The sequence below is a fragment of the Melanerpes formicivorus genome, unplaced genomic scaffold (genome assembly GCF_026170545.1).
Source record: "Melanerpes formicivorus ecotype bairdi unplaced genomic scaffold, bMelFor1.0.p_v2 SCAF_4, whole genome shotgun sequence".
In the NCBI taxonomy this organism is placed as follows: domain Eukaryota; kingdom Metazoa; phylum Chordata; class Aves; order Piciformes; family Picidae; genus Melanerpes; species Melanerpes formicivorus.
Window position 1 is genome coordinate 25,251,331 of NW_027142356.1, and position 72,089 is coordinate 25,323,419.

A 72,089-nucleotide genomic window follows, 5' to 3' on the forward strand; every position below is an offset into this window, starting at 1 on the left:
CCCTCCTCTTTGTTTTCTTTTCTTTTCCCTTCCCATCTGAGATTTCAAACCTGGAGGGAGGTGGGGGGAAGAGCGAGGAGTAGGTGCTTTAAGAAATAAAGCAGGACTAAATGGGAAGCTTTAAGAAATAAAGCAGGACTAAATGGGAAGCTAAAGTCTGCAAATGGAAAAGTGCCAGAATTGTATCAAAACTACTTTTTGAGTGGAGGGAAGAAATAAAAAAAAAAGAAAGAAAAAAAGGCTTTGCTTCTCAAACTTGCATTTTCTTCTGAAAAATTGACTTCAGTTTTCACATCAGATATGGGCTGCAAGCTGCTTCTATCCTTCAAGAAGTTCTGTATTTACACTGTGGCAGGCTTCTATTTATTGAACTTGCTGATAAATGAAGAAAAGGAGGTAGGACTGTGGTTGAGGGCTCCGTGCTGAGTATTAGATATTAAGCTGATAGATTATTATGATCTAAATATCTTAAAGTCCCATTAGTTAACACTAATGACAATGCGAGGGCGGGTTTCCTGAAGAGCCTTTCTGTCTCCAAGCCATCAGCACACAGCAGACTACAGGAGCAGCATTTCAGCACTCACTCAGACTTCTCTGCTAGGCTTCAACAGCACCCTGTGCAACACTACATGCATGAAGCAAGAGTGGCTGGAAATTGCCCAGCAGAGAGAGAACTGGGGATGCTGGCTGACAGCAGCTGAAGATGAGCCAGGGTGTACCCAGGTGACCAAGAAGGCCACCAGCAGCCTGGCCTGGATCAGAATTGGTGTGACAAGCAGGAGTAGGGAAGGGATTGTGCCCCTGTACTTAGCATTGGTGAAGTCACATCTTGAGTCCTGGGCTCAGTTTTTAGTTTGGGCCCTCACTCCAAGAAGAAAGCTGGTGAAGGATCTAGAGAACAGGTCTGAGTGACCTAGGGGTGTCTAGTCTGGAGAAGAGAAGGCTGAGAGGAGTCCTCATAGCTCTCTATCCTGAAAGGAGATTGAAGCCAGGTGGGGGTTGATTTCTTCTCCCTAGGAACATCTGGCAGGAGGAGAGGAGGTGGCCTCAAATTGCACCAAGGGAGGTTTAGGTTGGATCTTCTAAGCAATATCTTGACTGAAAGGGTTCCCAAACACTGGCACAGGCTGCCTAGGGAGATGGTTAAATCCCCATCCCTGGAGGTGTTTCAAAGAGGTAGAGATGGGGTGCTGAGGACCATAGTTTAAGCCAAGCCTTGACAGAGTCAGAGAATGGTTAGACTGGATGAGCTTGAAGGGCTTTCCCAACAGGAACAATTCTATGACTCCACAACACTCTATGCCCAAGAAAGACAAAATGCCATCCAGCTGATCCTACTAGGTCTGAGTGCTCTCCTTAGCAGCTGTGGAGTTGGCTTATTGGTGCTTACAAAGCGACCTCTTTCCATATCTGTTCAATTAGAGATAACAATTGAGGACATTAATCACACAGTTACAAGAAAAGCTTTCTACAGCTAGAGACATCCTGCAGATGGTGCGATCCACCATCCATCTCCCTGCTTGTGTTTTATGGCTGCGCTCTCTTTGGTCTGAAAGAAAGAATCAAAATTGACCAGTTCTCCTCTCATCAGACCATGTCACAGACTGTCCTGGTTTGGATGAGAACAGAGCAGGCTCTGGTCAGTGCTGTCCCTTCCCAGCTCAGGCTCTGCACCTTCTGCAGCTCAGGTCATGTTCACACTGATGGTGGCTGCTGCCAGCAGTAAGAAGGTGATGGGCAGAGTCAGCACTAAGGGTTGGGGTGCAGACCAGGGGTACAGCATGTGTGCTGTGTGAGGGTGCAGAGTGAAAGTTCACACCTGCAAGGAGAAGTGGATGGTTCAGGTGACCCTAAACTAGTCAGCAAGGGATTCCATTGCTGGTTGTCATATTTGGTGTAAAGCTGAAGGATCACCAGGGTCAAGCTCTTTTTCCTCTTCTTCAATGGCCACCATCCAAGGAGAACTCAATCCATTCTGCCTCTGATCCCAATCCAGTTCCAAAATCCAGTCCCTGAATCTAGTTCCCATCTGTCACTGAGTCCAGTCTGGGACTTGTGCCACAGCATCCATGGTGACAGTGACCAATTGCCATGAGGGGCTGGGTTCCATACTGGTTTGTATCTATTTGTATCTATTTCATTTTGTTGTTTTAGTTTCACTAACATAGTTTCAGGTTTTTTTTCCAATCCATAATGGTTCAACTTGGTGTTCTGAGAGTTTTTTTACCCAACCCAAACCACACAATTCTATGATTCTGTTTCAATGATTCTGGCAGCCTCCATGCCCACAATCTGTGGCCCACACCTCCTTTCTGAGGCAGATGCTCTACATTCCTCATCTCTGTATTTAAAGTGTTACTGTGAATCAAAGAAAAAGCATCCAGCTGTCCCCCAAGCCTGTGTTTTCCCAGGACCTCATAGGAAACTGATAGGACAAGGGGCAATGGTTTGAAACTGGAGTAGGGGAGGTTTAGGCTGGACATCACAAGAACGTTTTGCACAATGAGGGTGGTGAAACACTGGGACAGGCTGCCCAGGGATGTGGTTGAGGCCCTGTCCCTGGAGGCATTCAAGATCAGACTGAATGAGGCCCTGGCAGCCTCCTCTAGTTGGAAGTGTCCCTACTGACTGCAGGGGACTTGGACAAGATGACCTTGGAGGGTCCCTTCCAACATGATACAATCTGTGACTTGTGAAACAAAAGTTATTACTGCAGGAGGTGCTCAGACTGCACAGAGCAGAATCAGAAAGAGAACCTGCAGGGATAAAAGTTTTTTTCCCCTTCCATTAGTTCTGCACACACAACACCAAGTTTCACATCATAGAGCAGCTGTACCCTTCCACACCCACACCAAGCTGCCTGGAGCTCTGCCCTGTCAAATCCTCTAAGCAGATAGATGAGAGCCTCATCTGTTGCTGGTAGGTTCCACAGAAAGATTCCCTTTAGCAGCAGGGTCCTCATGACACTCCATTCATTAGCCTGCCAGCTCTGCCTCCTGGAAGGTTCTCTAGATCATGGAGCTATTCGGTTAGGTCTCAGGTAGTACCATGACTTAACAGCTCCATTTGCTACAGAACATAAAGAAAAGGTCTCACATCACATGAGTTGCTTCTTCAGAGGCCAGGGAAAGGCACTGGCATCTCTCCACCATGCTGTCTGCTCAGGACAAGGCTCTTTTGGTTAGCACTGAACAGCAGCAAGGTGAGTTCATGTTAGGTGATGAGCAAAAATCAACCCAAAGAAAAAGCAAGGTGGGAGAGAAGAACATGCAACTTGAGCTGAAAATGCTGGGAGCTTCCTGAAGTTTCTCTGCAAAGAGACAAGATCTGACAGAGCCTCAGGAGAAACTGCCCTTTATTCTGAAAGGATCTGTCACAGGCTGTCACCTGTCACAGATGAAATTATCCACACTGTACCCAAACAGAAACATCAGCAGGGCTTAGGGCAAGAGCAGAGCAAACTGCAGTTGTGTCCTGCAGAATATCCCCATCACCAGGGGAGACATTTGCTCATTACATGAAAGCCTTCCCTATGACAAGTCCCTGCTGAAGTATCATAGAACCACAGAAGGGTTTGGATTGGAAGCTCCAACCCCCCTGCCATGGGCAGGGCACCTTCCACTAGAGCAGGTTGCTCAAGACCTCATCCAACCTGGCCTTCAACACCCCCAGGGAGGGGGCATCCACAACCTCCCTGGGCAACCACCCTCACTGTCAAGATTTTCTTTCTAATTCTCAGTCTCAATCTCCCCTCTTCCATCTCAAAGCCATTGGCTCTCATCCTATCACTACAAGCCCTTGTCAAAAGTCCCTCCCCAGCTCTCCTGTAACCCTCTTCAGGTACTGGAAGGCTGCTCTCAGGTCTCAGTGGAATATGTCCACATGGTAAAAAAATCCCCTTCCTTCAGCATATATTTCCAAAAAACCATCACAAGCTTGACTCAGCTGCTCACAATTCTTCTTAAGGCTGCTCCTGGATTCCTGTGATAACATGAAAAAAAAAATCCAACTGCAGCTATAAGAAAAAACCCAACTAAAACCCAGCCCAAGTTCTTGCTACTTCCTGCTGAATATGTATGGGCAGGGAACAGCTGAGGTGTGAACACTGCCATGTGGCAAGGGAAAAGCACTGAGCACCAGGACAGCATCATCACAGGTGGCTGATGGGAGGAAGAGGAGCAAAAGCTCTGCTCTGAAGCCAGGCTCACAGTTGAATGACACTGAAAGACAAAAGACCTTCCTCCTTTAGATTACAGAGAGGTGGTTGAGTCTCCATCTCTGGAGACTTTCAAAACTCATTTGGACATGTTCCTGTGTGACCTTCTCTAGGTAAACCTGCCTTGGCAGAGTTGTTCATAGAATCACAGAATGGTTTAGGTTGGAAGGATCTTAAGATCATCTAGTTCCAACCCCCTGTCATGGGCAGGGACACCTCCCACCAGCCCAGGTTGCTCAAGGCCTCATCCAACCTGGTCCTGAACACTTCAGAGAGGGGGCATTCACAATCTTCCTGGGCAACCTGTTCCAGTGTCTCACCACCCTCACTTTAAGAATTTCTTCTTAATCTTGCCTCCCTGGAGATCAACACAACACATAGCCAGACACAGCTTGCCAGACTGAGCACTCGATGTGAAGAAACAGAGCTAAGTGATATTAATAAACATTAAGTCCCCTATATCAATGCCATATCAGAGCAGAATCCCATCAGCACACCTACAAGGAGCTCATCCATTTGCTTTTGCCATTTATTTTAAATAAATAACCAGAGCAGTTGTTTAACTCAGGGAAAATCACGCCAGGTTTCTTTCTTTGGATGGGGAGGGAATCCTTACCTGTGACCCACTCAAAGCCATTTTTTATTATTATTGTTATTTTTAGTTTGGCAGCTGAACCTAAAAATCAATTACTTGTACAGTCCTGGCTGACAGCTGGAAAAGCAGCTTCTAATCTTGTGTCAGTAAAGGCTGTTGCCATGAGCAGCAAGATCCTCTGAGTGACACTCAAACCCGTGGCTCTCAGAAGGATTTGACAGCTCTTTTTCTTTAGCATTCTTCTGGTTTGCTGCGTGGTTTGGGGGAGGGGTTTCTTTGTTGGTGTTTTTTTAAACAGGAAAGTCTCTTATTATCATTTACACACAGCAGTTCCTCTCCCCAGTATATAAGCTGGAAAGACATTGGTTTAATTAAGCTTTAGGCTGTGAGCCTTTTGTTCCTTCCCTGTGATGGACTTAGACATGGAAGCAGAGTCTCTGCAGGTGACACAACCATAGAATGGCTCAGGTTGGAAGGGACCTCAGGGGTCATCTACTCCAACCCCCCCGCCATGGGCAGCGACTCCTCTCAGCTAACTCATCTGCTCAAGGCCTCATCTAACCTGGCCTTGAACATCCCCAGGCAGTAAAGGGGCACAATCCCCTCTCTTGCCCTGCTGGCCACACTCCTCTTGCTGCACCCCAGCGCACAGCTGCCTCCTGGGCTGCATGAGGGCACTGCTGGCTCATGGTGAGCTTCTCAGCACCCAACATCCCCAAGTCTCTTTCTTCAGGGCTCCTTTCAACTCACTCTGCGCCCAGCCTGGATTTGTGCCTGGGGTTGGCCCCACCTAGATGCAGGCCCTTGTACTTTGACTTGTGGAACCTCATGCGCTGGCTGACTACTCAAGCCTCTCAAGATCCTTCTGGATAGATCCCTACACTCAAGTGAGTCTGGAGCACCACACAGCTCACCACCACCAAATCATCAGGTTACTGTCTTCTTAAACAGATTACTGGTCCAAGTCATTTTAGCAAGGTCTTGCTGACTTGAATCGAGGGGGAGAAGCTGCAGCCAGTCCGCTTTCAGCCATTGCAGATGACAATGTTATTCTTCTAACAAGACAGAAAAGTCACAGTGCATCTGGGGACAGAAATGCAAACATCAAATAAGTAGCAAGACCCAGTCAGCTTAAGAAGCTGTTGACAAGACAGACAAGTGTAGTGCTAGATGCTCCTACCTAAGGTTATCCAGCAGAGCTGTGAGTGCAGAGCAGAACCGTGATGCCAGTTCTGCCTTTAATTAATAAAGAGAAGTGGTTCCCTGTTCAAGGCTTCCATCTCAGGAGTTTGACTGACATGTGGACTACTTTTCTTCACAAAAAGCAGGAGCTCAGAAGAAACCCCATAAATGTTGTGCAGCTGGTGGGTAAAATACTCAGTCTGGGGAGAAATAAGAGAAAGCTAAAGAAAATTTCCCCCATCCCTTCATAATCCCTGTCCTCTTTTGTGGCACTTTCCTTCCCTCAATTCAAACTCTTTGACAATCTTTTACCAAGGCAGATATAAACCAAAAGCAATTATGATGAGTGCATTTTCATTCACCATGCTGCACACTGTATGTGTTCTCCCATCACCCTCAATAAATCTCATTTTGAGTGAGCAGACACGTTAAAGAAATTTCATCAAACTTTAGGCCATAACAAAACAAAATTATATTCAACAAATCATAACAGACAAGATAGTCAAACACAGATAAGACAGCACACAGCAGACCAGTCAACATTGATTAGCAGGCTTGCTAAATATATTTGCAGTAGGTGGCAAAACAGAGAGCAAAAATAAGTTGTCTTAGTTGAAGCCCTTACTGCTTTTCCCATCATCTCCAAAGCAGGCAGAGGAACAGTGTTAGTATGCCACACATGCCCACAGCTGAGCACGCAGAGCACAAGCTTGGTGTGTGCTTTAGAAGGGCTGTTGGAGACCAGGACTCTGATAGCCCTTAAAAACCCAGTCCAAGACAAGAGATGGCAGAAATGTGAAGTGTCACTTCCTTGACACCAGTGTGCAGGGAACCTCCATTCCCAACTGTAAGGAAAAGTGAACCAAGATCATCCGTGAGACCAGCAGCCAAAGAATAGAATAGAATAAAGCAGGTTGGAAGAGACCTTCAAGATCATTGTGTACAACCCATCAACCAATCCAACCCACCTAAACAACTAACCCATGGCACCAAGCACCCCATCAAGTCTCCTCCTGAACACCTCCAATGATGGTGACTCCACCACCTCCCCAGGCAGCCTATTCCAATGGGCAATCACTCTCTCTGTATAGAACTTCTTCCTAACATCCAACCTAAACCTCGCCTGGCACAGCCTGAGACTATGTCCTCTTGTTCTGGTGCTGGCTGCCTGGGAGAAGAGACCAACATCCACCCGTATACAACCCCCCTTCAGGTAGTTGTAGAGAGTGATAAGGTCACCCCTGAGTCTCCTCCTCTCCAGGCTAAGCAGCCCCAGCTCCCTCAGTCTTTCCTCATAGGGCTTGTGTTCCAAACCCCTCACCAACTTCGTTGCCCTTCTCTGAACTCGTTCCAGCAACTCAACCTCCTTCCTAAACTGAGGGGCCCAGAACTGGACACAGTACTGGAGGTGTGGCCTAACCAGTGCAGTGTCCAGGGGCAGAATGACCTCCCTGCTCCTGCTGGCCACACTGTTCTTGATGCAGGCCAGGATGCCATTGGCCCTCTTGGCTGCCTGGGCACACTGCAGGCTCATGTTCAGCCTACCATCGACCAGTACCCCCAAGTCCCTCTCTACCTGGTTGCTCTAAAAGCCTGATGCAGAGAAATTACCTCTCTCTCTGGATGTAAGGGGAAAGATGAAACCCTTGGAAGCAGCAGGACCACAGAACTTGTAGGGTGCCGTTATTATGTTGGGTTTTTTCTGCTTCTCAGGTAATTCATGGAATCACAGAATGGTAGGGGTGGGAAGGGACCTCTGGCAATCACCAAATCCAACGCCCCCCATCCCCCCCCCAAGGCAGGGTCACCTAAAGAAGGTCACAGAAGAACATGCACAGATTGGTTTGGAATGTCTCCAGAGATGGAGACTCCATCACCTTCTTGGGTACCCTATTGGAATGCCACAAACTGGCATAAGTGGATCCCTGTCTGGCACAGCCGCAGGAAGAATCCATCAGTGTTGGCATTCTCCACACCAGGACTTCCCCACATAACTATCTTTACCCAGAAAAATGTTAGGCTTCAAACTTTGTGCTCCAATGCACCAAACCCCCTTCCCCTGTCTTTCCACACAGAATGGTAGGGTTGGAACGGACCTCTGCAGATCATCAAGCCCAACCCCCTGCCAAATCAGGGTCATCTAGTAAAGGTCACACAGGAACACATTCAGGTGGGTTTTGAAAGTCTCCAGAGATGGAGACTCCACAACCTCTCCTGGCAGCCTGCTCCAGTGCTCCAGCACCCTTAAAGAAGTTCCTCCTCATCCTTGGATGGAACTTCTTATGTTCAAGTTACACCAGATGAAGTTTGTAGATGAATGGGGAGGTTGACACTCCAGAAGGCAGAGCCACACTCAAGGAAGACCTGAAGTGCTGAAATCACCAAGAAGCTGAGTAACCCCTTGTCTCTAAAGCTACCCGGGCAAAGAACTGTCCAGAGCAGGGCATCAAAGCTGGTGAAGGGTCTAGAGAACAGGTCTGGTGAGGAGCAGCTGAGGGAACTGGGGCTGTTTAGTCTGGAGAAGAGAAGGCTGAGGGAAGACCTAATTGATGCCTACAACTCCCTAAAAGGAGGTTGGAGCCTGGTAGGCATTGGTCTCTTCTGCTTAGTATCAGAATAGAATGAGAAGTATCAGGTGGAATGATCAGATAGAATTTCTTCAAATGGCCTGAAATTGTGCCAGGGGAGGTTTAGGTTGGAAATTAGAAGAAACTCCTGGATTGAAAGGGTTCTCAAAGCCTGGAATAGGCTGCCCAGGGAGGTGGTTGAATTCCCCCATCCCTGGAGGTGTTTCAGAGATGTGGTGCTGAGGGCCAGTGCTTAGCATCAGCCTTGCCAGAGTTTGAGAATGCTTGGACTGGATGATCTGAAAGGGATTTGAACTGGATGATCTGAAAGGGATTTTCTGACTAAAATGGTTCTGTGATTCTATGAGGTGGCTCTACAGCTATGCAGAACAGAGCCATGAAGCTCCCCATCACAGTATCACAGTATCACCAAGGTTGGAAGAGACCTCAAAGATCATCAAGTCCAACCTATCACCCAAGACCTCATGACTAGACCATGGCACTGAGTGCCACGTCCAATCACCTTATACTTGCTCCTGAAGATGCAGCCTCATGGGTCATCCTCTGCAGATTCAGAGATTCACAGCTTCACAGAATGCACTGGGTTGGAAGAGACCCTCAAAGAGCATCTCATCCAAACCCCCTGCACTCAGCAGGGGCACTTCCAACTAGAGCAGGCTGCCCAGGGACACATTCAGTCTGATCTTGAATGTTTCCAGGCACACAGCCATAACCACATCCCTGGGCAACTTATTCCAGTATTTCCCTATCCTCGTGGTACAGAACTTCCTCCTGATGTCCAACTTAAATCTCCACTGCTCCAGTATCAAACCATTCACTTGTGCTATCACCACAGTCCATCCCCAGCCTTCCTGTAGGACCCCTTCAGATACTGAAATGCAGCTCTAAGGTCTCCCTGGAGCCTTCTGTTCTCCAGGCTGAACAGCCCCAACCCTTTAAGCCTGTCCCCACAGGGGAGGTTCTCCAGCCCACTGATCATCACGGCCTCCTCTGTTCAGGGCCACACAGATGGACACAGCACTGCAGGTGATGTCTCACCAGAGCAGACTAGAGTGGCAGAATCACCTCTTTTCCTCTCCACTCATTCCCTGCTGTGTTGTTTTTGTACTGTGACCATCACTGTCAGTCCTTCAGAATAGAGGAGCCTCAGTGATACCAAGTCACATTTTGTTTTCTTCTGTTCGTGGGTCATTAATGAAAGCCGAGAAGCACCTCTCCTCACAGCAGCCCCTGACTGTTCTTCCTCCCTTCATTATGTACCATTCTTTGCTTTGTGATATTTGTGGGCTTCCTGACAATCTTCAATACTCCCTGTCTCAGTCCAAATTTATCTGAACTCAGTTTTCTAGCAGCGCTGGGGAGAACACCACAATAAACGCTTCAGTTACATCTAGATGTGTGACAGCACAGCTGGCACTGCTGCTAAGCAGGTGAAACAAAGCAGATCAGGACTGTTTCAGGTGGCTTTTCTTCACCTAATGTCATTTTCCTTGAAAAGAAAACAAGCAAATCACACAGATATGACAGACCATGCTCAGCATACTGCCACAGAATCACAGAATGGTGGGAGCTGCAAGGAACCTTCAGAGATCATCCAGTCCAGTCCCCCTGCCAGAGCAGGATCACCTAGAGCAGCTTGCCCAGGATCACAGTGTCCAGGTAATTTTAGAAAGTCTCCAGAGAAGGAGACTCCACAACTTCTCTGGGCAGCCTGCTTCAGTGCTCCAGCACCCTCAAAGTAAACACATGTCTTGTTAGGTTCAAGTGAAACCTTCTGGGTTCCAGTTTGTGCTCAGTGCTGTAATGGGTTGGGGCAGACCCTTTCCCCACCACGGGCAGAAATAACGACTCAGACAAATGGATTGCAAAAGTGATGGAAAGTTTAAATAGAAGGCAGTGAATGTTTACAAAAAGCCAAAAACACAGTGACAAGAGAAACCCCCAAGCAGACCCAGAAACATCCCATCCCCAACTAAGGGTGCACCCAAGACCCCCAGGCCTCCCTCTTCCCCGCCCTCCCCACTGCTAGGTTAGTCTCAGCTGGCCAGATCTGAGACTGCCCATCCCCCCATGGCCTTGGGCCTAACCAGGCTCAAAGCCAGGAGGCATCTCCCCCAGTTACTGGGTAGCAGAGAGGAAGTAAGAGGAAGTGCCAGACCCCACTGTGGATTTTATAGTGGTGTAGGAATTATGGTAGGAAATACGTAATTTCCTGTGTCCACCCACTGGGCTGGACTCTGGACAGAGGAAACACCCCCGTAGCAGAGGGCACCCAGCCCAAACTGCAACAAGTGCCCATTATCCTGCCACTGGGCACCACTAAAAAGGGCCCAGCCTCATCCTCTTGACCCCCTCAGGTCCTTCAGCTTTTGCTGAGCATTGATCAGATCCCTCTCTCAGGCTGCTCTTCTCGAGGCTAAATAGCCCTAGGTCTATAAGCCTTTCCTAATCAGAGAGATGCTCCAGGCCCCTCAGCATCTCTCTTGGATGCTCTCCAGTAGTTCCCTGTCCCTCCTGAACTGGGAGCCCAGAACTGGACACAATACGCCAGCTGCAGCCTCAGCAGGGCAGAGCAGAGTAGAGTGGCAGAAGAGCCTCCCTCAACTTGCCGGCCACAATCTGCTGTGAAAGTGCTGGAGCTCTGGATCACACTACTGTGAGAGACTAAAAGTTTGTCTGTCTTGGTGTGAAGTCAACAAAGATAAAATCACTTGCTGCTTGCGCAGACAATAGCTGATATGTGTTGGACAGAGCCACTGGAACGACTCTTGGAAGGTGCAAAGATAACATTGCTCACTGGGCCACAGCTGGCCTACAACAATGACCCAGCCATTCACGCCTTCAGGACAAGATAATCTCCACCCATCAAGTACCCTGGAAAGGGTAGACAATGATGTGTAATGAGTGTGGAGGATTTGTCTGGATGGAGGCCAAGGAGGCGGAGGGCCCCCCTCCACCCCCCATCCAGATCTCTTGCCCAAACACACAGAAATACACAGAAAGATTTCCGGGGTGTCGTACGGCTGGGGGAAAGGCCAGGCCCTCCCGCCCCTCACTGTGAGTAGGGGGAAGAAAATTGAAGGGGAAAAAAAACCTCACAGCTGAATTAGCAAAGGAGTGTGTGCTGTATATTTACAAAGCAGTTTAGGGAATGCAGGGAAATATATACAGAATTTACAGTATTTACAATACATACAGAAATATACAACAAAGTAACACAGAAATGAGGGTTCCCTCCTCTGCTGAGGGGGGGTTCCCCACCTCTGCTCCCCCTTCTCTCCCCCTTTCCCCAGAGAGGGTTAGAAAGAGAGAAAAGAGAAAATTAATTAAAAGCAGTTATGTGTTAATTGGAAAGCAGTTAATACAGGCCTTGCAGTTTATCAGTTTCAAGGTCAAGCCTGGCCGAAAGCCGACAAGCTGCGAGCCACCGAAGGAGGGGAAGACAGACTGAGGAAAAGTGCAGGAATGCCCAGGATTCTCTGCTGTACTCCCAGTTCTAAAGGTGCTTCCCCCCAATCTACCAACGAAATTAGTTTAGATCCGTCTTTCGTTTACAAACATCCGACCACAATATTCCCTTTCTTAAGGGGACAGCCTCAAATGGTCACACGGGGAAACGCCTGCCCCTGGAATTCCTGAGGGACAATACTTGGATACATACCTAAGGACTAAGAACTGTATAAAAGACTTAAGCAACTACTGGCGAGTTAGTGAGAAGAAAAATGCAGAAGGAAAATGTGGGGGACTGTGTCTCCCAGACTGGATGATTAAAGGGGAGAAAAATGGAGATGAAGGAAAGCACAGGAGACGGACCATGCCGCTGAGAAGGGAAAGCCGGGACAATGCTGCTCCGGAGAAAAGAGGCTGCCCAGAGTACCACAGCTCTTCTCCAGCCAAAGCCTCAGCACCCTTTCTCTACAGACCCAGGCTGCCCAGAGGACCACCGCTCTTCTCCAGCCAGAGCCTCAGCACCGTTCCTGTACCAACCCAACATCTCCCCCAGCTCTTCTCCAGCCAGAGCCTCAGCATCGTTCCTGTACCAACCCAACATCTCCTGCAGCACCTTTCCTCCACAGACTCAAACTGTCTTGGGGGGAATGAGTGGTGTGGTAATATAATTCCTTTCCTCTTCTCTCTCTCTCTTCTCTCTCTTCCTATTTTCTCCCTCTCCCCTTCTTATGTCCACTTCATTTATGCAATAAATAGTCTAGCTGTTGATATTTTGGCCTCGTTTGTGCCTCTAATTTCACATCACGGGAATATTCTAAAATAATTGAGTCTCTTTCCCTCTCCGGACCAAGACAGACTACCCAGAGAGTTTGTGAAGTCTCCTTCTCTGGACACTTTCAAGACCCATCTGGATTCGTTCCTGTGTGACCTGCCCTAGGTGACCCTACTTTGGCAGGGACTCAATGATCTCCAGAGGTCCCTCCTTCCAACCCCTACCACCCTGTGATGTACCTGCAGCTTGAAAGTCTGTTACCCCTTTATGAGTAAAGCACAGGAAAAAACCCATAGTGGGAAGCACCCAGCAACACAGCAGCATTTTCTTTCTGAGCATTATTAAATCTTTGCAAGTAGGCTTCATGCCACACTGAAAACTGGGAGCCTTGTTACTAATCATGATGACAATGGGTCTGTTACAGAGAGAAACCTGAGCTCAGAATCAGATGAGTCACTTGAGCAGCAGAAGTTGTTAAACAAATCAAATACATGACAAAACATCTTAGGTGTAAAGCTGTGCTTGCAGGATTGAGGAAGAACATGAGATCCTGAGGTACAGTGCAGTGATTGACTAAGGGCTGAGAGACAGGAATTCCCCATAAAGAAGGCTTCCCATGTCATGGCAGAGGGAAAATACTACTGACAGGCCTTTAAGCACAAGATCTGAAGCAGGATTGAGAAATCAGTCAGAGAATCCCCTGAAATGCTCTAGGTAGTCCAAGTGTCCCTACTCAAGGAGAAGGGAGAGACAAGGGGAACCATATCATAAGAACTCCAGAAAAGAAGCCACATAAGCAAGCTAAGGTCTAGGGAAAGCAGAAAGGAAGGAAGGATCACAGAATGGTAGGAATTGGAAGGGACCTCTGCAGATCATTAAGTCCAACCCCCTGCCAAGACAGGATCACCTAGGGACACAGGTGCTGCAGGACACAGGAACATACCCAGGTGGGTTTTGAACATCTCTAGAGATGGAGACTCCACAACCTCTCTGGACAGCCTGCTCCAGATCTCTGCCACCCTTATAGAAGGCCCTCCTCATGTTTAGATGGAACTTCTTGTGTTCAAGTTTGTGCCCATTAAGAAAGTGTCTCCCAAATGTCTGCATGAATAGATCCTAGTGGAGTCAGTGAAGGTCTTGAAACCAAACATGATCAAATCCACCTTAGAAATGAAAGCACACAGTTTAATTTTTGATATTTGACTATTTCTATAACTAATCCAAGTCTCACAAGATGTGCTTTTTGAAGTACCTGCAGAAGGACTGCTTCCAAAAGCCTGCAGTGACAGGACAAGCGACAATGGTTTGAAATGAGAGAAGAGCAGATTCAGAATGGGTACAAGTTCTGCACCATGAGGGTGCTGGAACACTGCAACAGGGTGCCCAGGGAGGAAGTTGAGGCCCCATCCCTGGAGACAGTCAAGGTGAGGCTGGACAAGGCTCTGAGCAACCTGATCTAGTGGAGGATATCCCTGCTGACTGCAGGGAGGTTGGGCTGGATGGCCTCTGGAGGTCCTTTCCAGCCCAAACCATTCTATGATTTTGTTATTCTGCCTTTGCTCCAAACAGAAAGCACAAACATGATACTGGCTGGACTCCATGATCTTAAAGGTCTTTTCCAACTAGAACAGTGATTGTTTGATGAAGAACTCCATTATGGGCACCCTGTGAAAGAATGGCAGACCTTTGGCACTCATTTTGAACAGAGTCAGGCTTCAAAATGGACCTGCTTGGTCACTCCTAAGTGTGAAACTGAGACACTGCACTGCTTTAATTGAGTTTAATTAATTTCATTTAAGCCTAACTCATCCCTGCTGGCAGCTGTGCACTACACCACTGTCCCCACAGCAATCTATCATCCCATTTGAAACCAAGAGGTCTCTGCTAAGTTGATATCCCAGTGAATGCTGCAGTGAGGGGCTCTGAAGGCTGCCCAAGTTGGATGCTGAAAGGAACCTACTGTGGAAGAGACAGTCTCATCTATCACTCCGGAGGCCAAGTCACCAAGAGGAATGGTCAAAAACCAGTACAGATGATCTCACTTTTTATTGTTGCAGCTGAGACAACCCAAGCCTTAAAAGCTTAGTGAGGTTATCAGAGGAAAAAGTGAAGTCTCTGAAGGCTTCTCTGAGCCAGTTTACAAAACGATCAAAACCCAGGGAATGAAATTTGTTTTAGCTTCCCAAGCTTCTCCAAAGTTTACTTGTTCCTTTTCCCTCAAGCTGAAAGAGATCAGCTTTGTACCTCAACCCCCCTCTATGCTAGGTTCTTGCTGCAGTTTCAAAGCCTAGGTTCCCTTGACTTCTCCTTGCTGCTTCTATACACAAAGTTCCTCAAGGATCTATTGCCATAGGTGCCAAAGGAGACATCTGAGGGAAAAAAAACCAACCCTATTCTTTCCTTCAAAAAGGGAATAACAACAAGAAGAAAATTTTACCTTCCTTCTAGAATCCTTCAAGTGACTGATTTGGGTGTTTCAAGCCAAATACTTGCTTGGTTTGCCCATTCAGACTGAATAAGTCTGGTTATCCAGGCTAAAAACCCCAGGCCAAGGATGCCAAGGAGGAACAACCCCCCACACCAGTATAGATTAGGGGCTGACCTGCAGGAATGCAGCTCCATAGAGATGGACCTGGGAGTCCTGGGGGACAAGAAGTTCTCCATGGGACAGCAATGAGCCCTGGTGGCCAAGGCGGCCAATGGCATCCTGGGGTGCTATAAAAATAGTGTGGAGATTCTCCTCTCCCTCTACTCTGCCCTGCTGAGACCACATCTGGAGTATTGCATCCAGTTCAGGGCTCCCCAGTTCCAGAGGGACAGGGATATACCGGGGAGATACCGAGGGAGGCTATGGGGATGCTGAAGGGACTGGAACATCAGTGTGATGAGGAAAGGGTGAGAGACCTGGGGCGGATTAGTCCGGAGAAGAGAGGGCATCTGATCAATGTTTATAAATATCTGAAGGGTGGGTGCCAAGAAGGGGCCAGGCTCTTTTTGGTGTTGTCCTCTGATAGGACAATGGACAAAAACTGGAACCCAGGAAGTTCCTAGGTCTTGTAGGAAGAGAATTAGGGAGGCAAAAGCACACTTGGAGCTTAAACTGGCCTCTACTGTGAAGGACAACAAAAAGTCCTTCTATAAATACATTAATAGTAAGAGGAAGGGGAAGGAAAACCTCCACTCCTTGGTGGATACGGAGGGGAACATTGTAACCAAGGATAAGGAAAAGGCAGAGATACTTAACACCTTCTTTGCCTCAATTTTTACTAGAAGGGCAGAACGTCTTCCTGACAGCTGGCCTGCAGAGCTAGCAGAAGGAGCCAGGGAGCTGCACAGTTTCCCTATGTTCCATGAGGCGGTGGTTGGAACTCTCCTTAGCAGCCTGGATCCCCACAAGTCCATGGGACCAGATGGGATTCATCCTAGGGTGCTGAGAGAGCTGGCAGATGAGCTGGCCAAGCCACTCTCCATCATTTTTCAGCAGTCCTGGCTCACTGGCGAGGTCCCAGAGGACTGGAAGCTGGCCAACGTGGTGCCCATCCATAAGAAGGGCCGGTTGGATGAGCCAGGGAATTACAGGCCTGTCAGCCTGACCTCAGTGCCAGGCAAGATCATGGAACAGGTCATCCTGAGTTCAATAACACAACACTTACAGGATGGCCAAGGGATCAGGCCTAGCCAGCATGGATTTAGGAAGGGCAGGTCCTGCCTGACCAACCTGATCTCCTTCTATGATCAGGTGACCTGCCTGGTGGATGTGGGGAGGCCTGTGGATGTAGTCTACCTGGACCTCAGCAAGGCCTTTGACACCGTCCCCCATAGCAAACTGCTGGCCAAGCTGTCAGCCCATGGCTTGGACGGGAGCACACTGCGATGGGTTAGGAACTGGCTGGAGGGCCGAGCCCAGAGAGTGGTGGTGAATGGTGCCACATCCAGCTGGCAGCCAGTCACTAGTGGTGTGCCCCAAGGATCAGTGCTGGGCCCTGTGCTCTTTAACATCTTTATTGATGATCTGGATGAGGGCATTGAGTCCATCATCAGTAAATTTGCTGACGACACCAAGCTGGGGGCAAGAGTTGATCTGCTGGAGGGTAGAGAGGTTCTGCAGAGAGACCTGGACAGGCTGGACAGATGGGCAGAATCCAACGGCATGAGATTTAACACATCCAAGTGCCGGGTTCTGCACATTGGCCACAACAACCCCATGCAGTGCTACAGGCTGGGGTCAGAGTGGCTAGAGAGCAGCCAGGCAGAGAGGGACCTGGGGGTGCTGGTTGATGGTAGGCTGAACATGAGCCTGCAGTGTGCCCAGGCAGCCAAGAGGGCCAATGGCATCCTGGCCTGCATCAAGAACAGTGTGGCCAGCAGGAGCAGGGAGGTCATTCTGCCCCTGGACACTGCACTGGTTAGGCCACACCTCGAGTACTGTGTCCAGTTCTGGGCCCCTCAGTTTAGGAAGGAGGTTGACTTGCTGGAACGAGTCCAGAGAAGAGCAACAAAGTTGGTGAGGGCTTTGGAACACAAGCCCTATGAGGAGAGACTGAGGGAGCTGGGGCTGCTTAGCCTGGAGAAGAGGAGACTCAGGGGTGACCTTATCACTCTCTACAACTACCTGAAGGGAGGTTGTAGACAGGCTGATGATGGTCTCTTCTCCCAGGCACCCAGTACCAGAACAAGAGGACACAGTCTCAGGCTGCGCCAGGGGAGGTTCAGGTTGGATGTTAGGAAGAAGTTCTATACAGAAAGAGTGATTGCGCTATGGAATGGGTTGCCCGGGGAGGTGGTGGAGTCGCCGTCATTGAAGGTGTTCAGAAGGAGACTTGATGGGGTGCTTGGTGCCATGGGTTAGCTGTTTGGGTGGGTTGGATTGGTTGATGGGTTGGACACGATGATCTTGAAGGTCTCTTCCAACCTGGTTTGGTTTATTCTATTCTAATTTACTGTTTATTCTATTCCACCTCAAGATGAGGAGAAACTTCTTTGGTGTGAGAGTGACAGAGCCCTGGAGAAGGCTGCCCAGAGAGGTTGTGGAGTCTCCTTCTCTGGAGACTTTCAAGACCTGTCTGGCTGTGTTTCTGTGTGACCTTCCCTAGGTGACCCTGCTTTGGCAGGGTGCTTGGACTGGATGATCTCCTGATGTCCATTCCAACCCCTACCATTCCATGGTTCCATGATTCCCACTGGAGCTTTACAAACCGAGGAAAGTAACACAGGCATTCTGAACATGAAAACCCATGAGAGCTGTCACAAATGGCAAACTGGGGTTCCTCCAAAGAAATCTATTTTGCATTTCCTTTTACTGCAAGCCACCCCAAACTTCTCTGCTGGATTGGCTTCCCCCCTGAGGAGTGAATATTCAAACACTGCATAAATATGACAACTCCAGAAAAGATGGTTCAGATGTTATCTCGACTACATTTCAACACCAAATGTTCCCTCTGAGTGTTTTATTTTCACCTCTGCTACTTCCCACATTAATGCCTGATAATGAAAAATTCAATGAGCAAACTCTGCCAAGCTGCCAATTTTTAGTTTGCACTCCCAAGTTTTTGAACACACTTTTGGAAGTTTTGTCGTCTTACCCCAACTGAAGACAAATTCCTTCAGTGGGGAAATGCAAATTAGCAAGAACAATGAGGTGGTTTGGTCTGGAGAAAAGGGGGCTGAGGGGAGACCTTCTGGCTCTCTACAATGCCCTGAAAGGAGGCTGGAGCCAGGTGCAGTTTGGCCTCTTCTCCCTAGGAGCAAGTGATAGGAGGAAAGGAAATGGTCTCAAGTTGCGCCAGAGGAGGTTTAGGTTGGAGATTAGAAGCAACTTCTTGACTGACAGGGTTCCAAAAGTTTGGAACGGGCTGCCCAGAGAAGGGGTTGAATCCCCATCTGTGGAGGTGTTTCAGAGGCAGAGATATGGTGCTGTGGGCCGTTGTTTAGCCCTAGCTTTGGCAGACTTAGAGAATGGTTGGACTGGGTGATCTGAAAGGGTTTTCCAACCCAAACATTCTGTAAGTCTAATAAAGCAATGTTAGCATCCCCTGTAAGAGGACTCACTGAGCTAGCTGATAGAAGCTCTGGTTTCCCATTTGCTGTCTCTGTTGTGGGGTTTATCACACAACTATGAAGAGTCTCCTGCAACAGACCTTGTTCTCCAGCACCACCTACTACGTACACTTCCTACTTCAGAGTCTTACAACATGCTTGACATTTTCAAAATTACCAAAGGAAGCTGCAGCAGGAATGAGACCCCAGCTGCTTAAAATGCTTAACAAAGCTATTAGAGAATGTAGAGATTGCAAGAGAGCTCCAGAGATCATCCAACCCCCCTGCCAGAACAGGATCACCTAGGGCAGGTCACAAAGGAACACATCCAGATGTGTCTGGAAAGACTCCAGAGAAGGAGATTCCACAAACTCTCTGGGCAGCCTGCTCCAGGGCTCCAGCACCCTCACAGCAAAGAAGCTCTTCCTCACATTGAAGTGGAACTTCCTCTGCTCCAGCTTGTGCCTGTTGTTCCTTGTCCTATCACTGGGCACCACTGTAAACAGCCTGATATCTTGACATCCATCCCTCATATATTTAGAGACACTGATCAGATCCCCTCTCAGCCTTCTCTTTTCCAGGATAAACAGCCCCAGGTCTTTCAGCCTGTCTTCACAGGAGAGATGTTCAAGTCCCCCAGTCATCCTCATAGCCCTCTGTTGTACTCTCTCCAGCAGTTCCCTGTCCCTCTTGAACTAGGGAGTCCAAAACTGGACACAGCATTCCAGGTGTGGTCTCACCAGGGCAGAGTAGGGGGGCAGGAAAAGTGCTGCACCTTCTGAAAGACACAGACTACAGAGCAGGCTTTGAGTCTCAGTATTCCCTTTTAAGTGAGGAATATTCAAAACTTCACTTTCCGAAGACGCTTGATTGCTATTCACAAAGCAGCTAAAGCCATCTGCTCCCTCTGACCTCAGCACATCATCAGCATTCAGTGTGGCTTGAAGCCTTTAACTGAGAGGGGAAATCAGTCTCACGGTTCACAGTTGTGTGAGGATGCTTAAGAAAGGCACATTCCTATATTTTCCTTAATTAAGCAAAAGTTACCTTTGAATTTCACAGAATCATTTGGGTTGGAAAAAGCTTTTAACATCATCCAGTCCAACCACTATCTCTGTTCAGTCTGGTGCTAAACCATGACCCTCAGCACCACATCTCTGCCTCTTTGAAACACCTCCAGGGATGAGGATTCAACCATCTCCTTGGGCAGCCTGTTCCAGTCTTTAAGAACCCTTTCAGTCAAGAAGTTGCTTCTAAGATCCAGCCTAAACCTCCCCTGGGGCAATTTGAGGTCATATCCTCTCATACTATCACCTGCCTGGATTGGAAAGTCCATTTAAGATCACTGAATCCAAGCATTTGCCCGACACTGACAAGTCCTTCACTAAACCACATCCCTCAGCATTACATATATGCAACTCTAAAACACCTCCAGGGATGGGAACTCCACCACCTCCCTGGGCAGCCTGTTCCAAGGTCTGAGAACCCTTTCTGTGAAGAAATTCTTTCTAATATCCAACCTGAACTGCCCTTGCAGCAACTTGAGAACATTTCCTCTCCTTGTATCACTTCATACTAAGGAGAAGAAACCAGCCCCCACCTCACTCCAACCTCCTTTCAGGGAGTTGTAGAGAGCAATAAGGTCTCTCCTCAGCCTCCTCTTCTCCAAACTAAACACCCCCAGCTCCCTCAGCTTCTCCTCACCAGCTTCCTTGCCCTTTTCTGGACCATCTCCAGCACCTCAATGTCCTTCCTGCAGTGAGCACCCTAAAACTGAACCAAGGATTCTAGTTGGGATCTCCCCAGTGCTGAGTATAGGGGGACAATGACTGCCCTGGTCCTGCTGGCCACACCATTGCTGATCCAGGCCAGGATTCTGGTGGCCTTCCTGACCACACTGCTGATTCATCCTCAGCTGCTGTCAACAATCACCCCCAGGTCTTTCTCTGCTGGGCAGTTTCCAGCCACTCTGCCCCAAGCCTGGAGCATTCACAGGGTTGTTGTGACCCAAGCACAGGACCTAGCACTTGGCCTTGCTGAATCTCATACAGTTGGCCCTGGATCATCTATCAAGTCTGTCCAGGTCCCTCTGTGGAACCTTCCCACTCCCAAGCAGATCAACACTCCCATCCTGCCTGGTATTTTCTACAGACTCAGTGGAGGTCCCTGAATGCCTTTGTCCAGGTCACTGACAGAGTTGTTGAACAGGACTGGCCCCAGCACTGAGCCCTGGGGACACCACTGAAGCTTCTTGGCCTGTCTGAAAAAAAAAATAAATCACAGAGTGCTTGCTGCCAGCTGCGGGCAGTGTTTAAAATGCTTTTGTTATCAGTCCTCAGAAAAAGCACTGAAGAAAACTAAATAAATATTTCAGCTTCCTTCAGCTCCGTCAGGGAAAAGACAAACAATCTGTGAGTGGGTTTAAGCTTGAAGGAAGTGTTTAAAAGGCAGCTGGTATCACCTTCCATCTTGTAGTCAGGGGCCAGCACTGCAGCTACAGGCATCAGAGCGAATTCCTTGGCTGTGCTTGGCTTTCTAAACAGCAGTGGGTGGGAGGGCTAACTGCACACAGCTAGGAAGTTAAAACATCCCCCTGAATGCTGCTGCTGCTAAAAGATGCACAGAGCAGAGGCGTGGAATTGGTTCAGTTGGAGAGGACCTCTAATATCATCGAGTCCAACCTGTAACCTGACACCACCATAGCCGTTAAACCATGCACCAGAGGGCCAAGTTTACACTTTTCCTGAACACCTCCAGGGATGGTGACTCCACCAGCTCCCTGGGCACCCTCTTCCAATGTCTGACCACCTCTGCAGGACAGACATTTTTCCTAATCACCTATGTTCTTCATCAACCAATCTGTCTGACACATGTTTTGTAAGCTACTCTAAATTGATCCTCCTAAATGCAACATGAGTCCTTAGGCCTGCATTTTCTGAAGGAAAGAGGAGTAAGTAGAGAGAAGACTCAAAGAGAAGCACTGCCAGCAGGACTATTAGTGAGCCATGCAGCATCAACCTTAGCAGTCTGCCCTCCAGCATCATGGGACAGCAGGAATTACTGCTGTCCTACTGCTGAAATGCTTCCAGGAAGAAATTAAGTGGGAAGCTGAGTGCTGTGTTTTCTGAAGAGGTCTGAAACCCCAGCAGTAGCCTCCACACTTCTGGCAGGAGCATCTAAAGCAATCATGAAAGATGGGCAGCAGGCTCCAAGCTCACACATCTTTCTGTTTTCTGTGCTGAGGCCAGGGCTGGAATTGTTAAAGTTTTGCTTTGTCCAGATTCTTTCCTCCATTTAGGCCCAGGACAACAGCTCATTGCTCCAACTCAAGCACTTAGCAACACCACTGTCACCAGGGGATTGCTGCCTATAGGGATGCTGGAGCCAATTATTTGCCCTGGATGTTAGGAACAAGTTCTGCACCAAGAGATTGCTGGAACATTGCAACAAAAGCAGCAGTTTTATGATGAAGAGAGTTATTCTAATTCATAGAACCCCACAATGGTTTGGGTGGAAGGGACCTTAAAGATCATCCAGTTCCAACCCCACTGCCATGTGCAGGGACACCTCCCACTAGAGCAGATTGCTTAAGGCCTCATCCAACATGTTCTTGAACACCTCAAGGGAGGGGGTGTTCACAACCTCCCTGGGTAACCTCTTTCAGTGTCTCACCACCCTCTCTGTCAAGAATTTCTTCCTAATCTCCAGTCTGAATCTTCCCTCTTCCAGATGAAAGCCATTTCCCCTCGTCCTGTCACTCCAAGCCCTTGTCAAAATTTGCTCCCCAGCTCTCGTGTAGCCCCCTTCAGGTACTGGAAAGCTGCTCTAAGGTCTCACTGGAGCCTTCTCTTCTTCAGGCTGAAGAGCCTCAACTCTCCAAGCCTGTTTCTGTAGGGGAGGTTCTCCAGCCCTCTGATCATCTTTGCAGCCTCCTCTCGACCCTCTCCAGCACTTCCATGTCCCTCTTGTGCTGGGAGCTTGAGAACTAGATGCAATGTTGCAGGTGGGGTCTCAGCAGAGCAAAGCAGGGGGGCAGAATCCCCTCCCCCTGTCCTGCTGTTCTCCCTGCTTTGGATGCAGCCCAGCACATGCTCAGGCTTCTGGCCTGATCAGGCAGCAGTGTCTTCTCTAAATTAACAAATGCCCACACCCCCAATTTAAAGCATTAGCATGGCCTGTGGTGAGATGACATTTTGTTGCTAATGGATCCATGGTGGAAGATGACACCAGTTGTGCTGTCCCCTGGGATTTACAGGCATACAAGACAGGTTTATTTCAGCTCTAAAAGGCTCTGCTAATGGCTTCAGCACTTCTGTGTTAAGTAATCAACACTCTCCCCCTTGGCAGTCAATGCATCCGTAATGCAATCCATGTTTTCCTGGGATAATTGGCCTTTCTTTCCTCAATCAGAGGGATGATGAAATTCCAGACAAGGTTTGTGCTAGAGACAAATCAGCTATGCCTATAGGCTGTCTCCAGCTTTCATTGGTTTTCTCTCTTTTAAAAGTCTTTGAGATGTTTTCAGCGTGTTTGTGCTCCTTAATACAGGTGAGGCATTGACCTGCTGGAAAACAGCTCCATGGAGACGGACCTGGGAATCCTGGGGGACACGAAGTTCTCCATGGGACAGCAATGAGCCCTGGTGGCCAAGAAGGCCAATGGCATCCTGAAGTGCTTTAAGAAGAGGGTGGCCAGCAGGTCAAGGGAGATTCTCCTCCCTCTCTACTCTGCCCTGCTGAGACCACATCTGGAGTATTGCATCCAGTTCAGGGCTCCCCAGTTCCAGAGGGACAGGGATATACTGGAGAGATACCGAGGGAGGCTATGAGGATGCTGAAGGGACTGGAACATCAGTGTGATGAGTGAAGGCTGAGAGACCTAAGGCTTTAATATCTGAAGAATTGAAGATTGAGAGGGGATCTGATCAATGTTTATAAATACCTGAAGGATGGGCCAGGCTCCTTTTGGTGTTGTCCTGTGATAGGACAAGGGACAATGGACACAAACTGGAATCCAGGAAGTTCCACCTCAAGATGAGGAGAAACTTCTTTGGTGTAAGGGTGACAGAGCAAGCTGCCCAGAGAGGTTGTGGAGTCTCCTTCTCTGGAGACTTTCAAGACCTGTCTGGCTGTGTTTCTGTGTGACCTTCCCTAGGTGACCCTGCTTTTGCAGGGCAGTTGGACCCAATGATCTTTGAAGGTCCTTTCCAAGCCCTACCATTCTATGATCTATGATTTTACTGCTCACCTCCTCCCTTTCTGCTGTTTTACTTCAAGCTTGTGTCCATCAGGACTACAACAAAAACTAATGAGCTAAGACACTGCTGCTTCTGTGGTGCAACAGTGCCCAAAGAGAGGCAGTTCCAGTGTCACTGCTGGCAGCTGAGCTGTCAACAGTTCAGATATAGCTACTTAGTGAAAGGTGTTATCAGTGAGTGGTTATGCTAGGTGGTCTTCCAGCTAATGTAAACCTTGAAGACTCCAACACCTTGCAGTGGGGGCCTCAGAACTTAACACAGTCCTCAAGGATGTCCCTGCTGACTGTGGGAGGGTTGGACTGGATAACCTTTGGAGGTTCCTTCCAATCCAAACCATTCCATGATTCTATGAAACCAAACCAAACCCCCCAACAACAGCTCTTTTGAGAGTTACTTTTGTTCCATATCCACCCCCCTGTAAACTGCTGTAATTGGCTAAAAGAATGAGTAGAGGAGACAACCAGGAAGGAATATGCTGTGCTGAGTAGGCTCAGCCTAGGCACATCACTCCTGTTTCAAACCCTGAATTTTCTGATAGCAATCCACACCTACTCAAACACTTTTTCCACCTCGGTGTATGACTCAGATGGTTACTCCTGACAGGACTGAGGGACTGTGTGTGAAAGACAAAGCTGCTTTGCCACACAGCTGTCTCTGTTAAGATGCCCATAATAATTCCTCCTCCTTACCTCCCCCCCTCCCTCCCCATGAATACTGAAAAACAACCCCAAAAGTCTAAAACTTCATTTTCTCTTAAAGACAAATGTCTGTGTGCTGCTGTGGAAACAGACAAGGGATGTTTGAGAGCAGGAATATCAAACCAAGCCTGAGGCATCGGCTTGTTATCCCACAAAGCCCTACCAACAGAGACCACCTCAGGCCATCTCAAAACTTCAGAATCCAAGTATCATAGGTACACTTCAAAAGGAAGATGAAGATCTTTGAGATATTAAATGTTCCCTATCTTTAAGTGTCCAGCTGCCTCCAAAAAGTAAGTGCTAAATATTTGACAAATTGTGGTTACTTTATGGGGTTTGAGTTACACTCTGCCCCTTACCTTCTACCTTGCTAGTTATGAACACCTGCTGAATCCCAGAGTCACAACATGGATGGTGGTTGGAAGGGGCCTCTGGAGATCATCCAGTCCAACCCTGCTGCTAAAGCAAGGTCACCTAGATGAGGCTGCACAGGATTGCAGTGTCCAGGTGGGTTTTGAAAGTCTCCAGAGGAGGAGGCTCCACAACCCCTCTGGGCATCCTGCTCCATGCTCCAGCTCACAACAAAGAAGCTTTTCCTTAACTTCAAGTGAAACCTCCTGGGTTCCAGTTTGTGCCCACTGTCCTTTGTCTCACCACTGAGAAGAGCCTAGCTGCATCCTCTTGACTCCTGCCATCAATACTGATACCCTCTCAGGCTGCTCTTCTCCAGGCTAAACAGCTCCAGGTCTCTCGGCTTTTCACAGTCACAGGGTGGGTTGGAAGGGACCAAAGGGCATCTTGTCCAACCACCTGCAGGCAGTAGGGATACCTCCTACTAGGTCAGACTGCCCAGGGCTACATCAAGTCTGATCTTGAATGTCTCCAGGGATGGGGCCTCAACCACGTCTTCAGGTAGCCTGTTCCAGTGTTTCACCACCCTCATTGTAAAATACTTCTTCCATAAGTCTCAGAGATGATCCAGTCCCCTCAGCCTCTTTGTGGCCCTACAGTGGACTCTCTACAGTATTTCCCTGTATTTCTTGAGTTGAGGAGCCCAGAACTGGACACAATAACCCAGGTGTGGCCTCATAAAAGCAGAGTAGAGAAGGAGGAGAGCCTCTCTTGAGCTGCTGGCTATACCCCAGGATACTGTTGGCATTCTTGGCCATGAGAGAACATCGCTGGCTCAGCTTTGCTGTTTCACTTAAGGGAACAGTGACCTTGCCACTCAATCTTGTGGAATCTTACCAGTGCTTAGAGGAGGGCATCTGCTTACCATGAGGGTGCTGGAACACTGCAACAAGTGGCCCAGGGAGGGACTTGAGGCACCAGCCCTGCACATAGTCAAGGTGAGGCTGGACAAGGCTCTGAGCAACCTCCTCTAGTGGAGGATGTCCCTGCTGACTGCAGGGGGATTGGACTGGATGAGCTTTGGAGGTCCCTTCCAACCCAAATCTTTCTATGATTCTTGATAGACATCAGCAATAGTTTCCTAAGCTTCTTCAGATTACAGATCTCAGTTTGTCTTTACGCTTCATGGGAAAACATCATGACAAGAGCAGCAGCTCTGAGCTGGGACCAGACCATGTGGACCTTGGAAGGAATGGACAGCCAAGGAGGAAACTGACCCTTCTATCAGGTCCTACTGTAGGCTGGTCTTAGGGATTCGCCTTTCTCCTTTTAATTATAGACTTAACTAAGGAGCTACGTGTGGTTTTGAGGACTTGTTGATGAGATCAGATTAGATGGGGACATGTCTATTTCCCTGTGGTAGTGTAGTGAATAGAGAAGTAACAAGCCAGCCCAAGAAGCAATTTTCACCCAAACTTCCTTCTAATTACCATTCTCATTTAAAAACAATAAAAGGTGATTTCCCCTGACAAATGGAACAGTTTGTTGATATCCCTGTGAAGATCAACTTCATTTAAATTCACCACATAATTCTGAGTAACCCATTTACACACATGCACATAATTTACTTATTCATCAAGAGATTCAAGAGGCTCACACTTGGTCTTCTTCTCATGGCAGTTCAAAGTAGTGCTTTTATTTCCCAGAATGAGTAGCAGCCAGAAGTTCTCCCTTCCTCTCAGTACTTTTCCTCCTTTTGGAGAACAAGTCTGGTGAGGAGCAGCTGAGGAAACTGGAGTTGTTTAGTGTGGAGAAGAGGAGGCTGAAGAGAGACCTTACAGCTCACAGATTACATTGGGTTGGAAGGGACCCTCAAAGGTCATCTTGTCCAACCCTCCTGCATTCAGCAGGGACACTTCCAACTAGATCAGGCTGCCCAGGGCCACACTGAATCTCATCTTGAATCCTTCCAGACATTATAGGAGATTTGAGCCAGGTGGGAGTGGGCAAAAAGTGACAAAAGGAGAGGAAACAGCCTCAGGTTGCACCAGGGGAGGTATAGGTTGGATATCAGAAGAATCTTCTTGACTGAAAGGGCTCTCAAAGACTGGAACAGGCTGCCCAGGGAGGTGAATCCCCCCACCCATGGGGGCGTTTCAAAGAGGTAAAGATGTGGTACTGGGGGCCACATCTAGCACCACCCTTGGTGAAGCTAGAGAACAGTTGGACTGGATGATCTGAAAAGGCTTTTCCAACCAAAGCCATTCTTTGATTCTATGATTTTCAGTGGCATTGAAGTCAACAGGTGACCATCAGTCTCACTGTGTGTGTGTACAAACTGACTGCACACATAACTCACATCCTGGCCACCAGGCAGTTCAGGAACAGGAGCCTCCAGTGCTGCAGACCTTAAGCAAGACATCTGTGGTTGTCATATTCCAAGTCAGTTTCCTTTACACAAACACTCTGCCACAAAGAAGGCTGCAATTCCAGTCACCTTGGGGCCCACACCTCCAGCTCTTCATTCTAGCAGCACAGCCCAGATGGTTGTAACACTCATCCTATCTCACCAAGCCATGTTTGCTTATGGGTGGTCTTTGCCTCTCCATTCCCCTTTAACCAAAGCATTAAGAGTCATGAACAGGCCACAGGCTGCTCTCTTTTCAAAGTTAGCTCTGAATGCATCCTCTGGACAAGCAAATCAATGCTGCATTCATGCCAAGATGTAAATCCACTAATGCCACCAAAGAAAGAGAAATCCTGACCCCCCAGCTTTTGGGTCATCGTAGAATTGTTTCCATTGGAAGAGACCTCCAAGATAATTGAGTCCAACCAGCAACCCAACACTACCATGGCCATTAAACCATGTCCCCAGGTGCCATGTCCACCCATTTCTTGAACGTATCCAGGGATGGTGACTCCACCACCTCTCTGGGCAGCCTCTTCTAATGTCTGAGTATTCTTGCAGCAAAGGATTTTTTCCCTAATCTCCAACCTAACTCTCCCTGGCACAGTTTCAGGCCATTTAATCTCCTTCTATCACCTGATACTGGGGAAAAGAGACCAACCCCACCTCATTGCAACCAGTAATGTCACCTCTCAGACTAAACACCCCCAGTCCTTTCAGCTGCTCCTCACCAGACCCGTTCTCCAGACCCTTCACCAGCTTCCTTGTCCTTCTCTGGACCTTTTCCAGGACCTCAATGTCCTTCTTGGAGTGAGGTGCCTAAAACTAAACCCAGTGCTCAAGTGTGGCCTCCCCAGTGTAGGAGTCTAGGGGACAGTCACTTCCTCACACCTGCTTGCCACACCATTGCTGATCCAGGCCAGGATGCTCTCGGCCTTCTTGGCCAACTGAGCACACTGCTGGCTCATGTTCATGTGGCTGTCCACCAGCACCCTTTGGTCCTACCTTCTTCCCAAACACACCTACCATCATTTACAAAGCACACTGCAATACTCCTCTAAATAAAGAAGCTGGGCCTTCCTTGGAGTCTGTCCTAAGGAGCAATCAACACTGTAGCAGAAATTAGGACTTAAATAGGACATGTCATATTTCAAGAATCAAAAAGCTGCTGTCCCTAGAGCCTCAATATTATGTCTGGAAAGAATTCCAATATTTCACAAGATAATTAAATTCATTGCTTGTCTAGGTTTTAAGTGCTGGGCTGGGAAAAACACAAGTGTGAACATGGCTAATAAAGTGTGTGTAGTGATTATTGAACTTGGAGGGTTTCTGGCCCTAGCTAAATTTGCAGAACCTACAGGCAAATAAATGGGAAGGAAAGCAGGCTGGCTGAATGTTAAAAGGACATGAACAACGTCCTTGAAAACAGCAGGAGAGACATGTGCCTACCTCTGAAACCTGCACCACAGCAATCGGCACTACCCTGGCACAGAAGAGCCACCTGGCTGGAGAGCAGCCCTGTTGAAAGAGACCAGGAAGAGGTCTTGGTGGACAACAAGCTCAGCATGAGTGCACAGTGAGCTGCAGGGGCAAAGAAAGCCAACAGGATGCTGAGTTACATCAACAAGGGCATCACTGGCAGAGGAAAAGAAGTTATTGTCCTACTCTGCTCAGTCCTGGTCAGACCACACCTGGAGCACTGCCTGCAGTTTTGGTCTCTGATGTACAGAAGATATATAGGGAGGCTGGAAGTGTCCAGAGAAGTTCCAGAATGGCCTGGCAGCCCTGCCATGTGAGGAAAGGCTGAGAGAGATGGGTTTGTTCAGCCTGGAGAAGAGAAGGCAGAAGGGAGACCTTATCACCATGGACCAGGACATAATGGGTGGCTACCAGGAAGACAGAGACTCCCTTTTAACAAGGAGTCCCAAGGAGAAGACAAAGGGATAATAGGGACAAGTTACTGCTGGAGAGATTTCCATTGGACTCTAGAATAAGATGTTTCCTCATGAGAAGAGTCAGATATTGGAATCACCTCCCAAGGGAAGAAATGCATTTCCCTCCACTGCACAGTTTGAAGACTCAGCACAACAAGGTGTTGGGGCAGCTCATTTCAATTCTATTGTGACCTCCAAAGGTTGGAGCAGGTGTGATTCTGTGATTCCATCACATTCCCAAACCTTGAGTGTCTTCAGTGGTGAGAGCAGTAGAAGTTCATCAACTTTTACATGAGTCACTGGGGAGAAAAAACACCCTTCAGTGGAAGCATCAGCTGGCACTGTGTTTCTCACACACACATCCCAGAGGAAAAGCTCACCAGGACCAGAGAGTGAGAGTTCACAGATTCTGACTCATCTGCATAGAAGACTTGTCTTTAGTTTGCAATATATGTCAGTCACATTTGGCTACCAAATATGGTAGCATGCATGATTCTGTGATCTGCCCCCAGAAAGTATCCATTTTTCCCGTCAGACTTAAAAACTCCATAGAATCATTACAGTTGGAAAATCCCCCTATGATCATCGAGCCCAACCTTCAACTCAACACCACCATGGCCATTAAACCATCTCCCAAAGTGCCATGGCCCCATGTGCTTGAACACCTTCAGGGATGGTGACTCCACCACCTCCCCGGGCAGCCTGTTCCAATCCCTGACAATTCTTGAAGCAAAGAAATTTTTCTAATCTCCAACCTAACTCTCCCCTGGTTCAGCTTGAGGCCATTTCCTCTTCTCCTATCACTAGTTACTTAAGGGAAGAGAGCGTATCGGTAGAACTTGCAGCGTTGCCCCCCTTCAAAGCAAAGCAAAATACTCAGATCTTGGAATTCTTTGCACTGCGTGGAAGAAATCTGTGTTAGAAGGCAGACACACAAAGAACTGAGCCAGGCAGTGGGCAGGAACTGAATCAGCCTTCTCAAACATGATGTCTCAGTTTCTGATCTACCAGAAAGTTTTGAGAGACTCCATAACAAAGAAGTTTTAGAAGAAGAGCCCAGCCAAGCTCTGATGTCTCCAGTACAGACTGTGTGACAACATTCCTGCTAAGTGCCTAAGCTAAGAGCCAAGTCATCCCAGGGCCACCTAGCACAAACAAGGAAAGCAAGGGACACTCCTTCAGACTCCAGGAGGCTGGACCACCATGTGGAGGAGTCCATTATAAAGAGAATCAGGAGCCTTTCAGCCTCACATTAGGCAGTTACTTGAATCATTGAATTGTTATGGTTGGAAAAATCTTCCAAGATCATTGAGTCCAGTCACTAATTTAAGACCACCAAGGCCATTAAACCATGTCCTAACAAATCTTAGGGCACATTAATGGCTTGCCTGAGAACTTCCAGAATATTCAGTCAGAGCAAAGGTCTCTCTTAGAGCAGCAGCTGAGGCTGCCCCCAAGATTTGTTAGCATTTGAGCTACAGAAAACAGCTTAAGAACTTGCCACAATCCTGCTCAGAAACCTGGAAGTTGTCAATAATTCTAAAGAGTTTTGAAGTGATGTTGGATCCTGACTAAACCCAGAAGGACATGGAGATTTGGAGCCTAGAAATAGTAAGAAGTAGCAGTAAATTTACACTCGTTTCTCTCCTCACTTGGAAGGGTCTCAAAGGACATTAATTACACTCTCCAAAGATTCACAAGCTTGGAGAGCTTGCTGGCAAGGTGCATTTCCCCAGCACCTCACGGCTACAGATTAAAGTAAAGCATGAGGAGAAGAACAAACACAGGAGACTGAATCTCTGATGCTTTCAAGTCAGCAATGTGTGAGGGAACTTTCTTGTCTTGCCCAACACGCATATGCTGAAAATGCTTAGAAATGGTACCATGCAGCTGTCACTGCTTCACACACACAGAGAAATGACACATTTGCCATCATATCACACACAGTTACCATGGATATTTCCTTGCCTTTAGCATAATGGGAAGGAAAAAGGAAAGAAAAAAGAGGAAAACTGTCCATTCTCCAATGCACAGTAACCTCAAGCAAGCACTGACTCTGCAGTGACACCACCACACGCCATGGCTAACACAAAAATGAACTTCATCTTGCCAGGATTCACAGACTCTCAGATATCATCAGGTTGGAAGGGACCCTCAAAGGTCATCTTGTCCAACACCCCTGTGCTCAGCAAGGACACCTCCAACTAAAGCAGGCTGTCCAGGGATACATTGAGCCTGACCTTGGGTGTCTCCAGGGATGGAGCCACAAGCACATCTCTGGGCAACCTGTTCCAGTGTTTCTCCACTCTCATTGTGCAGAACTTCCTCCTGATGTCCAATCTAAATCTCCCCTGTTCCAGTTTCAAACCATTGCCCCTTATCACCACAGGCTCTTCTGAACAGTCCTTCCCAGCCTTCCTGTAGGTCCCCTTCAGATACTGAAATGCAGCTCTAAGGTCTCCCTGGAACCTTGTCTTCTCCAGGCTGAACAGCCTCAACTCTCTCAGCCTGTCCCCATAGCAGAAGTGCTCCAGCCCTCTGATCATCTTTGTGGCTCTCCCCTGGAGCCTCTTCAGCAGGTCCATGTCTCTCTTATGTCAGGGTCCCCATAGCTGGACACAGCACTGTAGGTGAGGTCTCATCAAAGTAGAGTTATCACAGATGAGTAATCCCTGCAGTGCTGAAGCCCAGGATTGCTTTGCTGTGTGCCACACAATTTGGCTATCAGTGCCCAAAGCCTCCTGTGAACCACTAACCTGGAGAGTGGAAGTTGGCTGGAGACCATAAACCTTTCTGATAACAGTAACTCAGAATCAGTCTTCTCTTTCAGGTACAAAGGAGGGCTATTGATATAAAGGAAAGGGGAGGATAGGGGCTTGGGATGACCATTGCTCCTAAAATGAACCACACATGTTACAGCTTTTTTAGCTCGCCCCCAGGAAGCATTCCAGGGAGAGGAAAACAGACATTAAATCCAAACAAATGATAGCCTGGAACCCAAGCATGTATTAGACCAGCTGTGAATTAGCAAATACTGGACATGACATGAAGCTCCAAAGGGACAACAGGGGAGCCGTGGAGCTTTCCATTTAGACCAGCAGATAAAAGGAGTTAACATTTTCTGTGTCAACCTGACAAATTCACAGCCTGCTTTGTATGACACTGGTTTCTGTTATTGTAGGAGTGATGCTCTGTGCTCTGGTCAAGCAAAGACACCTCCAGGCACTGCTACCCACTTGTAATCTGAGCCAGAAAACCTCAAGCTAGTGCACTGTTCAAAGGTTCCACTGGTTAAAAACCCAAGCAAGCAATCCAAAGAAAAAAAGGAAATCAACAACAAAGAAAATCCACCAAGCCTCAGCCAACATAAACCCAACCCAAACAACCTGACCAAACCTAATTTACATCATTTTTTCACCTAGTATAGAAGAGGTTTCTGGTGAACTGAAAACTCCTTTGCAAAATGAAGAAACTATTAATCAGAAAGAACAGACAATGTCCTCAGAGTGTGTCTTCTGCAGGGGTCAGGCAGGCTGGTGGAAGGGCAGCAGGGAATAAAATCAGCAATGTGAGCAAAGTGAGGCTCTAGCTGTGCTCGAGTGCCTGTTGTGACCTCTGTCTCACCTGGAGGTGTCATCTTCATCAGTGGCCCCAGATTTCTTCAGAATACAACTTCAGTGAGGATGGCTGAGGAGGCTTTGGTCCAGGGGGGAGCTCAGGAGGGTTTTGGCCAAGGAGATGATGAGAGGAGGGTTTGGGTCAAGCTGAAGCTCAGGACAGTTGTGGCTTCATTTTGGGCTGCTCCCTCCAAAGCTGCTGCCTGGGGTGGGCAGGGCAGGTGACTTTCTGCACCTTGTCTCTGCTGCCAGTTGGCAGGTGACCCATCCTTGGTATTCCAGGTGTTCAGAAAAGGCTTGCATGTGGTACTTGGAGCCATGGTTTAGTTGTCAAGTGGTGTTGGGTGACAGGTTGGACTCGACGATCTCTGAGGTCTTTTCCAACCTTATTACACAGTATTACAGTATAACTAAGGTTGGAAGAGACCTTGAGGATCATCGAGTCCAACCAGTCACCACAGACCTCATGACTAGACCATGGCACCAAGTGCCACATCCAATCCCCTCTTGAACACCTCCAGGGACGGTGACTTTTGTTGTCCTTCTCTGGACACACTCCAGCAAGTCAACATCCTTCCTAAACTGGGGGCCCAGAACTGGACACAGTACTCAAGGTGTGGCCTAACCAGTGCAGTGTACAGGGACACAATGACCTCCCTGTTCCTGCTGGCCATATTGTTCCTGATGCAGGCCAGGATGCCATTGGCCCTCTTGGCTGCCTGGGCACACTGCAGGCTCATGTTATTGATTCTATGATTCTATAAACTCAATCACAGGAAATTCCACCTCAACATGAGAAAAAGCTTCTTCATTCTGAGGGTGCTGGAGCCCTGAATCAGGCTGCTCAGAGAGGCTGTAGAGCCTCCTTCTCTTGAGAGATTCAAAAATCAGTCTGAATGTGTTCCTGTGTGACCTGCCCTAGGTGATCCTGCTTTGCAGGGGGATTGGACTCAATCCCTGGAGGTCCCTTCCAACACCTACTATTCTGTGATTCTGTGATTACTGTTCCCTCTTTTGTCTTGCAAGACATACAACCACAGTATCTCTCCTAGTTGATCACTATGAAGTGCTGTCATAAATTATTTAAAGAGCAATTGTGCAAATAAATGAGCAAGATACTACACATTTACTTGCTAATTTGTAAGAGCTGCTCTCTCACAGAAGGCTTCAAGGCCATTACTGTGAGTTAGTGTGGCCCTACAACGTGTTATATTGTTTTGCTTTACCATCTCCCTGATAAATACAATAAACCCCATGTCTGGTTTTTAATGTGTCATAGTTCCAAGCAAACCCTGGGAAGCTATCCAGCCAGATAAGAAACACAAGAGCATTTGAAAGCACACACACACAAAAAAGGACATTAAAAGGAGGTGGTTTAGATCATTCTAAGGGAAAAGGAATCGATTCACTGAACGTGTGCACAGCCACACAAAGCAGCCATGGAAGCGCACTGACAATTCTGATGGTCAGAGGCACTGAGAGTTAACGAAGGATTTTCCTAGTACAAAATATGACTCAAATATCAACCTGGCATCATAGAGCTGTTTGGGTTGGAAGGGACCTTTAAGATCACTTTAAGAATCCAAATTCAAACCAACACAACCATGGCCATTAAATCACGTCCCAAAGTGCCATGGCCACAGGTTTCTTGAACAATTCCAGGGGTGGCTACCCCACCACTTCTCTGGGCAGCCTGCTCCAATGCCTGATCACTCTTGCAGCAGAGAAATTTTTCCTAATCTCCAACCTAAAGCTCCCCTGACACAATTTCAGGCTATTTCCTCTTCTTCTATCACCTGACACCAGGGAGAAGAGACCAACCCCCACCTCACTCCAGCCTCCTTTTATCCACAAAATTGGACAAGCCTATCCCCACAAATCCTCCAGCTGCTGCAGAATTACCAGAAGCTCTTACAACCCAGTGAAGATGAAATGCCTGAGAGAACATCAGCGTGTTGCCTTGATGAAGACAGCAGTGCTGGTATGCCCCAACTGTTCCCTTATTTTTTGCTTAATAAGCACAACAACTTGTAAGAATAAAAAGTGATGTAAATCCAGTTTTCCTATACCTCAGGAGATTGCATCGCCATTAAACCACAGCATACCTGCAGGCATAAGAAGATGTGACAGAATGCTCTCATTCCTTATTCCTGAGCTTGTGCTATTTCACAGGGCATAACATGCACCTAACACTCAACTGAAACAAGCAGCACCTTTGTGTAAGTCAAGGGCCTGCATCTGGGTTGGGCTAACCCCAGGCACAAATCCAGGCTGGGTGCAGAGGAGGTTGAGAGCAGCTCTGAAGAAAGAGACTTGGGGGTGTTGGGTGCTGAGAAGCTCCCCATGAGCCAGCAGTGCCCTCATGCAGCCCAGGAGGCAGCTGTGTGCTGGGCTGCAGCAAGAGGAGTGTGGCCAGCCGGGCAAGAGAGGGGATTGTGCCCCTTTGCTCTGCTCTGCTGAGACCTCACCTCCAACACTCTATCCAGTTCTGGTATCCCCATCAGAAGAAGGACACAGAGCTGTTGGAGTGAGTCCAGAGGAAGACCACAAAGATGATCCAAAGGCTGGAGCACCTGTGCTGTGAGGACAGGCTGAGGGAGCTGGGGTTGTTCAGCCTGGAGAAGAAAATACTCTGGGGGGACCTTAGAGCTGCTTTCCAATACCTGAAGGGATCCTACAGGAAGGAAAATCTTTTGAAGAAGCTCTTCAGTATGAGGGTGGTGAAATTCTGGATTATGTTGTCCAGGGAATTTGTGAATACCCCCTGCCTGCAGGTGTTTAAGGCCAGACAGAATGAGGCATTGAGCATCCAGTTCTTGTTCTGGAGCAGCTAGACCATGTTTGAATAAGCAGCCACCTATTTCTGGCAGCAAATACCCCAGAGAATAAGCAATGCTGCCCTTGCTCTACACTCAGCTCACATCCGGCACTCTTTTGACAGGTAACTTCTAATCAAAGGGACGATCTGGACAGGGCAGTACAGTGTATGCTGCAGAATAACTTTGGGTTCCATTCATATGCTGCTGAATTGTCAGCAGGTATTTTAGGCTGTGTACTGTGCCACTTGCAGCCTTATTGATCATTAAATTTTAATAGAATGCTTGGAAACATTCACTGGCATTTCAAGAACACCACATGAGTGATTTAGAACTTAGCTGCCCCCCAGAGACATGTCCTTATTGTCTGGTATCCTCCTCCTCCTCTCCCCGGTTTAGTTTTTCTGTTTGGGGTGGGTTTTTTTCAGCTCAGATGGTTTCTGCATAATGAGTTGCTGGAAATGGGAGTTTACTCAGAAGCCAGCAGCCCTGCTGTCCTTCATGCTATTGCCTATTGCTGAAAGTCTGCCTTTACAGAAGGCAGAATGATAGGAGTTGGAAGGGACCTCTGGAGGTCGTTGAGTCCAACCTCCTTGAACAAGGTAGGTTCAGCTGGAGAAGATCTGGATGGCTCCCATCCCATCCTTTAGTCTTATCAACTACAGCACTCAGCTTAGTATCCTCTGTACACTTAATGAGGGTGCCTCAATCTCTGTCTATACCACAGATGAAGATATTGAACAGCACTGGTCCCAGTAAAGAGTCTTGAGGGCCACCACCTGTCACCCATGCCCATCTGGGCATTAAGCCATTGACTGCTACCCTTAGGGTGCTATCATCCCACAAGAAGAAATGGCCTGAAATTGTGCCAGGGGAGGATTAGGTTGGAGATGAGGAAAAATTTCTTTGGTGGAAGAGTGGTCAGGGATTGGAACAGGTTGCCCAGGGAGCTGGTGGAGACACCACCCCTGGTGGTGTCCAAGAAATGTGTGGACATGGCACTTGGGGAAATGTTTTAACAGCCAAGGTCACCTCAGGTTGAAGGTTGGACTTGATGATCTTAGAGGCAATGCATACAAACTGGAGCCCAAGAAGCTCCATCTCAACATGAGAAGGAACTTCTTTCCTATGAGGGTGCTGGAGCCCTGGAGCAGGCTGCCCAGAGAGGTTGTGGAGCTTCCTTCTCTGAAGATTTTCAGGACCTGTCTGGCTGTGTTCCTGTGTGATCTTCCCTAGGTGACCCTGCTTTGGCAAGGAGGTTGGACTGGATGATGTCTGGAGGTCCCTTCCAACTCCTACCACTGTAAGATTCTTCCTGAATGCAGAGCAAGTGTCCCCTGCTGGCAAGGCAGCCCTCTGGCTGCCAAACAATACTATCAGCCAGCTGGACGTAGTCTTCACCCTGCCCCACAAGTTTTGCTGTTGCCCAAAAGAGCATAAAAGGAGAGAGAGGTGCAATCCACGGCCTTACAGAAGTAGAGGACACAAAACTCTCAGACAGCTGGAAAGGTTGCTAGACAGATAACAAGGCATCCACAGAAGCTGCTAGCAGCACCTCTGCAGCCTCAGCACAGGCTGAAATATCAGCCACCATGAGTAGATCTGACACAGGGCCTGACCTTTAAGTATGTGTTTAGATGAGGAGCTCATCTTGGAGCTGCTAGGAGCACTTTGCCATCTTCCTTGCACAGAACTCCTTCAGAAGAATTAATTCTGTTGTCCTTTCACTTCCCCAAACCCACATGGTCATTAAGAAGCAGAACTGAAATGCCATTCCCAGAGATTCTCAGGTGGCTAAGCCTGCATAGCTAATGACTTCTTAATATCTTTTTATGCCTTCAGGAAACGTGATCTAAGAAATGCAGTATTTTGGTTTCCACTTCCATAAACCCATTTGTTTTTGTCTCATTTCAAACTCCCTCTGGAGCAGCTCTCCAATTTGCCTTATTTTCTGTTTGTTGAAATTTATACCCATCTTTTGTCCTGGTAACAGGCTTGAAAGCCAGGAAAGCATCATCTTTCTATTGCTGAGCAGTCATTTCTTTCTGCCTAACCTGGTCTCTCTGACCCAGAAGAAACTGTATCATCATTGAATTAATTTCCCTCACAAGAAAAAAAAATAATCTAAAATGAAATAAGCCACAGGGAACTGTGTGGAATGGGAATACCATCAGAGTGATGTGTTCATTCTGTGTAACTACTCCTGCTCTTTTATGGGGCAAGTAAATTATTCTCCTCATCCACTTCTTGTGGCTTGTTAAACATCAGAGGTGGTGTTACAGCTGCAGCTGGAAGAATCTGATTCTGGTACTATTTCAAAAGAGATCCAATCATAGAACCACAGGAAGTTTTGAGTTCAAAGGGACCTTAAATATCATCCAGTTCCACGTCCTGCTAGACCAGGTTGCCTCAAGGCCTCATCCAACCTGACCCTGAACACCTCCAGGGAGGGAACATCCACAACCTCCCTGGGCAACCTGTTCCAGTGTCTCACCATCCTCACTGGAAAGAATTTCTTCCTAATCTCCAGCCTCAGTCTCCCATCTTGCAGCTCAAAGCCATTGCCCCTTGCCCTGTCACTACAAGCCTTTGTAAAACATCCCTCTCCAGGTCTCCCGAGGAGGCCACAAGGATGATTCAAGGGCTGGAGGACCTCTGTTACAAGGACATACTGAGGGAGCTGGAGTCGTTCAGCCTATAGAAGAAAAGACTTTGAGAGGACCTTAGAGCTGCCTTCCAATACCTGAAGGGATCCTACAAAGAAGGCTGCAGAGAGACTTTTCCTTAGTGTGTCAGGAGATAGGACAAGGAGGAATGGTTTGAAGCTGAGGCAGAGCAGGGTTAGACTGGATCTTAGGAAGAAGTTCTTCAGTAGGAGGGTGGTGAGACTGTGGAACAGGTTGCCCAGGGAGGTTGTGGAACAGGTTGTCCCTGGGGGTGTTCAAGGCCAGGCTGAATGAGGCCTTGAGCAGCTGAGTCTTGTTGAGAAATGCCCCTGCCCATGACAGGGAGGTTGGAGTAGATGATCCCTGAGGTCCCTTCCAACCTAAACCATACAATGATCCTGTGGGTCCAAAGGAAGCCAAGCTTGTGCCAGCTGAAGGCAAACAGAGCATGCAGTTTGTTCCTTCCCCTCTGCAGACATACACTGACAACTTGTCTCTCAGACTCATCTGCATCCCAGTCAGAGGTGTTGGACCCCAAGCAGCAACTATCTGCTGATAGCTCAGGCTTTTAGTAATGGTGTGGAAGAGGTGGAATTACTGATAGCCCAGAGACAGCTCCCACAATGTCTCCTGCTCCTCAGTCTCATTCCTCTTTCAAAAAAATTACCTACCGGGCTGCAGCCAGAAAAACACCTCAGAATCCAGCTGAGTGCTACTTAGGCTCTCTATAAGCAGAGACTAAATAGATGACCCCTGTTTCAAAGCTCACCCTCACAAAGGAAATGCTGATAGCTCTCCTACTACCTGACTTCTCAATGGTCATTCCCACAGAGAGGAAATTATGGCTTTCCCCCTCTTCCTGCTGTGCTAACTGATCCTCTTGAGCTGAAAATGCTCTGCTAAATGCCCTTCAAGAACCAGCCAAAGGGGAGTAATTTGATTCCTCCTATTTGTGCTACCTGCACTTCTGCTGAGTTGAAGTACTGATGTGACTACAAGGGATTTCTGTGTCCCAGAGGAAAGTCCCTATGGCCCCTCACAGAATTGGTTGAGTTGGAAGGGACCTCCAAAAGTCTTCCCAGTCCAACACCCCTGCACTCCGCAGGGACATCCTCCACTACAGCAGGTTGTTCATATGCTGATCTTAAATATCTCCAAGGATGGGGCCTCGATTCCCTCCCTGGGCAATCTGTTGCAGTGTTCCAGTACCCTCATGGTGCAGAACTCATTCTTAACATAGATGCCTGTTAAGCTCCTACAAGAAAAGCATCACGTGGTAATTTGCAAGCTAAACTCTTCAAGGGTTGGAAGAACAGGTCTGGTGAGAAGCAGCTGAAGGAACTGGGGTTGTTCAATCTGGGGAAAAGAAGGCTAAAGGGAGACTTTTTCACTCTCTACAACACCCTGAAAAGAGGCTGCAGTGAGGTGGGGGTTGATCTCCCCAGTAATATGTGATAGGACAAGAGGAAAAGGCTTCAAGTTGCATCAGGACAGGGTTAGGTTAATTGTGAGAAGAAAATCCTTGGCTGACAGGGTTCACAAAGACGGGAACAGGCTGCCCAGGGAAGTGGTTGAATCCCTATCCCTGGAGGTGTTTCAAAGAGGCAGAGATGTGGTGCTTAGGGGCATGGTTTAGTACCAGCCTTGGTAGAGTTAAAGAAGGGTTAGACTTATCTTCAATGTCTGTTCTAACCAAAACAGCTCTATGATTCTGTGCCAGCTTACACAAGGAGCAAGTCTGGCTTGCTCCAGCCTTGGAAAAGCTCAGCTTGTATAACACTGCTTGCCAGCCATCCTACTCAAACAGCTTCAGATTCCACTGCAGGCTTCCTGGAGACCCAAAGCAGCATTTCCATGAATTTCCAGTCAACAAATATATTTTTTGGTTTTCACCTTCTGGTGACAAGTCAAAAAACCTTTCTCCCAGGGAGTTTAGCAAGCTGGTTAGCCCTGACTGAACCCAAATCTTTCTCTGACCTTAGCACACCTGCTGAAGGAGTGCAGTAACTGTTGCAGCAGCAGTTCTTTATTACACTCCCTTTGTAAACTGTCACAGACGACACAAATCTGGGCAATGTCAGATTCATATTCTGGAAATTTATGCTTCCTTTTGTAAAGTTGGAAGGCAGCAGCATCCTTGATCACTGTGGAAAATTATGTCAGTTGTAAGTAGAATATTAAATTGCTTGGTACTGAAAATATTTCACTGTAGGTGTGCTGAGGACAGTCATAGAATGGCTCAGGTTGGAAGTGATCTCAGAGATCAGCTACTCCAACTCCCTTCCATGGACAGGGACACCTCCCAGCTAGACTCAGCTGCTCAAGGCCTGATCCAACCTGCTCTTGAACATCTGCAGGCAGGAGGCATCCACAACCTCCCTGGGCAACCTGCTCCACAGTCTTGCCACCTTCATGCTGAAGAATTTCTTCCTAAGATCCAGTCTAACCCTGCTCTCCCTCAACTTCAAACCATTCCTCCTTGTCCTGATGAAAAGTTCCTCCACACTTTTCCTGTAGGATCCCTCCAGGTATTGGAAGGCAGCTCTAAGGTCACTCCTGCAGTATTCTTTTCTCCAGGGTGAACAACCCCAGCTTCCTCAGCCTGTCCTCATAGTAGAGGATGATCACTGCCCTTGGATCATCTTTGTGGCCTCCTCTGGGCTCACTCCAACAGCTCTTGATGCAGTGTTCAAAGTGGGGACCATCAGATCCATTTGCTGCAATAAATTGTCTGAACAAGTACCCACAGTGTGGCTGTGCCTCAGCTCTCCATTTGACTCCAGACCTCGGTTTTACGATGTGGTTGGGCATTAAGTACGCTCACCCTTAAACATGTTACAGAGCTGAGGATCGATACAAATGAGATCATTCTGTACTAAAATATCCCTCCCCCCAAACCCCCAACCTCTTCTATTCTGCTCTTGTGACTCAGTGTAATTCTGTAATCCTGCTTCAGTGATGAATATGCTGAGAGGTTGACATTCAAACCAAGTTGGAGCTATTCTGGTCTGTAGCAGAATGATCACATTCCCACCAACATCAACACGGCATCTTCTGGAAGAGGCTGAGGGGAGACCTCATTGCTCTCTACAACTCCCTGAAAGGAGGCTGCAGCGAGGTGGGGGCTGGTCTCTTCTCCCTAGTCTCACATGACAGAAGGAGAGGGAATAGCCTGAAATTGTCCCAGGGGAGGTTTAGGTTGGAGATTAGTAACATTTTCACTGCTGCAAGAGTTGTCAGGGATTGGAACCGGCTGCCAAGGGAGGTGGTAGAGTCATCATCCCTGGAGGTGCTCAAGAAATGTGTGAACATGGCACTTGGGGACATGGTTTAATGGCCATGGAGGTGTTGGGTTGAAGGTTGGACTCAATTATTCACAGATCATTGAATAGTTTAGTTAGGAAGGGACCTTGAAGATCATCTACTTCCAATCCCTCTGCCATAGGCAGGGACACCTTCCACTAGAGCAGGTTGCCCAAAGCCTCATCCAACCTGACCTTGAACTCCTCCAGGGAAGGGGCATCCACAACCTCCCTGGGCAACCTGTTCCAGTGTCTCACCACTCTCACTGTAAAAACATCTTCCTAATCTCCATCCTCGATCTGCTCTCCTCCAGTTCTAAACAATTCCTTTTCCAAATGAACCAGTTCTATGATCCTGTGATGTTATAGCTGTACCCTCAAATGCTGACAGTGCTCCTTAGCCCATCTCTGCCTTTCCCTGAGAGGAGGAGGGCAGGGTTGTAGCACTCCCCACAGAAATGCTGCTTTGCTGCAGTATGCCCTTTCCTCCTTTTTTCCCCTCTTTTCCTTTCCAAATCTTCCATCTGCCTCCTGCAGTGCTTGCTGCAGCATCCCTGTGTGTAAATAGCCTGCTCCTCTATAATTAGCTTCCTCCTCTGTGGCTTAATCAGTGCTATTGTAAACCAGACACTGCCATAATTTGATCAGCTCGGTGGCAGGGAACTGCACCATGACTAAAAAGTCCAGGGTGGTTGTAGCTGGAGAAGCATGTGCTGAGGGGAAGGGTGAGCCAGTGGTAAACTTCAGAGCACATGGCCACGTTTCAACCCTACAGTTCTTCCTAGTTCCAATTCCTCACAGCCAGCCCTCTCCCTAGGGTGAAGCTTTCTCTCCCTCTGTGATATCCAGTGACTCTTGGCTACCCTGTGCATTAGAACAGCAGAAGGAGAGGGGTTGCTATATCCACTCCACAAAAGCTCAGTGCCTCATTATTGAATGCTTTCCAACAAGGTCCATTTAGGATTCAGAGCTCTTCATGTAGGAAAGGACAAACCCCTGGGTTTCTCCTAGCTGTACCAGTGGAGGGGAAGGTATTCTGTGGCCAGCAGTACCAGAGAAGTGACTGCAGAGAGCCAGAAGGTCTCGCCTCAACCTTCTCTTCTCCAGACTAAACAACCTCAATTCCCTCAGCTGCTCCTCACCAGACCAGTTCTCCAGACCCTTCATCAGCTCTATTGTCCTTCTTTGGACCACTCCAACCCCTCTATGTCCTTCTTGATCTGAGGGCACCAAAACTGACCCCAGGATTCAAGGCCTTGCTTCCCCAGTGCTGAGTACAAGGGGAAGATCACTTCCCTACACCTGCTAGCCACATTATTCCTTATCCAGGCCAGGATACTGGTGGCCTTCTTGGCCACCTGGGCACATTCTGGCTCATTTTCAGATGGCTGTCAACCAGGACCCTCAGATCTCTCTCTGCTGGACACTCTGCCCCAAGCCTGGAATGTTCATGGGGTTGCTGTGATCCAGGACCCAGCACTTGGCCTTGTAGAATCAAAACTTTGAATCAAATCTTTCTGCCTTTGAGCAATCCATAACCAGTCCTCACTGAACCCCAGAGTTTCCTCTGCAGTTCTCTCTAGACTGCTTGGGTAAGCACTGGCTGTGTTAGGAGATGTAGACTGCTCACTGTGACCTGCTGATAACTTCAAACTGGACTTTGTATTAAGCATCTAAGAGTTTCTTAGAGAATTTGCATTTTCCCTCTCAGGTAAGCCTGGCTTTAGAAGATCAGGTGTGCCCTCAGGAGAAATTTGCTTATGCATCAACACAGTGCCACATTTCCTCTGTAGACTAGCTCTGGATCTGCAGGTGTATGCTTTCATGGAGGCAGCATGAGCAAGCCTGCTGCTCATGCTGCTAATTGCTTAACAGACTTTAGTGGCCAAACTCTCACTCCGTGCTCTCACTCAATGGCAGAGATCACCCTTTCCTGTATGGCACCTGGGTGTTAATCCCAGAGCATCTTCAAGGTCCCTTCCATCCTAAATCATCCTATGAATCTGATAGGAGCAAAGAAGAAAAAGCTGGGCATTTTGAGTCTACTCAGCAGTGGAGTACCAAGATACTTCTGGGAGCAGCAAAGTATGAGTGGGACGAGAGGAAATGACCATGCACTATGCTGTCAAAGCATGAACATACAAGAAGCCAAGTCAGAAGGGGAAGAGAGATTTGTGTTACATATCTAGAAAGTCAGTGATGAGATTCCATGGCTGCAGTCAGGGGAGAAACACACCTAGGCAGCTGATACAAGTGACACGGTGCTGTCCCAGTGCCAGGGTGACACATGGGCAGCATTCACAGATCACCTGGTAGAAGATGATGTCCAGAGAAGGGCTGGAAGAAGGCTGGATGACCAGGTACATGAAGGAAAGGCTGAGAGAGCTAGGTTTGTTCAGCTTGGAGAAGGGAAAGCTGAGGGAAGACCTTATTACCATGGACCAGGACATAAAAGGGGGCTATCAGGAGGATGGAGACATGCTTTTTACAAGGAGTTCTATGGAAAACACAAGGGGTGTATGTTTCCCTGTGAAAACAGTTAGACATTGGAATCATCTCCCAAGGAAAGAATATGATTCCCCTCCATGGGATAGTTTGAAGACTTCAGCTTGACAGGGTGCTGGGTCACCTCATTTCAACTCTACTGTGACCTTGAAAGCTTGGACCAGATTATCCTTGGGGTCCCTTCCAACCTGGCATTCTGTGACTCTGTGCAATTGAATGCTTCCTCTTCAGAGGTCAAATTCTGCCCCCATGGATCCACACAATGCAGCTCTGGCTTCCAGCCCTGTCAACAAGCTAAACTGAAAGCACATCATGCCCCTGAAGGGAACCATTTTGTCGAAGGATTTGTCCTTCCCTGCTGGCAGCAAAAGCAGCAGTGCAGGTTGGACTCAGCCTGTTAGAGCTGTTGTTGACTCTGTGGAATGGCACAAACAGGCTGCTGCCAGAGCTCAGGGACTGGTGCAGACTTTCACAGGCTGCTGTAAGGCCAGAAGAAACTGAGTGGTGATAAATATTCTGTTCATTTGTGTTTGTGGGTGTGTGTGTGGGGTGGGCTACATGCTCAAAAACCATGCAGAGACCTTATTAGTTACCTAGGAATGCTGCTGGAAGGATCACAGAACCACAGCATGCCAGGTTGGAAGGGACCCCAAGGATCTGCTTAGCCCTGAAAATGCTCTTCCAAGGGACCTCATTCTATGGCCCAAATGCACAACCCAAACCTGGCTGCCTGAGATACTGTCAAGCAGACAGGAGCAGCAGAGTGGTGGAGCTTCAGCCTCAGCAAGCAGAACTGCAGCATGATGTGCAGTCCCCTGTGGCTTACAAAAACAGATGAGATAAATCAGAAGGCTTTTCAAACCCCACAGCATCTCCAGGAACAGATACCTTGCCCAGCATGACAGTAATTGGTTTTTCTTTACTCAAGATTTTTGTCCTGAAAAAGCTCTCCTAATTTCTGTGCTTGTTTGGTGCATAGGTAAGACAGTCAATCACAGAGAGACCTCTAGAGATCATCCAGTCCAACCCAGCAGGATCACATAGAGCAGGTCACACAGGAACACATCCAGGTGGGTTTTGAGAGCCTCCAGAGAAGGAGACTCCACAACCTTTCTAAACAGCCTGCTCCAGGGCTCTGTCACCTTCACAGTGAAAACTCTCTTTCTTATGTCCCCGTGGAACCTCCTTCTACTACAGCTTGCACCCATTGCCCCTTGTCTTATCACTAAACATCACTGAGCAGAGCCTGGCCCTGCGCTCCTGACACTGCACCTCACATCTGGCAGGGCTGGGTTTCATCTGAAAAACCTTTTGGGACAATGCTTTATATTATTATGTTGCTACAAGTGTTAAGTACCAGAAACAACCACCTGCAATTCAGAGTTGCATGTCCTGTAGTCTGGTCAGAACACTGGGCTGAATAATGGGATTCCACTGACTCTAACTCCCTTATCCTGAATAGAATCATTCCAGGTGGTAAAAGACCATCCAGTCCAATCCTTCTTTAACTCTACCAGGGCTGGTACTAAACCATGGTCCTCAACACCCCATCTCTGAAACACCTCCAGGAATGGGGGAATTCCAGTCTTTCAGAACCCTTTCAGCCAAGAAATTGCTTCTAAGACCCAACCTAAACCTCCCCTGGGGCAACTTGAGGTTGTTTCCTCACCACTTATTACTCATTATTTGGGAGAAGATATCAACAACCTCCTTTCAGGGAGCTGTAGAGAGCAATGAGGTCTCCCCTCAGCCTCTTCTCCAGACTAAACAACCCCAGTTCCCTCAGCAGCTCCTCACTAGACCTGTTCTCCAGACCCAGCTGTTGTGCTTCTCTGGAACCACTCCAACCCCTCTGCATCCTTCTTAGACTGAGGACACCAAAACTGACCCCAGGATTCAAGGTGTGGCTTCCCCAGTGCTGAGTACAGGGGCACAATCACTTCCTTGGTCCTGCTGGCTACACTATTCCTGATCCAGGTCAAGATGCTGGTGGCCTTCTTGGCCACCTGGGCACACTACTGGCTCATGTTAAATGCTGTCAATCAACACCCACAATTCCTTTCTCTGCTGGGCAGTTTCCAGCCACTCTGCCCCAAGCCTGAAGCATTCATGGAATTGTTGTGATCCAGGTTTAGGACCCAGAACTTGGCCTTGGCGAACTTTATACAACCAACCTTGGGCCATCAGTCCAGCCTGTCCAGGTCCCTCTGCAGAATCTTCCTACCTTCCAGCAGATCAACACTGACACCCAATTTGGTGTCAGCTGCAAACTCACTCACATCAATGCCCATGTCCAGATCATTGATAAAGACATTAAAAAGAACTGTGCCCAGCCGTGAGCCCTGAGGAACACCACCGATGACCAATCAACAACTGGATTTAACTCCATTCCCACCACTCTTTGGGCCTGGCCATCACATCCCTTTGTAGTGCCAGAGCTTCTGCTGCTCAGCAGGGGATGTGTTTCCTTTAAGTGCATGCAGATAGCTCATTCTGGCAGGCAGCCATTGCTCCTCTCTGCCTAAATTCCAGAGTGCCATGGCTGCGGTGTGAGAAGAGCACAACAGACTCCTGTGCTGCTCGGCAGCTCTTGCACCACCTCAGGAATTCACCCTAGTCACTTAGGCAACACATTCCACATGGCTGTGGGATGTGAGGTCTTTCTGTATCACACTGCATTTTATCACCCACCACTGAAGGCTAATCCACCAGCAGCAAAACAAATCTTATGCAGTATTTCTCCCCCAGCCCCTGTATCTAGTGTTTGGATATCGAGTGTGGACAAATGGGAAGGACTTCTCTAAATGACTGAGAGCAGAAAGCTAATTAGATTCATCTCTTGGAGCAGCAAGAAATCATCTGCATGTGGTTGGGAGTTCAGCAAGGCTTACAGACTTTGTTGAACAGAGATTGATGGATAAGGCAGATCTGCAACAAATCTGTCTCTTGGATTGCTGATCCTTTGGCACCACAGAACTCAGGTCCCGCCCTCTATTGCTGGCTGCATACATAGTCTTAAAATGGTTTGGGTTGGAATGGACCTAAAGATCATCCAGTTCCAAATCCCTGCCACTAGACCAGGTTACTCAAAGCCTCATCCAGTCTGGCCTTCAACACCTACAGAGAAGGACCATTGACAATATGCCAGGGCAACCCCTTCCGGTGTCTCACCACCCTCAACCTAATGAATTTCTTCCTAATTTTCAGTTTTAATCTCCCCTCTTCCAGCTCAAAGCCACTGCCCCTCATCCTGTCACTACAAGCCCTACCCCAGCCCTCCTATGGCCCTCTTCAGGTACTGGAAGGCTTCTCTAAGGTCACCCTGGAGCTCCTCCAGGCTGAACAGCCTCAACTCTCTTAGCCTGCCCCCATAGGGGAGGTTCTCCAGTGCTCTGACCATCTTCCTGCCCTCCTCTGGATCTGCTCCAACAGCTCTACGTCCCTCTTGTGCTGGGGGCACCAGAACTGGACACAGTGCTGCAGGTAGGGTCTCAGCAGAGCAGAGGGGCAGAATCCCCTCCCTGTCCTGCTTCTCTCAGTGCTTTGGATGCAGCCCAGCACAGGGTTGCCTTCTGGGCTGCAAGTGACCATTGCTGGATCATGGTGAGTTTGTCACCAGCTGACACCCCCAAGTCCTCCTCCTCCAGACTGCTCTGGAGCCACTCCTTGCCCAGCCTGGGTTTGTGCTGTATTCTAGTACTAGATCTTTTAAAGTTCTTCGACATCCTTTCCAACAGACTCCCAACAGCTGTTCAAGACAGTCCTAAATAATGAAGAGTAGAGGACAAATCCTTGGCAGCAGCCCAATCAATGGTGAGTGCAGATGTGATTGAAGTTTGACCCTCTGTTAGATATGCCAAGCAGCAGCTTTTTAAAAGCCATTCTACAGCCAAGCCATTTAAAAGACATTTTCCTTTTTTTCAGTGCTGCCTGCTACAGAAAATGCAGCAAATCTCTTCCATTTTATTTTGTCCCTACAGGCTTGCAACAAATAAACCAAGATAAACCCTGTCCTATGATCATAGCAAAATGCAGTTTGAAGGGGACCTCAAGAGACCATTTACTGCTGATATGGCTCCCCTGTAACTAACTGCAGCAGCAAACACAGAGATGTGGTCTATTTGTCTGAGCAGACCTAGCTCAAACCTTGGTTTTACTGTGATCTACTGAAACAGACCTAGGTTGGCTACCAGGAGACTGCTGCTTTGGGACTCACTAGTGCTTTTGGTGCAGCTCTGTGCAATTCTGTCCTATTTTATTCCCTTTTGTGGCACAAGTGTAGAACCATAGCAATGGGCAGGGACCTCCAGAGATCATCTAGCCCAACCCCCCTGCTAAAGCGCAGTCAGGTGGCACAGCATTACATCCAGGTAGGCTTTGAAAGTCTCCAGAGAATGAGACTCCACATCCACTCTGGGCAGCCTGCTCCAGGGCTCCACCACCCTCATAACATAAAAGTTTTTCCTCATGTTTAAGTGACACCTCCTGGGTTGCCCCTAGCAATTGTCCTAGCACTGGGCACCACTAAAAGAGCCCAGCCCCATCCTCTTGTCCACCACCCTTTGGGTATTTGTAATAATTGATAAGATCTTCCCTCAGTTTGCTCTTGTCTAGGCTAAACAGCCCCAGGTCTCTCATCCTCTCCTCCTCAGAGAGATGGTGCAATCCCCTAAGCATCTTTATGGCCCTCTATTGGATGCTCCCTGTCCTTCTTGAACTGGGGATCCCAGAACATGCAATACTCCAGATGCGGCAGAGTAGAGGGGCAGGAGAACCTCCCTTGACCTGCTGGCCACACTTCTCTTAATGCACCTCAGGACAGCATTGGCATCCTTGGCCATGAGGGCACACAGCTGGCTCAAAGATGCTCTTTGTTGTAGGATGTGTGAAGGATGACCTGGCTCTGATTTCACTCAGGGTTTGTAGGTGCAACCATAATAAACTTAGCATGATAGTGAAGTAATAGCATTGGCATTGGAACCGAAAGCCAATGGCCTAAAGCTTCATCTCCTCTTAATCAATAATGTCATCTCCTGTGGAATTGCTCTAGCTCCAGCAGGAAAACACCAAGCTCCTCACAGCCCTTCTGCCTTTATTCATCCTCTCTTTTTGTAGGACTCAGAGCATTCATAGCAGGTGTCTGAGATGACTGAATTATTTAAAGACCCTGGTTCCTTTTTTTTCTCCCCTCCTTCCTTTCTAATTCTTCATTTCTTTTTGGCTTCATTGTAAAAGCTAAAAGGTATCAGTTTAAGTCTCTGCAACGAACCCCTCCAAGTGGGACTCATCTTGCTATTGCTTTTAACTGCAGCAGGTTAATGATTTTCTGAGTTATTTAGCATCCCCCCTGTTGATCTGATGTGGCAGTGAGCTCTCAAGCTAAAGCTCAGGCTGTCTTTGTTACCTCCCAGTGTGCCATCAGAATATTTTAAACTCTAAACCAGCTCCAAAGCCTATGAATTGCTAAGTGTCTTTTGATATCCTGGGCCAGAATCATAGGAGGGTTTGGGTTGGAAGGGACCTCCAAAGCTCAGCCAGTCCAACTCCCCTGCAGTCAGCAGGGATGACACTCACTAGATCAGGTTGCTTAGAGCTCTGTCCAGTCTCACCTTGAATATCTCCAGGGATGGGGCCTCAGCTCCCTCCCAGGCAACCTGTTGCAGTGTTCCAGCACCCTCATGGTGCACAACTTGTTCCTAACATCCAATTTAAATCTGCTTTTCTCTCACTTCAAACCATTGTCCCTCATCCTGTCACTGCAGGCCTTTGGAAACAGTCTATTTGCAGCCCTCTTGTAGCTCCCTTCAGGTACTGGAAGGCTGCTCTAAGTTATCCCCAAAGCTTTCTCTTCCCCAGGCTGAATAAACCCAGTTCTCTCAGCCTGTCTTCATAGCAGAGGTGCTCCAACCCTATGACCACTTTTGCAGCCCTTCTCAAGACCCACTCCATCAGGTCTATATCCTTCCTGTGTTGAGGGCTCCACAGCTAGACAGGATTGTTCCTATTGGAAAAAACCTTGAAGATCACCGAGTTCAACAACTACCTAACTAGTGCCATTATGCCAGTGCATTTCTCATCCTTAGTAGAGCATAAGTTACTTAATCCAGAGGAAAAAAAACCCTAGATGCTAGATTAAATGACAATCACTCTGCCTTCAGGTCTCAGCTAATTTCAAACATTTCCCGGTGAAACCAGTTTCACATAGAGATTTACAGGATGTGCTGCTGAGGGACAGGGTTTAGCAAGAGTGGTAGGACTGTGAGCTCTAGGTGAGTGGGCAGACTATATGACCTCAAAGGTCTCATCCAAACTCAACAGTTCAATGGTTCTGTAGCTTACAGGAATGAACCAGATCCCTCAAAGAAGATGAGACTAAAATATTGTGATGTAATTTAACAACAGTCCCAACTGTTATTGTGCATGAGGTTCAACAAGTCATAGTGCAAGTTCCTGCATCTGAGTCAGGCATAGATCAGGCTGGATGCCGAGTGGGTTGAGAGGAGCCCTGGAGAAAGAGACTTGGGGGTGCAGGGTGCTGAGAAGCTCACCATGAGCCGGCAGTGCCCTCATGCAGCCCAGAGGGCAGCTGTGTGTAGGGCTGCAGCAAGAGGAGTGTGGCCAGCAGGGCAAGAGAGGGGAGTCTGCCCCTTTGCTCTGCTGAGCCCCCACCCCCAATACTGCATCCAGTACTGGTGTCCCCAGCATAAAGACACAGAGCTGCTGGAGGAGCCTACTCCAGAGGATGCCACAAAGATGATCCAAGGGCTGGATCACTTCTGCTGTGAGGCCGGGCTGAGGGAGCTGGGCTTGTCCAGTCTGGAGAACATTCGGCAGGGGGACCTTAGAGCTGCCTTCCAATACCTGGAGGGATCCTTCAGGAAGGCTGCAGAGGAACTTTTCCTGAGGGTGTCTAGAGACAGGACAAGGGGGAATGGTTTGAAGTTGAGGGAGAGCAGGGTTAGACTGGATCTTAGGAAGAAGTTCTTCAGTGCAAGGGTGGTGAGACTGTAGAATAGGTTGCCCAAAAGGTTGTGGATATTTCCTCCCTGGGTGTGTTCAAGTCCAGGTTGGATAAGGCCTTGAGCAACTGACTCTAGTTGAGAGGTGTCCCTGCCCATCACTGGGGGGTTGGAGTAGATGATCTCTGAGATCCCTTCACCTGAGCCAATCTCTAATTCTATGGACCTAAAATGCTGTATATTTCTCCACCACTCAGTGTATTAGAAGCAGTAGTAATCCAGAGAGCTGGAAGAGAAAACAATAACCAACCACCCAGCTAAATACAATAATTCTGCTAGTAAATTCACCACAAAAAAAAAAACACCCCAACAATCCACCTCCTTTTTTCCCCCCAATGCACTTAGATGTTCAATTGGAAAAGGAGTTGTTTCCCTTGCCAATGAGGAAAGCTAGAGGCCCAAGTTGTCATGGTCTGTTAATACACTCTACATTTCTGCTCACCATCTGGCTGCTTTCAGTGCTTTTGCCACTCAGGGAGAATGTCATTTACAATCAATTTCAACAAATACCATATGCATTAGGTTGGGAAAACAAATGGTATTGCAACATTACACATTGGAGAAGAGTTTCAAGTTCACCAGATCCTTCAAGTAGTAGGGTTTGGAGTTTGAGGTTTGGGGTTTTTTTTTTTGTTTGTTTGTTTTTTAATCTCAGAATCATGGAATGGTTTGAATGGTAAGCAATGTTAAAAGCCATCTGGTTCCAACTTCCCATCACAGGTAGGGACACATCCTACTAGACCAGGTTGATTCAAGGCACCATCCATCTTGGCTTTCAATGATTCCATGCTTGGAGCCTCCACAAATTCTTTGGGCAACCTGTTCCAGTGCCTCGCAACCCTCATGAAGAATTTTCTCCTGCTGTCTCCTCTCAATCCAGGTTCCTCCAGTTTGAAGCCATCAGCCCTCATCCTGTCACTCCACACCTTTAACAAAAGTCCCTCTCCAGCTCACCTGCAGCCCCCTTTAAATACCAGAAGGCTGTCCTCAAAGCCTTCTCTTCTTCTGGTTGAACACCTCCCCTCCACCCCCCAGCCTGTCCTTACATGAGAAGTGATCCAGCCCTCTGACCACCTTTGTGGCCTAGTCTGAACCTACTTCAATAACATTTTTTAATGCTGTTTGCAGTCCAGCAAATTGGAGTCTGAGGGTCCAGTTGGCAATGGCTGCAGGCTCAGATAAACTGCATAGGCTGAGATACACAGAGACTGAGGAACTCTTCCTGGAGTCAGAGCTTGGGGACAGCTCACAAGGATCTACTCCAGAGCACAAACCATGGCCTGCCAGAGCCTATTTCCCTACTCTGAACTAGGGTAAGGACATAAAGGATGTATAACAACCAACACCAGGGCTTCTACCCCTAGATTCTCTTTTGATAGAACAAGAGGAAACAACCTGAAATTGTGCCAGGGGAGGTTTAGGCTGGATAGTAGAAACAATTTATTTCCTGAAAGACTGGTCAGGGATTGGAAAAGGCTGCCCAGGGAGGTGGTAGAGTCACCATCCCTGGAGGCATTCAAGAAACGTGTGGCCATAGCATTCTGGGACATGATTTAATGGCAGTAGTGATGTTGCGTTGAATGGGACTTGGTTTAATGGCCAAGGCAGTCTTAGGTTGAAGGCTGGACTCAATGATCTTGGAAGTCTCTTCCAACCAGAATGATTCTATGTTTCTATGATTCAGGAGCTGGATTTCACCTACTGAAGATTTAGAGTGAGAAACTCAAGAGTCTTTGCCATTTAACTCAAGGTTCCTTCCACAAGTGTTCAGATATCCAGGCATGAAGGAAGGTTCTTTACAGCTGCTCCATATTTTAAGTGACAGGAATTGAGGTTTGGGTAAGCACTGCTTCAGTGGATTTATTAAGCTATAGTCAAGTTTCAATTCTTTTTCTCTGATAAAAAGAACTCTGAAGAGAGGGGAAAAAAATCATCAGAATTTCATTAATCTTTTCATGTGTTTGAAAGTTCAGAGAGTAAATATTTTAACAGTGCTTCTAATTAGTTAACAGAGTAATCTAGTCTTGCAAGGAGAACATATGGAAGACTTCTACTGAAGTTGAATGTTAACAGATGGGACTTTACAAGCAGTCAGCATTTAGTCAAAGTGACAGAGGATTAGCTAAACTGGAGTTCTACCACAAGTTTGGACCAATTCTAACATTTCTTTGCTATTCAGCACATAATAACTGCCAGATTAGGACACAAACAGTCTCCTTCTCAAGGCAGCATGAGAAGCATTGATATGTGGAAGGTGTCCCTGCCCATGGTGGGGGTTGGAATGAGATAATCTTCAAGATCCCTTTCAACCCACGCCATTTCATGACTCTATGGTATTGTTAAATACCCAATACACTCATTCCATCCTAACATTTCATGTTATGGTGGTGAAGCACAAGAACAGTGAAGCTGTGGAGGTTCCAAGCTGAGAAGTGTTCAAAACCATGTTGGATAGTGCCTTGAGCAATGTGGTCTTGCAGGAGGTGTCCCTGGCCATGGCAGAGGGGTTGGAACTGGATAATGTTTAAGGTTTCTTCCAACCAAAAGAGTTTTGTGGTTCTGTAACGGACACGTGAAGAGAGAGTGAACTGCTATTCAAGTCACTAAAAGAGCTCCCAAGATGATCTTTGGACCCTCACCTCAACAACAATATGAATGACATGGAATAACTGCACAGAAAGAGGTTAGAAGTGCTTGGAAAAATAATCTGGCTATCCCCCTTTTGGATGATAAATGGAGGTGCTCTGTGGAAGTATGCTAACTTTACAAGTGTGATAGCTAATACTGGCAGCCTGACCTCAGGTGCGCTGAAGATGACCCAGCAGAGCACTCAGGTGGCCAAGAAGCAAAAAGCATCCCGGCCTGGATCCAAAACTGTGGCCAGCAAGACCAGGGAACTGCTTGTCTCCCTGTAAATAGCACAGGTGAAGTGTGTCCAACAGATAGAGAGAGGTGATTCTGCCCCTCTCCTCTGCTGAGACCTCACCTGCAGTGCTGTGTCCAGCTAAGAGGTCCCCAACAGGACCTGCTGGAGGGCTGCTAGGTGGTCTCATTGGGGCCATTTCTTCTCCAGGCTGAATAACCCCAGCTACCTCAGCCTATCTTCATAACAGAGGTGTTCTACCCCCTTGATCACTTTCATGGCCTTGCTCTAGACCCACTCCATTAGGTCCCAGTCCTTCTGTGTTGATGGCTTCCGAGCTGGACACAGCACTGCAGGTGAGATCTCACCAGAGCAGAGGAGCAGGATCACCTCTCTCCATCTGCTGGCCATGCTTGCTTCCAATGAAGCCCAGGTTGCTATTTGCCTTCTGGGCTGCAAATGACCATTGCTGGCTCATGTCCAGCTTCTCATCCACCAGCACCCCCAATTCCTTTTCTGAGAGCAGCCCTGCAATCTCATCACCCTCTAGCCTGGATTGAAATCCAGGGTTGCCCTGACCTAGGTACAGGACCTTGCACTTGGGCTTATTTAACCTCATGGGAACCATTCACACTTCCCATTCCAAGCAAATTAAAAGCAGTGAGGCCGGTATGTACCGGTTACCACAGTGTGTGGCTTCTGAGATTATCTTCTGCCTTTAGGTGCTGAAGTCTGAACTGAGTGCAGTTCCCGAAGTTCCTGCTTTATGATGCAGTTTTTCAACATAAAAAAAGCAATTCCCATAAATAAGTGTTCATACCAACTCCCAACAACAGAACTCCAGGGATCTGATAAACACAAATTTAAGAAGAATATGCCAAAAGAAATGTTGCTGTTGTTGTTCATGAGAATTGCTGCTACATGAAAATGGGATATCTTTAAAGGAGCTACACAGAGGATAAGGCTAAAGGGGTTCCTCTGAGATTTATTGTTCCCATTCTGAATCAGACTGCAGACCCATGTGAAAATAACAAATGCTAGATGCAGAACTGATAAAACACTTTCCCCATCACAAATCTTCAGAGCTGCACCAGAAGATACCAGTGGAAGATAACTGCACCAGCATTCAGAAGAGCAGCATTTGTTTCGATCTACAGAACATTGCCAGAGCAAAGGGAAAAGATTAAGTAAATGAAGTTACTTTAGGAGTTCAATCAACAGCTACTCAGAGGTGGAAGGAAACTTTCTTTATAGGAAACTTGCTTGCAGGATGCTTCTGAATCCCCCTGAAGCATCCAGTGTTGACTACCATTCATACATTCACAGAATGGTTTGGGTTGGAAAAGCCCTCAAAGATCATCCAGTTCAAACCCCCTGCTGTGGTCAGGGATACCTCCCACTAGCCCAGGCTGCTCAAGGCCTCATCCAGCCTGGCCTTCAACACCTCCAGGGAGGGGGCATCCACAACCTCTCTGGGAAACCTGTTCCAGTGTCTCACCACCCTCACTGTCAAGAATTTCTTCCTAATCTCCAGTCTCAATCTCCCCTCTTCCAGCTCAAAACTCTTGCCCCTCTTTCTCTCACTACAAGTCCTTGTCAAAAGCCCTTTCTTGGCTTCCTTGTAGGCCCCATTCAGATACTGGAAGGATGCTCTAAGGTCTCCTCGGAGCCTTCTCCTCTCCAGGCTAAACAGCTCCAACTCTTGCAGCCTATCCATTGCCTGTCCCTTCACAATGAATATATCAAGCTTCTGCCCTCAGTCCTCCTGTGTCATCCCTTCAAGAAAGGCTGCCTCCATTAACCTCACTTACTATCATGGAAGCACAGAACAGATTTGGTTGCAAAAGCCTTTTCTGATCACCCAGTCAACCATTCTCTAACATTACAAAGGCTGGGGCTAAACTTTCAACTGCACATCTCTGCCTCTTAGAGACACCTCCAGGGATGGGGATTTGACCACCTCCTGGGGAGCCTGTTCCAGCCTTTGAGAACCCTTTCAGTCAAGAAGTTGCTCCTAATACCCAATCTAAACCCCTCCTGGTGCAACCTGAGGCCACTTTTTCTCCTCCTAATGTTTCTACAAAGAAGAGATTGCCCCTGACCTCACACTAGCTTCTCAGGGAGTTGTAGAGAGCAAGGATGTCTCCCCTCAGCCTCTTTTTCTCCAGACTAAACTCAGCTACTTCTCATAGGTTGGTCAGACACTCAGCCTTCAACTTCTGTAGCCTTTAGAAACAAGAAACTTTACAGACACCCTGTTCAGTGTTCTGAGGAGTTTCAGTGAGCAAATGTAAACCCTCTAAGAGGAAATCCTTTCAAAAACTAAATATTTCTCTCCTAAAACAGTGCAAACATATCACTTGTTATGGTTTGCCACACCAGGGGAAAAAACAGGACATAAAGAAGATTTTTCTGCACTATTTAATGGCTAAACATCTAACTTGCTACAATCACCCTCTCCATCCTTTACAAGATCATCCTGGCTCAATCAAACCAACCAGATTGCAAATCTCATTTGAATTCTTTAAAGCAACTCTAATTTATCGTGTTCCCTCCTAAGGTCAAATGTAGTCTGCATTCTTCTTCAAAGATTCCAGCATGGTAAGTACTGTAGCTGCATAATAAAAGGAAACAATTCTAACGTGGTGGAAAATTTCCATCAAAAAAACCCAACAACGTAAAGGCAAAGGAGAAGAAAGGCCAAGAGGAAGAAGGAGGAGAAGAAAGGCCAAGAGGAAGAAGGAGGAGAAGAAAGGCCAAGAGGAAGAAGGAGGAGAAGGAAGGCCAAGAGGAAGAAGGAGGAGAAGGAAGGCCAAGAGGAAGAAGGAGGAGAAGGAAGGCCAAGAGGAAGAAGGAGGAGAAGAAAGGCCAAGAGGAAGAAGGAGGAGAAGGAAGGCCAAGAGGAAGAAGGAGGAGAAGGAAGGCCAAGAGGAAGAAGGAGGAGAAGGAAGGCCAAGAGGAAGAAGGAGGAGAAGGAAGGCCAAGAGGAAGAAGGAGGAGAAGGAAGGCCAAGAGGAAGAAGGAGGAGAAGGAAGGCCAAGAGGAAGAAGGAGGAGAAGGAAGGCCAAGAGGAAGAAGGAGGAGAAGGAAGGCCAAGAGGAAGAAGGAGGAGAAGGAAGGCCAAGAGGAAGAAGGAGGAGAAGGAAGGCCAAGAGGAAGAAGGAGGAGAAGGAAGGCCAAGAGGAAGAAGGAGGAGAAGGAAGGCCAAGAGGAAGAAGGAGGAGAAGGAAGGCCAAGAGGAAGAAGGAGGAGAAGGAAGGCCAAGAGGAAGAAGGAGGAGAAGGAAGGCCAAGAGGAAGAAGGAGGAGAAGGAAGGCCAGGAATAAAAAGAAAGGGGGGGAACCACAACAGAAGAAAAAAAAAAAAATCAGGAAAAAAGGAAAGAAAATGATCCAATAACTAACATGCCCCAACTGTGCCCTGCTGTAGTTGTAGTGAATTTCAGCCTTTCCACAGCACATTGCTATGCTGGCTGGTTTCCACAGGAGCCTTGCACACTTCCTGACTGCCACACATCTCTTTGTTTCTGTATATCTGTACACTTCTGCCTGTAATGCTCAGAGCAATCAATCCAACAGATGTCAAAGATCAGCAAGGCTGGGAATTATATCTTCACTGCAGTGCTTGGCTAAGATGTAGTTTCAAGTACAACAACAGCTGATGGACTTTGCAGGCCCTAGGAGAGCTCAGGCAGCTTGGAATCACAGAATCATTTAGGTTGGAAAAGACCTGTAAGGTCTGTACTGGGACCAGTGCTCTTTAACATCTCTGGCAGTGACATTGAAGTTTGGGATGACACCAAGCTGGGTGACCTGGCTGACACCCTGGGCTGGTAGTGACAGGATAAGGGTCAATGGCTTTGAGCTGGAAGAGGGCAGATTTAGACTGGAGATTAGGAAGAAATTCTTGACAGTGAAGGTAGTGAGACACTGGCACAGGTCACCCAGAGAGGTTGTGGATGTCCCCTCCCTGGAGGTGTTGAAGGCCACCTGTTGTGGCTTTGAACAACCTGGTCTAGTGGAAAGTGCTCTTGCCCATGGCAGGAGGGTTAGAACTAGATGATCTTTAAGACCTCTTCCAACCTAACCCATTCCATTAATCTATGAAACTCTGCAATGGACCCAAGTGTTCCTTGTCCTGTGCCGCACTACGGCAGCAAAGCTTTAGCAGCACTGACTTGGTGACCCGAGCTGTTAGTAGCTCTGCACAAGTGCTCATTCACAGCCATGGAATTCTCTGTGTGGATTTAATTGCAGTGCTATTTGGAACAGACTCACTTAGGCTTGTCTGAACATCACAGCCAAAATCTGAGATGTGATGCTTCTCCAGATCGCGTAAGTTTTATGTCTGCAGGGAATTCTGCGTCCCTTGTGAGCTTAGATCATCCTCAGGGAACAGAAATAGATCTACAGTCTGAGGTTTGTGCTCCCTAATTGCAGCCAAATGTATTCAGTGTGTATTCCATGACTTCTGCTGTATTTTCTGGGCTTTCCAGTTTGTCACTGCGCAGCATAGCAGCCACACTGGAAACTAATATTGCTATTTAGCAATTAAAACTTTCCCATCCCTGAAGGAGTTGAAAAGAGGCAGAGAAGTGGTTCTGAGAGACACGATTTAGCACCAGCCTTGGAAGAGTTAGGGAATGGTTGGACTCAAGGATTCATAGATTCACAGAATGGTTTCAGTTGGAATGGACCTTGAAGATCATCTAGTTCCAACCCCTCCATGGGCAGGGAGACCTCCCACTAGCCCAGGTTGCCCAAGGCATCATCCAACCTGGCCTTGAACACCTCCAGGGAGGAAGTATCACACAGCTTGGTGTCATCCACAGATTTTGAGGGCACTGTCCATATCACTGACAGAGATGCTACGCAGTACTGACCCCTGAGGGACACTAAGTCCTCATTTGAAGGTCTAACTATTGATTTAGAAGCTTCCATTTCTAAGGCTTTGGAAAATCTGAAGCTGATTTATTCTCTGAGGTGCTGGGTGACTACAGAACAGGCAAACGGAAAAGTCTGCGTCTAAAGCACAAGAACTTGACTTTTAGTGGTGCCCTATGGCAAGCTGGGTACGGAGGTTAATAGATGAAGCACAATTAATGAATCCCCTCACCAGTTTAATACCAGCTCTCAGGCTTTGAAGTTTAGCAGGCCTTTGTGGACATGCTTTTTCCACACATTCTATTAAAAGTTGTGAGAGCTTTGAAATTCTTGACCAGTGAAATGTGGTGCTCCAGGAGAAGAAATCCAGCTGCACTTCTCACTCTTAACAGCATGTAGGGAACATACTGAAAGCCCTTCAGGCACAGTACCCACACCAAGTCCCAGAACTCAACTGTCAGAATTCAGGCCAGCTCACACAGATGAGTTTCCCTGCTGGCAAACAAAATGCCAGGGAAAGGGGAATGGTTTCCTAGCCAACAGTGTTCACTGAGGCAATGTTTACCTGGAGTCTTTGCTGACTCACTAGAGCAGAGTCTACTCAGATCCCAATGCAGCCAGGCTATGTCCTCCAAGAATTTCGCCAGCTTATTCATTATGAAGGAACTCCTTGAGAGAGTCCAGCACAGAGCCACAAAGAGGCTGAAGGCAGTGAAACATCTTGCAGCTGAGCAAAGGCTGAGGGAGCTGGGGTTCTATAGCTTGAGGAAGAGGAGCCTGAGGGGTAACCTCATTCATATTTATAAAGATGTGAAGGGCAGCACCAGGAGGACAGAGCCAGGCTCTGCTCAGTGATAGGACAAGGGACAATTGGTGCAAGCTGGAGCAGAGGAGGTTCCATGGGAACAGAAGGAAAAATTTCTTCACTGTGAGGATGCTGCAGCCCTGCAGCAGGCTGCCCAGAGAGGTTGTGGAGTCTCCTTCTCTGGAGACATTCAATACCCACCAGGATGTGTTCCTGTGTGACCTGCCCTGGGTGCTTCCGCTCTAGCAGGCAGGTTGGACTGGATAATCTCCAGAGGTGCCTTCCAGCCCCTAACATTCTGTGATTCTATAATAAAGCCTTCAGATCATTTTGGAGATGACATTGTTGAGCAAGAGATTCTCAACATGATTCAGCCAGCCAAATGATGAAGCCCATCTTTTCACTGTAGCAGTGTGCAATTATTCCTCAACTGCAGACATGTGGCCACATTTTAACACTTCTGAGAGCAAAGAGACACCAAGAGAGAGTTAAGTCTGCCTAGTAACTAAGAGTTTTTTCACACCAGCCAAGAGAATTGTAGGCTGTTAGTCTGGTTTGATGGGTATAACGGCTTTTAACTACCGATTGTTTCTTTAAGCAGACAACAATAATCCTTCATCGTAAAGATGCAGGGAGCAAATAAGAGCACTGTGGGCTTTCTTGGGTGTTTGTTTGGCTGTGTCTTCTTTTCTTTTTTCCTCTCTTTTTTTTTTCTTCTGAGAAGAAAATTGCCCTGCAGATATAGATGGTCATGCAACCAGTCTGGGGTGACAGCTGGTATTTAAATGGAAAATTAATTCTTCTCAGCCTGTCAAAGCAGGGACCTTATCTTCCAAAGGAAGTGTGAGATTGCTGAACACTCTGCGTATCACGGAATCACTGAGAGGAAGAAGAAATAAGTGAGGCAAAACTAGAAGTCCTCTTTCCCCACAAAAGCTGCAAGTAGCTTCCAAACTCTGCTCCCATACATCCCAGGGTGCAGGGCAGCAAAGGAGGAGCATTCCTGTAACAATGACGGCAGCCTAACAAATCCTAGGGAGGCAGTGCCAAACTGTGCACTAAAGCCCACAGCTAGCTCCTGCTCATTCTCACCCTGCAGTATACTTCCAGAGTTTGCTTTTAAGCCCTGAGACATATTTGCAAAGATTCACAGATTGCATTGGGTTGGAACGGATCTCAAAGGTCGTCTTGTCCAACCTCCCTGCACTCAGTAGGGACACCTCTAACTAGAGCAGGCTGCCAAGGGACAAATCATTCTATGCAACTATGATCACCATTGGTCAGTTCCCCTCTCAGCCTTCTCTTCTCCAGACTAAACAGCTCCAGGTGTCTCAACATCGCATAAGAGAGATGCTCCAGTCCATTCATCATCCTCATGGCCCTCTGTTGGACACTGCCCAGCAGTTCCCTGTCCCTCCTGAAATGAGGTGCCCAGAACTGGATACAGTACTCCAGGTGCAGCCCCACAGGAGCAGAGTAGAGAGGCAGTACCTGCCCAATGAAAAACACAGTTTGCCTTGTCTTCATGCTACATGCTCTACCATAGGGGGAGTTTTCACCAGGAAAGGTGACTATGAGCATCCCTACACACGGAGGAGGCATGCAGAGGAACACACCTGATTGTAAACCCACCATAGACAGCACAAAGCTTTGAAGTTCTCCACAGCCTGCTGTAGACCATGCTGCACACCGCTGCCAAACTAATGATCTGGATGCAGATCATGGGCACTGACTGCAGATGTTAGGAGCACACCATTCCTAACAGATGCATAATCTGATTAAATCTGAGATGCAATGATATTGTCAAAACCTATTAATCACTCTTCAGAGCCAGCCTGATGCCGGCTTTACTGACAGCTGTAATGATTGCACTGTCTCTGCAGGTACTACTACTCAGCAGAGCTACTCATTGGGTTTCCAAGAAAGGATCACATGCTGGGCTGCGTCAAAAGCAGTATGGCCAGCAGATGGAGAGAGGTGATTCTGCCCCTCTGCTCTGCTGAAGCCTCTACTGCAGTGCTGTGTCCAGCTCTGGAGTCCTCAAGACAGGAAGGACATAGACCTGATAGACCAGGTCCGGAGGAGGGCCAGGGCCACAAAGGTGATCAAGAGGCTGGTGCACCTCTGCTGCAAGGATAGGGTGAGGGAGCCAGGGTTGTTCAGCCTGGAGAAGAGAAGGCTCCAGGAACACCTTAGATCAGCCTTCCAGTATCTGAAGGGGCTAAAAGAAGGCTGCAGAGGGACTGCTTCCAAAGGCCTGCAGTGACAGGACAAAGGGACAATGGTTTGAAATGAAAGAAAAGCAGATTTAGATCAGAGGTTAGGAACAATTTCTGCACCACGAAGGTGCTGGAACACTGCAACAGGTTGCCCAGGGAGGTAGCTGTTATCTCATCCCTGAAGAGATTCAAGGTGAGGCTGGACAAGGCTCTGAGCAAGCTGATCAAGTGGAGGATCTCCCTGCTGACTGCAGGGGGGTTGGACTGCACAAGCTTTGGAGGTCCCTTCCAACCCAAACCATTCTATGATTCTAGTCTGTGGTTTTATGACATTCAGGGTGAGGCTTGATGAGGCTCTGAGTAACCTGATCTAATTGGTGATCTGAGTTCAGGGAACTTGGACTAGATGACCTTTAGAATGCACTGGGTTGGAAGGGACCTCTATGATTCTATTAATATGCAGGTTGTACTGTGGGTTGCTGACCTGAGACATCTCTCAATGTCAAAACCAGTTTCCATGTCACTTTACAAAACACTCCTGTTTCCTGTTCCTCACTGATCACAATCTTAATGGTTGTCTTAGAATACTTGACAAGCTCTAGCCACAAGAGTTTGCTCTCCCTAAATGCTTAGCATAGTCTTCATTATTCAAACTATATATCAACTATCTGATGCTGGAACAAGATGTCCAGGGAGGTTGTGGATGACCCCTCTCTGGAGGTGTTCAAAGCCAGGCTGGATAAGGACTTGAGCAACCTGGTCCAGTGGAAGGTATCCCTGCCCATGGCAGGGCATTGGAAGTAGGACTACTCTTAATCATCTCTCAGTCTGGACTGATATCAAGGGTTGTCTTGACCTAGTTGCAGGATCTTACCCCTTGGCCTCACTGAACCTCATGAGATTTTCCAGGGATGAGGCCTATACCACATCCTTGGGCAACCTGCTCCAGTTTTCCACCACCCTCACAGTGAAAAAACAAAATAATCTTCCTAATGTCCAACCTAAATCTCCCCGGTCTAGTTTAAATCTATCCCCTCTTGTCCTAGCACTAAAAGCTCTTGCAAAAAGACCCTTCCTAGCTTTTTTGAAGGGCTGCAACACTTGGCTCTGATGTGACCCCAGAGCAAATTGGTCAGGGATTGGAACAGGCTGCCCAGGGAGGCAGAGGAGTCACCATCCCTGGATGTGTTAACAAGCAGATGTGGCACTTCAGGACACTGTCTACTGGTCATGGAGGTGTTAGCCAGATGACTTAATGATCTTAGGGGTCTTTCCCAGCCTTCATGATTCTATGAGGGGAGCAGGGTGGCTCAGCTTGGTAGTGCATCAGATCCTTAATGGGAAGGTCGTGAGTTCAAGCCTGCAGTGGGCAGTAGTGTCTTCCCTACTCTGGTCCAACCTGTCACCACAGACCACATGACTCGATGATCTTTGAGGTCTCTTCCAACCTTAGGAATACTGAATACTGAATGAGCTGGTTGAATCTCCATCCCTGGAGGTGTTTCAAAGAGGCAGAGCTGCAGTGCTGAAGGCCATGGTTTAGTAGCAGCCTTGGTGGAGTTAGAGAATGTTTGGACTCGGATGATCTGAAAGGGCTTTTCCAACAGACACAACAGTCAGATTCTACACCAAAATGTTGAGGCTGATATCTTCATTTCCAGTTTCTGATTTCAGTTTCTCCTTCCCCCTCAACCAGTACCAGCGGAATGCTGAAGCTGTCTCTGCCATGCAGCTTGCATACTTTCCTGACAGCAAAGCTTTTAAGGGCACCGCATCCTCCACAACACAGTGGCCACTCAGCCACCTGGCTGTCAGCTCTCTTCAGCTGTAAGGCACAGCCCCTGTGTTGCAAGGCACATGTAACAAGTGCAGGTGCATCCCGGCTCTGCTACAGCAACTTTCCTTTTTCTCCTTTAACAAGCTTGTTAATGTGTTACAGACATAAAAATGGTAAATGCAAATGTAAAGGAGGCATCTGCCTTTTGCTGGGTTGGTTCTTCTTTTCCCTTTTTCATTTATTTTCCTGGAGGGAAAATTATTCATTTCTTCACTCTGCATATCAGAGCAGGCTCATTGCTGACACAGTTTTTGTTTTGGGTTTGGTTTGTTTTTTTTTTTTGGGGGGGGGGGGGAAGGTTTTGTATTGGAGCACAGCTTGCAATCCTCAACACCCTCCACCCCTTCCCTGCAAACATCTAGAGCAGCTATTTTCTCCTTCAGATGACAATTTTCATTCCAAGCAAGGCTAGAAGAGGTCATTTAGCTAATTTATGTGGAGATGAGGGAGGGTTGGTGGCACAGGCTTGAGAAATCCAGGAGGTATGCAGCAAAATAAGACTGCAAAAATAGTTGATGAAGTGCCACCGCTGACAGCATTTGCAACTACAGATTAAGGTGTTCACATCCTAATTTAGCCTGGTGCTTGAGGCACACCATTAACCTCCTGACAGCTAGCAAAGTGCGTGCACTATGGATCACCTGAGCTTCCCCCCCACCAAATGTTGACTATTTAAGTGCTGCAGAAGTGTTAAAACTCTCTGACCACAGTCTCCTGTTCTAATTTTAACCTGGGAGTGATTAACTGGAGCTAGGGAGATGATGCTATGGAAAGGGACAGCATGTTGCTTCTGAAATACAGACAACTATTGTCACACATATCAACAGCCTGCCTTCTCCTCTCCAAGCTGTGCACTTCAGCAAATTCCAGAAATACAGAAATTCAGACTGGTATCTACTATGAGCAATTCCCCTGCTGATGCAATGTTATTCCAGGAACTGCACTCTGCCAATGCCAACACTTGGCACAGATTTGGTTCCAACCCTTGTCCTGCTTTGAAGCAGATTTTAACTATCACACAGAGGGGAAGATTAAGGTGGGAGGGATACTGGCTTTGGTGTTTTTTTTGGGTGACAGTTGTCTGTTGAATTTGGTATTTGAAAGATAGCTGCTATTGTAAAGCTTACTTGCAGTCACCTAAATCATAGAATTGCTTTGAGAGGAAAAGGCCTCACAGATCCCTAGAGGTATTCAAGGTCGTGTTGGACATGACCTTGAGCTACCTGGTCTAGTGGGAAGGTGTCCTTGCCCAATGGCAGGGGCATTTAGAACTAGATGATCTTGAAGGTGCCTTCCAATCTAAACCATTCAATGAATATATGAATTAAGCCCAACCATTCTCAAACTCTACAAAGGCTGGTGCTAAACTATGGCACTCAGCACCACATCTCTGAATATTTTCAGCACCTCAGCACTGCAGGTGAGGTCTCACCAGAGCAGAATCATCTCTCTCCATCTGGCCATGCTGCTTTTGATGCAGCCCAGGCCACCATTGGCCTTCTGGGCTGCAAGTGCCCACTGCTGGCTCATGTCCAGCTACTCATCCACCAGCACCCCCAAGTACTCCTCTGCAGGGCTGCTCTCAATCTCCTCATCCCCCAGCCTGGACTGATATCCAGGGTTGCTCTGACCTTGTACTGTGCCTTATTGAACCTCATGAGAGGTTTTATGTAGTTTCATACTGTGTTAATCTTCATCCCTACTTGAATGACAGGCCCAGGGACAATGAAGAAAGGAAACTCATGGTCACCCTTGCTCAGAAAGACTGTTTCTAGACTGGACTTTGGTCAAAGAAGATTAGACAGCAGTATTCTTGTCCTGAGATTCTAAGTGGAACATGGCCCAGAAAAGATGAAAGTCTCCTATGAAGTAAAACATTCTAGTGTAAATTTGGAGCACTTCCAAAGTAATTCAGTGCTAAGATGCTCTGCCTTGTTAACACCCTTGCCACAGGGCTGTTGCTAGCACCTCTTGCACTCAGATCCTCTGACTCACAGAAGCTCAGCTGACACTGACCTCAGCCTTTATTTTCAGCAAGGATTCATGAGTCAGTGTCCACACATGCCATGGGGGCTTCTGAAGGGATTACTCTGCACAGCCACCAATTCTGCCCTCTAATTTCAGCCAACATCTCACAGGGACACAAATATTGGAGGAATTCAGACAGCAAATCTGATGGCTTCATCAGCAAGAGTAGGGCAGTGATTGTCCCCTGTTACTCAGCACTGGGGAGGCCACACCTTGAGTGCTGCATTCAGTTTTGGGCCACTCTAAGAAAGGCATTGGTGGGATGGACCATGTCCAGACAAGTGCAGGGAAGCTGGCGAGGGGTCTGGAGAGCAAGTCTGATGAGGAGCAGTTGAGGGAGGAGGCTGAGGGGAGACCTCATTGCTCTCTACAACTACCTGAAAGGAGGTTGCAGTGAGGTGGAGGTTGGTCTCTTCTCCCTAGTGACAGAAAGAGAAGAAATGTCCTGAAATTGTGCCAGGGGAGGTTTAGGCTGGAGATTAGGAAAAAATTTCTTTCCTGCATGAGTGGTCAGGCATTGGAACAGGCTGCCCAGGGAGGTGGAGTCATGATGGTTTAATGGCCATGGTGGTGATGGGTTGAATGATAGAATACAAAGGGCTAGATAGAATAAACCAGGTTGGAAGAGACCTTCAAGATCATCACGTCCAACCTATCATCCAACACCACCTAATCAACTAAACCATATAACCAAGCACCCTGTCAAGTCTCCTCCTGAACACCTTCAGCAATGGCAATTCCACCACCTCCCAGGGCAGCCCATTCCAATGGGCAATCACTCTCTCTGTGTAAAACTTCCTCCTAACCTCCAGCCTAAACCTCCCCTGGCGCAGCCTGAGACTGTGTCCTCTTGTTCTGGTGCTGGCTGCCTGGGAGAAGAGACCAACCTCTGCCTGTCTACAACCCCCCTTCAGGTAGTTGTAGAGAGCAATAAGGTCAGCCCTGAGTCTCCTCTTCTCCAGGCTAAGCAGCCCCAGCTCCCTCAGCCTCTCCTCATAGGGCTTGTGTTCCAAGCCCCTCACCAACTTTGTTGCCCTTCTCTGGACTCGTCCAACTTCGTTGCCCTTCTCTGGAATGGTTGGACTCAACAATCTTAGAGGGCTTTTCGAACCCAAACAATTCTGTGATTCTCTGATCACTGTCCCAGAGCATGGTCAGGATGCTCAAGACTCACCAATTTCACACAGGTGCAGTAAAACAGTGAGGTTTTAGAGAGGTGAAAGATTCATAGAATCATTCAAGCTGGAAAACAACCTCAAGTCCAACCACTAACCCTACTCTACCAAGTCCATCACTAAACCATATCACTTAGCACCATGTCTAAATGACCTTTAAACACAAAGAGATGGTGACTCCACCACCTCCCTGGGCAGCCTGTTCCAATGCCTGACCACTCTTTCAGTGAAAACATTTTTCCTGATGTCCAGCCTAAACCTCCCCTGGTGCAGCTTGAGTCCATTCCCTCTTGTTCTATCACTAATGACTTGGGAAGAGACCAGCACCCACCTCTCTATTGTCATTTCAGGTAGTTATAGAGTGTGTTAAAGGTCTCCCCTCAGCCTCCACTTCCTATCAGCCTAAGCAGCAAGGAGTGTTCTATCCAATATTTCCCAGTGAGGAGCTTATTTCCATCAGTTATTCAGAGTGCAAACCACTGGCAGATATCCCTCAGCAGGTTTGCTGCCTTTTAGCTGCAGGAGAGATTCTCATCTCCTTGGTGATTCCAGACCAGCAAGCAGATGTAAAAAGATAACTTTCATTATTACAAGGAAATATTGGTGGGTTTTTCTCCTAGCAGTTGTTACCCCCATTTGGAAAACACTGCCTGCTATCCTGTAACCCCTCTGTACCTGTTAAATGACACTTTATTAGCTCCCCCCAGTGCATTCAGAGCCATATGTGAAAAGACTATGCTGTCTGGGTTTTCACACTGAAGATGGGAGCCAACTGACAAAACACCATGGAGCTGTTTCAGTTTAATCATCCCACATGGAGAGATGATGCAGCTCCTAGTCCTTCTGGAGCTTATTTCTCAAACTCAGTGATCATGCACATGGTAAAAATCTATTCTTTGAGGTTCAGGATTAAAGGCAATGGAAAGGGCCATGCAATTCACTGAGGAACAGCAGCTATTAGTGTTCCCTGAAAGGAAAGATCTCCTGCCAGTACCAAACACCCTGCACTTTATGTCAGCTAACAATACCCAAAACTTTCCTCAGCACCTCAGCTTGAAAAATCATCTCATTTCAGCCACTGCACAGAAGCAAAAGAGAGAACAGCTCAATAAAACTACAACTTAGAGAATCACAACTCAATTGTCACCGAACTGTCACAGAGCCACCACAGAATCACAGAATGATAGGTGTTGAAAGGGAACTCAGAATATCACCTGCGTTTGTTCAGCCTGGAGAAGAGAAGGCTTAGGGAAGACCTTTTTGCCAAGGACCAAGACATAAAGGGTGGCTGCCAGGAGGATGGAGACTCCTTTTATAAAGGAGTCCCATGGAAAAGACAAGAGGAAATTTGGACAAGAGTCCAACTGGACTCCAGAATAAAATACTTCCCCATAAGAACAGTTGGACATTGGTATCATCTCCCAGGGAAAGTGGGGGATTCATCTACACTGGGCACTTTGAAGACTCAGCTTGACAGGGTGCTGAGCCAGCTCATTTCAACTCTACTGTTACCTAGAAAGCTTGGACCAGATGACCCTTGGAGTACCTTCCAACCTGGCATTCTGTGCTTATGTGAAATTCTGGAATTTTCATCATCCTGACCTGGATGAGCAATAGTGTGGCCAAGCAGGACCAGAGACATCATTGTCCCTCTGTACTCAGTACTAGAGAAGCCACACCACAAATACTGTGTTCAGTTTTGGGCCTTACACTCCAAGATGGACATTGAGGTGCTGGAGCAGATCCAGGAAGGACAAAGTAGATGGTGAAGAGTCTGGAGAACAGGTTTTACAAGGAGCAAGGTGGCAATGTCACTATCCCTAGAGATGTTCAAGAAACGTGTAGATGTGGCACTTCAGGACACGGCTTAATGGCCACGGTGTTAGGACAATGGTTGGACTTGATCTTGGAGGTCTTTTCCAACCAAAACAATTCTATGAATTTTACAATCCAAACAAGCAGATGTTCCACATGAAGGTCATTTTCTGTTTAGAAGGGCCTGTGATGACAGGATGAGGGGCAATGGTTTGAAACAAGAGAAGAGCAGATTCAGATTGGATGTTAGGAACAAGTTCTATGCCATGAGGGTGCTGGAACACTGCAACAGGTTGCCTAGGGAGTTCAGGCCCCATCCCTGGAAATACTCAAGGTGAGGCTGGACAAGGCTCTGAGCTGCCTGATTTGGTGGAGGATGTCCCTGCTGACTGCAGAGAGGTTGGACTGGGTGACCTTTGGAGGTCCCTTCTGACCTAAACCATTCTATGATAATTCCAGTAGTGGACACATCCCCAGAGCTCACTGCTGTGAGCTACAAATGAAGCAATGAAACTGATCCAACAGCTGCACTAGACACAGACAACACAGGCACCTCTGTGGCATCTCCACAGCATGCCAAGCACAGCATATGTAAAAATTGGCTAATGGTCTAAGAACTAGAGAAATATTATCCTGTGTGTCTTTGAGTAAGTTCATAATATTTATTACTTTGGAAATTAGTAATTCATACAGCTGCTGCACTTTATTCTTACTGGGAAAAAAAAAGAAAAGAAAAAGGCATATAATTTAACCCTAGCATTAAAATACACTTGCTAAATATAGCAGGAGAGCACTGCTGAAGACAAATTGCTTTAAACATCAGGCTGACTACATAAAACATCAGAATCACCTTTCCAAGGCAAAAATACTTTAAGGGCATTTAAGTCTTTAAAACCAATTAGCCAGGGACTTGAAACATCTTCTGATCTTTGTAAGTGACAGAGGCAGTGGGATTGAGGCACTCTTGGCAAGTTTGAGATGGCACCAAGCTGTGTGGCTCAGCTGACACACCAGAGGGACTTGGACGGGCTGGAGAGCTGGGCTCAAGCCAGCCTCATGAACTTCAACAAGGCCAAGTGCAAGGTCCTGCACCTAGCTTAGGGCAATCCCAAGCACAAATCCTGTGGAGACAGGCAGAGAGAGCTGGGGCTGTTCAGCATGGAGAAGAGTACCTGAAAAAGAAGCCTACAAAGAAGCCAGGAAAGGGCTTTTAGCAAGGGCTTGTAGTGACAGGACAAGGGGCAATGGCTTTGAGCTGGAAGAGGGGAGATTTAGCCTGGAGATTAGGAAGAAATTCTTTCCTGTGAGGGTGGTGAGACACTGGAACAGGTTGCCCAGGGAGGTTGTGGATGTCCCCTTGCACGAGGTGTTCAAGGCCAGGCTGGATGAGGCCTTGAGCAACCTGGTCTAGTGGGAGGTGTCCCTGCCCATGGCAGGGGGTTGGAACTGGATGATCTTCAAGGTCCTTTCCAACCCAAGACATTCTATGAATCACAATTAAATGCAATTCTCTGGCTCAGCTGTATTTCCTCTAATTTATAGACTCACAGAACAAGCACTGGCCAAAGTTCCACTTTTTGGTATTCTGCTCACTTAGAGCATTGGCTAACACTCAGTGTCACCTGCAGGCATTTGCAGCCTTAAGAAGGGGCACAGTGAGCTAAAAGAGCTGTGACCTGCTCATGGAAGCAAACTGTGATTATCAAAGGGAGAGCCACAGGGCATTCATCATTAAAAACTGAATTAACAAGGCATTCTGCATTGACTCTGTAGAATTTTCTTTGAGGGAGGATTGAAGGGATGCTCTGGACTCAGGAGTGCAATAAATAATATTAAAATGCCATGGCAACCCTTCCAAAGCACATCTGAACCAACACACTGTCATGGAACAACACCAAGGCAGGCTTGGAGCACTTGCCAGCAAGGCAAGACATTGAGGGGCTGGAGCTTGTCCAGACAACATCAAGGAAGCTGGTGAAGAGTCTGGAGAACAGGTCTGGTGTGGAGCAGCTGAGGAAACTGGGGGTATTTAGCCTGGAGAAGAGGAGGCTGAGGTGAGACCTCATTGCTCTCTACAGCTCCCTAAAAGGAGGCTGCAGTGAGGCTATGTTGATCACTTCTACTTAATATCATCTGAAGGAGAGGGAATGGCCACCATCCCTGGAGGTGCTCAAGAAACATGAGGACATGGCACTTTGGGAGATGGTTCAGTGGCCATGGTGGTGTTGGGTTGATGGTTGGACTGGATGATCTTAGAGGGCTTTTTCAACTTAAACAATTCTATGATTCTAAGACTTTGATGTATTCTTCAAAATCTGGACTTGGGCAAACCTGTCCCAGCAAGCTAAGCACTGGTTTGAACAGCAGTTCAAGGACATCATCCATGGAAGCTACCATCAGGCACACTTGCCTTCTACCCTATCTCAAGGGGCTCTGTTGGCCAACAGGCAACTATTTTGCCAAGTCTCAGCAGGGAGAGGTGGAGGCATTAGGTTGGTTTTCCCTTACATGGCAACATTCTTACAACCATAGAATTGTTTGGGTTGGAACAGACCTCTAAGGTCATTGAGCCCAACCATCAAGCCGACAATATTAAACCACGTCCTGAAGTGCCACATCCACACGTTTCTCAAACACCTCCAGGGATAGTGACTCCACCACCTCCCTGGGCAGCCTGTTCCAATCCCTGACCACTCTTGCAAAGAAATTTTTCCTAATCTCCAACCTAAACCTTCCCTGGTGCTGCTCCATGCCATTCCCTGTTCTATCTGCAGCCCTATTCCACCAGCAGAGCTATTTTAGAGCCTGACAGCTTTTTCTGTGGATTCTTTGTATAATCCAGCCTTCCCCCAAAGTTAATACACTCCACAGAGACCTTTTTAACTAGAAGGTATTGTGCTTTTAATCTAAATTCTCTGTAGAGGGACACAGGCTATCAATATATTTGAGCAACTCCCCACTGCAGTCAGTCAGCAGGGAATTCTGTTCAGGAAAAACCCAAAAATCAATGGCACAAGCTATGGTTGTTGAGACCTTGGCTTGTATGTTGCATG